The sequence below is a fragment of the Podarcis filfolensis genome (genome assembly GCF_964270895.1).
Source record: "Podarcis filfolensis genome assembly, chromosome: 2".
Lineage (NCBI taxonomy): Eukaryota > Metazoa > Chordata > Lepidosauria > Squamata > Lacertidae > Podarcis > Podarcis filfolensis.
In genome coordinates this window covers 121,015,924-121,087,095 of record NC_139605.1, presented here as the reverse complement: position 1 = coordinate 121,087,095, position 71,172 = coordinate 121,015,924, and the positions used below count along the sequence as shown (strand labels likewise).

The 71,172-nt window shown below is 45.7% G+C and overlaps 2 protein-coding genes, 2 long non-coding RNA genes and 1 pseudogene across 15 annotated transcripts in view; 3 read left to right on the top strand and 2 right to left on the bottom strand.

Moving 5' to 3' along the window:
- R3HDM2 (R3H domain containing 2) overlaps positions 1–15,459 on the bottom strand; it is a 140,334-nt gene extending 124,875 nt beyond the window's left edge. For 7 of the 8 annotated variants that reach the window (XM_083599735.1, XM_083599739.1, XM_083599742.1 and 4 more), the window contains exon 1: positions 14,686–15,418. The gene's annotated coding sequence lies outside the window, so the exon portion shown is untranslated. Of the gene's footprint in view, positions 1–14,685 lie in introns of all 8 variants that reach the window. The other variant, XM_083599737.1, reaches the window with a different exon arrangement.
- A 13,798-nt stretch (positions 15,460–29,257) lies between these two features.
- Positions 29,258–31,812, top strand: LOC310756147. 3 transcript variants are annotated; one of them, XR_014544714.1, is made up of 3 exons: positions 29,258–29,710; positions 29,919–30,245; positions 30,353–31,812. It is a non-coding gene; the product is annotated as an uncharacterized lncRNA (long non-coding RNA). The 3 variants fall into 3 exon arrangements; XR_014544715.1 differs by having other exon boundaries at positions 29,258–30,245; positions 30,362–31,812; XR_014544716.1 differs by having other exon boundaries at positions 29,258–30,245.
- An 8,334-nt stretch (positions 31,813–40,146) lies between these two features.
- On the bottom strand, positions 40,147–42,279 carry LOC310756162. Its single transcript, XR_014544736.1, has 3 exons — positions 42,190–42,279; positions 41,508–41,599; positions 40,147–40,673 (listed from the first exon to the last, which is right to left on the bottom strand). It is a non-coding gene; the product is annotated as an uncharacterized lncRNA (long non-coding RNA).
- A 4,730-nt stretch (positions 42,280–47,009) lies between these two features.
- LOC310756115 (inhibin beta E chain-like) lies at positions 47,010–67,559 on the top strand. Of its 2 annotated transcripts, none has more exons than XM_083599802.1 (3): positions 47,010–47,029; positions 62,552–63,387; positions 65,740–67,559. In XM_083599802.1, the coding sequence occupies exons 2-3, from the start codon at positions 63,027–63,029 to the stop codon at positions 66,459–66,461; spliced, it is 1,083 nt and encodes a 360-aa protein (XP_083455928.1). In that variant the 5' UTR covers positions 47,010–47,029; positions 62,552–63,026; the 3' UTR covers positions 66,462–67,559. The 2 variants fall into 2 exon arrangements, with proteins under 2 accessions (XP_083455928.1, XP_083455929.1); XM_083599803.1 differs by lacking the exon at positions 47,010–47,029 and adding an exon at positions 55,972–55,992.
- On the top strand, positions 56,000–59,578 carry LOC310756125 (large ribosomal subunit protein eL21-like; annotated as a pseudogene). The gene is made up of 2 exons (XR_014552297.1): positions 56,000–56,517; positions 56,550–59,578. The product of XR_014552297.1 is annotated as a large ribosomal subunit protein eL21-like (transcript).
- Positions 67,560–71,172: the final 3,613 nt, after the last annotated feature.

The window sequence follows — 71,172 nt, the reverse complement described above, 5'->3', positions numbered from 1 at the left end:
CTGGTGTGAGGGGGCGCGCCAGCGCCGGCACCTTTTAGGGAGACCCTAGGATTATACTCAAGTATAAGCCGACCCGAATATAAGCCAAGGCACCTAATTTTACCACAAAAAACTGGGAAAACGTATTGACTCGAGTATAAGCTTAGGGTGGAAAATGCCCACCGCTGCCACTCATACGAGTAAGCTGCTGCTTTCCCCCCAAATCCTAGTAAAGGTAAAGGGACCCCTGACCATTAGGTCCAGTCATGGCTGACTCTGGGGTTGCGGTGCTCATCTCGCTTTATTGGCAGAGGGAGCTGGCATATAGCTTCCGGGTCATGTGGCCAACATGACTAAGCCGCTTCTGGGGAACCAGAGCAGCACACGGAAACACTGTTTACCTTCCCACCACAGTGGTACCTATTTATCTACTTGCACTTTGACATGCTTTCGAACTGCTGGGTTGGCAGGAGTCCCCAAATCCTACTTAACCTTAAAACTGCAACCTATAGCGGAGACTTACTGTGGCTACAATCCCTTTTGGGTTTGAATCTTCATGCTGATCTTATGCCTGTAGCATCCTACTTGCTCATTAGACACCTTTGTTGTTTTTTCTTCCCCACCTGCGCTTTTGGGAGCAAGTACATTGGTGATAGGCTCCGTGCAGTACATCCGTGAACAAGTAGCTGCTCTTGTGTCAACTCAACCTCTTCTCCAACAGCACTATATAGCCTGGCAACATTTACTCTGCGCGCAACAGATCAGACGGGGCATAACCGGGAGAGAGGATATTTGAGTGTGTGTTTTAAGGAGAGCCAAACTACAGACACGCAGTCGTGTTATTGGAGGCCCAAGAGGGGCCTCGGCTGCCTGATGCAGCCCCCTGGTCAGTGGTCGCGGGACTTTCTCTTGCCGCCTGATAGGGGGTGGCTACCCATCCGTAGCCACGGCGCCCGGTTCACTGGCCAAAGCCCTCGCCTCTTCTCCCCCTGCCCGCCCTCTCGGCTCCTCCTCTCTCCTCCAACCAGCTGTGACCGCCGCATGTCTCATTCATCCGCAGTGCCAGAGAGCAACATTCGCTGTGCGGCTCATTTGCGGAAGCTGCTGGAAGATGTCGAGCTGAACTACAACACAGAGGAGGAGGGAAGGGGCTCCCGCTGGCGGCTGCGCCATGTCCCTGCCTCCTACCTGCTGCCACCCCCCGACTCCAGCTCCGGAATGCGCAGCAGCCAACCCTGGGGTCTCCCAAAAAGGCACCGTGCCTCCCCTCGCGCCAGCCAAGCCCCCTCGGAAAGATTGGAAAAGTTTGCTGGCCCCTGGTTAAGTGGGACCCTCACTCGAGTATAAAGCGAGGGGGGCTTTTTCAGCATTAAAAATGTGCTGAAAAAGTCGGCTTATACTTGAGTATATACGGTATATACAGTATGTTTTTAAATAAGAACTAATTAATTTTCCCCCATGGCTAAATTCTTCTCATTTGAGTGTTAACCATTTTAGGAAAAAAGATAAGCATATTGCACTCAACTTGCATTATCAATTGCAGCATGTAATTGGCTGTGTTCATGAAAACAACATGAATAATATGTTAAATTATGAATGAAAAATATATTTCAAATTAGTTGCAGACCTTCAGAGCTCAAGTCAGATTTTCAATGTGAACACGGTATCTTTACAACAAATGTAACTAAAAATGAATGAAGGAGGATTTGGTATTCCAAATCTGGAGTTATATCACCATGCTTTCTTATTGTCAAGTATAAAATACTGGAAGCCCACAATTGGTGTTAATTTTCTGTTCAGGGGAACTTTAGAATATACACATATAGCATATTTGGCTTGATGGACTCTGGAAGCAATTAGAATCTTTCAGTTAGAAAGATATGCAATATAATGTTTAATAAAAATAGATTTGACTCCTTTTCCCATGCTAAATTGACCTTGACATTTGGAATGCATTTATACAAAATATAGTGGGTTAAAAATAAACATATATGTATTTGGAAAACAATAATACGTTAGGTAAGTATATATGGAATGAAATTGTTAACTTTTATAATGATATAGTAAAACTTCTATTTTATGTTGTTCAATTAAACGGTTCTCTTTTTTAAGACAGATTTCCACTGAAGCCCTTGGTACTGAACCAATTCATTCACCTCTCCACAGGTGCTGATGAAAAGAACCAGTTAGATGTGTCCTGCCATTGCTACAAATAGCTGCAACTCTTTGAGAACTAGTTTTCTGTGTGCTGCTGCTGCTCTCTCTGTGCGTGCCTCTCTGTGTGTTTAACTCTTTCCCGTCCAAGTTACTTGCTTCCTTGCTCCCGTGATCAAGCGCTCGTGTGTGTACGAGTGCGTGATGCTTGGAGTCCCTTGTTTGCTGTCTGTGGCACTATGATGCTGCAAGTGGGAGGAAACTCCCTGCCCCCCAACCCACAACACAAGCAGTGGCGGCCTACGAGACCTTGCGGTGGTGACAGGAGCTGGTGGAGTAGCAGCGGCCGCCTGTGGGGCCTTGTGGCAGCGATGGGGAGGTGGTGGCAGTAGCGGCAGCAGCCTTCAAGGCCTCAAGGTGGCAACAGCAGCCTGTGAGGCCTCGCAGCAGCAACAGAAGCTGTCAGTGGTGGTCACCTGCAAGGCCTTGCAGTGGCACAAGCAGCAGCACCCTGTGAAGCCTGGCGGCGGTGGCACAACAGGAGATGAACTTGGCTAAGCTAGGTGAACCACAGCTCCAATCAGATCTAGCAGCTTATGTCTATAGTTCAAATTTCAATTTGCATCCCTTTAATTTCTAAACCAATTAGAGGCACCTTGCAAATTCCAATCTATTCCCATCACTTTTAATAGGCAGCAATAGGCCTTTCCATTTACAAATGGACAGCCCAAACTACTCTTTCACAGCTGCAAGTACCAATAAAAATCGCTAAACCTACACATAATGATTTGCCTCAAGGCTATAGCCTAGCCTCAAATTAAAAATAGCCTTCCCTTACGAAGTTTCAGCATGTCAAATACTAGCAAAGTGAGGAGTTATGATTTGGACAAGTTATCCAAAGTCTTGCTTCACATCCTTCTTCAAGCTGGATAAAAAGCAGGCACAGCCAGGGAGAAATTCCTCATCCTAGTCTTCTCCACCACCAGTAAAATAACTAGTATCATAATTCCTTTATACAAATCTGCAGTCTGGCCATATCTGCAATGTTATGTATAATCCCAGTCACTCAAAAAGGTATTAAAGGTAAAGGGACCCCTGACCATTAGGTCCAGTCGTGACTAACTCTGGGGTTGCGGTGCTCATCTCACTTTATTGGCTGAGGGAGCCGCCGTACAGCTTCCGGGTCATGTGGCCAGCATGACTAAGCCACTTCTGGCGAACCAGAGCAGTGCACGGAAACGCCGTTTACCTTCCCGCCGGAGTGGTACCTATTTATCTACTTGCACTTTGACGTGCTTTCGAACTGCTAGGGTATTATGAAGCTGTAAAAGGTAGAGAACAGTGCGATCAGAGCTTTGGAGCACCTTCCCTACAAGGAAAGGCTAAAGTGTTTGAATTTGGGGGGGGGTGTGGAAGGAGTCAAGTATGGGGTGAAGATAAGACAGAGGTTTACAGAATTATGCATTGATTGGAGAAAGTGGATGGGGAGATTTCCTCCCCTCATAATACTCAAACTCTGGGTCAGCTAATGACAGGCAGTAAATTCAGGACAGAGACACACAAAAGCACTTCATGCAATAAGAATGTCCTGCCACATAACTTCTTTTACTTTAAACCATATTTTTTTAAAAATGAAAAGAAAAACAGTTCCACATTTCCACAAAAGGTAACATAAATTAAGCATTTCTTAAATTACACTTCTGCTCTATGGTTCTCAAATACCTGTCATTTTAAGGATTTGGGGTTGTTTTTTAAATTGGCGTTACTTATGTTTTAAGGGGGGGAGTGATTTCAAATATTTATGTTGTTACATCATGATCTTTAGTTTAGAGCAGTCACGTCCAATAGGTAGATCACTGGATGTCTGTGGTAGATCACTGGCTCCCCCCAAAGAAGCTCAAGATGTTTGGCTCCCCTAAAAAAAGCTCAGCAACTTTGACGTGAACCCCAAGGAAACGAGCCCCTTTCTCCTCCTCAAAAAAGCTCAACAACTTTGATCTGAACCCCTCAAAAGGGGGGTAGATCACTGCCAGTCTTCAACTCTGAGTAGATCGCAGTCTCTTGGAAGCTGGCCACCCCTGGTTTAGAGAAACCAATTCTAGTTCTGAAATTCGATTTCTAACAAGCCAATGCTGGTATCCCGTTGGCCCTATTTTAATCTTTTACCAAGGATACATCAGCTTGTACTGTGCCTCCTTCAAATGAAGCAAGCTTCTTTTCTGCTGCTCCAGAGGGTAGGGCCCGAACCAATGGATTCAAGTTACAAGAAAGGAGATTCCGACTAAACATATACTGGCCTATTCCTACTGCTTTTTCTTAATGGCGACTGCTCCTGCCTATACTGCACAGAAAAGCAACTTAGTTCCAGAAATTCATTCCAACTGTGCAAATAACATGTAATGGATAGAATTCTACAGGATGGGGTATTAGTGTGTGAAAACTGTCCAGATCCAGTGATCCCCAGATAGTGGATATGTCAGGTGCAATCCTGGTGCCCAGGCATCTTCAGTTGGTCAGAAGTGATCAAAAGCCAAATGCAAAATGCACCTGGCTAATTTCTAACACTGGGGCTCCCCACTGGAAGTTTTCAAGCAGCGGTTGGATGGCCATCTGTCAGGGATACTTTAGTTGAGATTCCTGAATTACAACAGGTTGGACTAGATGACCTTTGGAATCTCTTCCAACGTTATGATTTTATTATTTTAATTCCATGCTCTCCAAGCTGTCCTGGCATTTCTCTACATTAAAACCAGCTATATGCATTATGATATGCATATAATTGACAGTTTTCTTTCACATCTGATTTTCTGATCCAAAAGCTCTTCAAATTTCATTAGCTTCTCAATTCTTAAAATTTCCTTTGCTGTTTGAATGAGAAAATGCTGTGTTTGTAAAAACCAATAAAACTAGTATCACTATAAGCCATTCATTTTCATCATGATCTGCTCAAGCTTGAATTCCATTACCATTTTAACAATAAATGCATGCTTCAATATGTACTAGTCCATACCCAGGTTAAAGAACTTAAAGGCTCCAACCCAGCTTTGCATCTCTATTAGCATAGAGGCAACTCCAGCAAATCCAGTAAGGCCCAGAAGATCATTATAATGGGATTAAGCATTCACACTGCATATGTAGTACAGAAGCCTGCATCTATGCACACACCTTCCCTTATAGATCAGGTTGATTTTAATGGTAACCATACCTTGGTTCAAAATAAAGTAGCTACAAAGGTGGTTCTCCATCTTCATAAATTTTTCAAAACAGCTACCTCATCATGGTTGCCTTTCATATATGCCCAAGTAGAAATACTTTCACTTGAATTGTTGAGCAGACATTGAATCATCTTAACTCTGGATATTCCCTTATCTAATATTTAGGAAAGTTTTATTTAAAGGATTTCTCAGATTCAGTGTGTTTCCCATTTTAAGTCTGCTGTTGCTTCACAGTTTTCATATTTTAATAATTCAAGTTAAACAAGTCATACTGCTGCTAAAATTACCCCCCAAAAAGCATAGAACAGGATATTAATTAATATCAAAGCTATAAGTCTCTGGAAATTTAAGATTTTTTTTATTTCTAATTACCGGTAAGATATAGCCATTCCATCCCGCCAACCGCATACGCATTCATATTGTGGCACATCCAAAATGGAAACAGGAAGCACATTAGACATCAAGTCTTCCTTGCTTCTCTGCAGCCCTTGCCACCAACAATATTCAGCTCCTCTGATCTTTGAGCTAAGAAGGCAATCAGAGTTGGTCCTAAGCATGGTAAGCAAAGAGGAAATACAGAGCAAAACTCAATAATTTAACTTCGCTCCGACCTCCCGGCTTCCAGGGCACCTTGACAATGCCAACAAGTTTGATCCCCATAAGGGACAGCTGCATGTTCCTGCATTGCAGGCAGTTGGACTAGATGGTCCTCAGGGTCCCTTCCAACTCTGATTCTATGAGACATCTAGGAGTTTTTGACCACATGTACCCTAAAAAGGCATCTACATCTTTCCCAATAGAGACTCTTACCTATTCAGAACTCCCACTCTCTCAGTTTAAGCAGTTTGGATGACCGCATGTTTTACTTTACAAATACTGTAAACAGAAATGCCCAAATGCCCCTACACTAAATCAAGTTTTCCCTGGTTTTCACCCCATTTGAATTTCTAAAAGCAGTAGAGTACAAGCCAAACCCTCTTAACACCTTCAACAAAACAACATCTTCTGAAGGGGCAGATGTCCAGCACAGAAGCTGCCTTGTCACAACTAGTAGTATCCAATAAATGAGCAATTGAATAAGCCTGAGACAGTCTCATCCTTGCTTCTACAGAGCCTTTGGCCTAATAAGGGGAGGAATTTCTATTTCCATAGAAATATGCCAAACTAACTGGGGGATAAATGGCTTTAACAAAATAAAGCTTCAAGTCCAGCAGCTGATAAGCTACTGATTCTGTAAAAAGAGACTTCATGGAAAAATTTCGCTAATTGAAGAACTACCAATTTGAGCTTTAAAAGTAGGGTGAAGGTCAGCAGCTGCCAATGTTATGCAGAGCACAAAGGTAAAAGGAGATATCTTCATTATTCTAAATGATGACTGACTTTTCAATGCTGAATTCCACAATGGTTTCTACCCTACAAGAACTGATCAACTGTCAAAGGTCAAAAGACTCCATTGATATTTGTCACTGGTGGAATTCCTTTCCACAAAGCAGTGGATATAGACAGAGTCTAAAATTAACTCTGCTGCCAGCTGTGTTTTCTTTTGTAGGCATGCACATGTGTTCATCTGTTCCATTTTAGCAAGCAGGATAACCACTAAACTGTAAACCGACGGAGGTGGGAAATTCTTGTGCATATATTGTACATCCAAGATTAGAGAAGGCAAGCAACACCACAGAATCATTATCAACGCTGCAGTATATCAAGGTGTTGTTGTTTTTATCTAAGGGGAAACAATTCTATTCAGTTATTGTCTCTGCTGTCCATTATGATAGTAGCGAGCAATTGTAAAAACTGTCTGAATATTTTCAGTTCATCTGATGTAGTACGTAAAGCAACTTCCAGAACTCAACGAAATTTTGTGCTCAATGCAAAGTCCAAGAAATGGAACAAAACTAGACACCTTTTTAAAAAAGGATATACATCTTCTCACAAACTGGAAGTCTGACTTTTACTGACTTTCATAACAGGCATGAGAAAAAATGTTGGAATTCCTAGTCACCAACACCGTGGGAAGATATCCAACTAAGTCATACTCTAAGTAGACCCATACTCAGAGTATGACTAGTGTTTTTAGGAGCCAGCCCTGCCAAAATCTGAAATACTGCAACTGATAACACATACTGGAAGGAAAAGATGTGGGCATGTCCTGTCAAGGACTCTTTCTGGCGAGAAATTATTGCTTGTATTAACTTTGCTTTGGAAAAATCATTGATATTTGCAGATGTTCATACACTCTTAAATCATATTCCTGGAATGTAGGACCCAACAGATGGACAAGGAAAGTGGACCCTACAAGCCCTTAAAGTGTTAGAAACTCAGACATACAAGCTGATCATCAAATGGCAACGTAAACCTAGGTCACAGTTGCCACAACAGGCTGTCTAGGCGCCATCCCCCCCCCCCCATAGAGTTTATTGTTCCTATTTATTTTTCATTGTTTATTGGCAGACCACAAGCTTACTGTGATCCAGCAGCTAAAGCTATTCTAGGTTGCATCAACAGAAGTATAGTGTCCAGATCAAGGGAAGTAATAGTACCACTCTATTCTGCCTTAGTCAGACCACACCTGGAATACTGTGTCCACTTCTGGGTGCCACAATTTAAGAAGGATGTTGACAAGCTGGAATAAGTGCAGAGGAGGGCAACAAAGAGGATCAAGGGTCTGGAAACAAAGCCTTACAAGGAGCGCTTGAAGGAGCCAATGATGTTTAGCCTGAAAAAAGAGGAGACTGAGAGGAGAGATAATAGCCATCTTCAAATATCTAAAGGGCTATCACATGGAATATGGAGCAGGTTTGTTTTCTCCTGCTCTGGGGGGTAGGACTTGAACCAATGGCTTCAAGTTACAAGAAAGGAGATTCCGACTAAATATCAGGAAAAACTTTCTGACATTAAGAGCTGTTCAACAGTGGAACAGTCTCCCTCGGGAGGTGGTGGACTCTCCTTCCTTGGAGGTTTTTAAGCAGAGCTTGGGTGGCCATCTGTCATGGATGCTTTAGCTGAGATTCCTGCATTGCAGGGGGTTGGACTAGATGACCCTTGGGTCCCTTCCAGCTCTACGATTCTACAATTATTATTATTAATTTCATTTCTATACCACTTTATATTTTAAAGAAAAAAATCTCAAAGCCGTTTACAACACATTAAAACATCAAATAAAGCAATCCAGATTAAAACACAATCAAGCTTCGCATGGCATGAACTATGTAATGTAAATCTGAAATTTACGGCCTGTCCGGCATTGAAGGAGAATATATGGAAAATGATATATAGGTGGCATCTTACGCCGGTAAAACTGGCAAAGATGTACAAAATGAAAAACAAGAAATGTTGGAAATGTGGAGAGGCGGAGGGAGACCTCTACCACATTTGGTGGACCTATGGTAAAGTGAAGAGCTTCTGGGAATTAATTTATAATGAACTTAAAAAAGTTTTTAAGTACACTTTTCCAAAAAACCCGACAGGGAAGGAAATTAAAAAGAAAGATAAAAATCTTTTTCTGTATGCCACGACGGCAGCAAGAACTATGCTGGCCCAGAATTGGAAAACAGATGTAATACCTACTACATGGAATGGCAGGTTAAAATGATGAATTATGCAGAACTGGCCAGATTATCAGTAAAAATACAAGACCAGGATGAACAGAAGTTTTATGAAAGTTGGAGTAAATATTTGGTGTATATAAGAGACAATTGTAAAACCTTAAAGACACTGGCAGGGTTAGATTAACTCTAACAGCATAGGGTAAAGCAGATAAACAAACAGAATACGTGATGTAAGAAAATATATGATACCTACCGAAGGGGTGGAGGGAAGTATGAAGCTCGGCAGAATCAAAGATATATTTGGGATTTATTTGTATAATGAACATATGTTTAATGAAAATCAATAAAAAATTATTGGTAAAAAAAACCACACACAATCAAGCTTCAAGGGAAGTATTTCAGATCCTTCTCTAAGTGACATTTTGCTTTCCCCTTATTTATTTGCCTACTAAATTCATATAGCTGTTCCATAGCAGAAGTACTCTAGGAAGCCAGGGTGTTGTTGTGGTTAAGAGTGTTGGACTATGACCTGGAAGGCCAGGGTTCAAATCCCCCCTCAGTCATGAAGCTCACTGGGTGACCTTGGGCCAGTCACAGTCTCTGAACCTACCTCACATGGTCGTTGTAGGGATTAACTGAGGAGGGAGGTGAACCATGTACTCCTTGGAGGAAAAGGTGGGATATAAATGCAATAAATAAGCTCTTCTCCTTACCTGCTGAAGAAAGCTGAAGGGGCCAGCCAGATGGAGATGTCATTCACCAAGCTGGCATCCAGATATCTCCATGTGGTCACAATTGGACCTGTGCAAAATGCGCCTGGCTAATTTCTAACACTGTCTTATGGTTGCAAAGAGACTTACACCACAAGGCTGGAAGAAAAACACCATCTCAGTGCTCTGAAAATTTCACCACCTTTTCTACATTTGAGTGTACAGTTTATAATCATCAATTTCATTTTGATACATATTTGGGCATATAGGTTGCCTACATTAATTTATGAGTCCAAGTCAAGGTGGATGGAGTATTTTAACTATTAATGTCAGCGAATTGAGTTGCTTCTTTGTTATACTGTATCTGCAAATGAAAAAACAAAACAAAAACCTAGATGCAAGCCCTAAACCTTACTGAATTTTTTAAACAACTTCTTAGATGATAGCTACTTGTTTCTAGATGCTTGGACTTTTTTCAAAGTTGCTCCACAACCCAGGCTGTTCCCACAAATGCCCCCTATCTGGAGTATGAATGGGCAAGGAGCTTAATGTACAGAAAAGGATAAGTAAAATGATCTCAAGTTTAAGGGAGAGGAGAGACAACTAAATTTGAACACATGGACAAGTATAGGCTCCTGCTCTCCAGAGTTCTAGTCTGGGACACACATGCACCTACCTTCTGTCAACAGGTGAAGATTTTGTGTGAGTGTGTGTGTGTGTGTGTGTGTGTGTGTGAGAGAGAGAGAGAGAGAGAGAGAGAGAGAGAGAGAGAGAGATGCCTTTCCAGGGTACTGACTGAATTCAACCACCCTAGCAGAGACAAAGGACTGCCATCACATTGTACCAACCCAAGGGGAAGGGCCACAGCTCAGCAGGGAAAAATCAGCTTTACATGCCAAAGGTCCCAGCTTCGATCCCTAGCATCTCCAGTTAGGGTTGGGAATGCCCCCTGTCTGAAACACCGGAGGGCTACTGTTAGTCAGGGCAAAAAATATTAAGCTAGAAGGACCAATGGTATGTCACAGTAAAAGCAGCCATCAGCAGAATGAGAACACAATGTTGGGAACCTCTCTTGAAGTGCAATCCTATATCCATCTACTCAGAAATAAGTCCCATTTTCATGAGGTCCACTCTCAGGCAAGTGGCTTGGAATGAAACATAAATGGCCAGTCTGCTTTGAATTTATCTCTTTCTGGGATAAAAGTCTAGGCAATGAGAATCAATCCCATGCCACTGTAAAACATGGAAACAAGCCTTCATGACTAACTGCCCTCTCCCTTGGTAAGATGGCAAGGTCAGAAATAGAACCCAGTGTCATCAGAAATTCTTAGAGAGGTCACTGTATTTTCACTCCTACAGATTTTGCTCAGTTCCCTCCCTTGAAGAGCTCACAGTTTCTATCTTTAGATGCTTACATGGCCCCAATACATCTGTATCCTAGTACGTAGTCTTAAACGTATCCGTCCCCAGAAATATCCTGCCCAGGCAAGGAAACAATATGGATGGAAGCCTAAGGTTTTCCAAGGTTAGCAGCCCAGATTCTGACATGCAGCACAAACTCGGGCACATTTATTCAACATATCCCACTGAATTCAATTGTACTTATTCTCTAATAAGTGTGTCTAGAATTGTAGCCTTGAGCACATTTACTTAGAAGCACTGTTGCCTTTAAGAGAATTTACTTCCAAGGAGGTACTTTTGGGTTCACAGCAGGAGTGGTCTTCCCCAAGGAGTATACATCAAAGCCAGATAACAAATTAGACCTTCTACGTACAAAAGTTGAGCAACTGAACAGGTTTCCCTTTTTGCAGAGAAAATAAACACTTTATTTCAAATATACCACAAGTGTTCCTGCCAAAAAGTAATGTTGCTGCATAATCCACCCACTGCAGCAAAAGTTGCTTACTTGGACTACCTAGGACTGGTGAATGGCTGCTATCTATCTTTAAAAGAAACTGACAGAGGGCATCTTGTCTCCATTCAGCCACTACCACTCTGAAACACCCATTATTCTGCCCCCAACACCCTCTGAAGAAAGTATCAGGAGGCACATCACACTCAGGTCAAGACATGAAAGGTCATTTATTTACAAGGGAATAAAATGTTAGAATATTTTCCAATATTGTTGTTGTTATTAATTTAATTTATATACCGCCCTATACCCAGAGGTCTGATGTCAACATTAGTCAACAGTCCACAAATGCTGACTACTTTGCACATCTTCAGTGTGCCAAACTAATGCCTTCACTGACTTTGGTTTTAAGACATAAGGCTACCACAGCCCCACTGAACCACAATATTACTTATCTGGAGCACCAGGGGGTCACTGATATTGATGCATCAGAATACTTCGTTTAGTAATGTTTTCTTTTGAAATGTTTGAGATTCTTTTTGGGTTTTTTGTTAAGTTTGCTGCATTAACTGTGAGATCTGTAGCAAACCTCCTTCGTAATATTTTATTTTGAAATCTTTAAGACAATATTTTAGTTTCCTGTAAATTACCATATGTTCCTTTAAATGTATACTTTATATTTGCCTTTCTTTAGTAATGCTTTATTTTGATTGTTTTATTTGATGTTTAGGTTGTAAACTGCTTTGGATTCCCCCACCTTAAAAATATAAAGTGGTATAGAAATGAAATGAATAATAATAGGCCTCACCCTTCTGCCTCCTTGAGAGCTCTACCTTCCAGTCCCTCTCTGAACAAAAGCAGTGGCAACCAAAGAGAGAGAGAAACCAGGGGAGTGATGAGGGAGGCAAGCAAGCATGAAGGCTCAAACATGGAGTGTGGAGACTAGGGTAGCCTAGCTTCCTCCAGAAAGTCATTCTAACCTCTGTACTTCAAGGTCAAGCCTCCAAGCTCATACATGGAGCATCAGCTTTCTAGTTTTGTAGTAGGGTGCAAGGAAGCGATCTCTGTGGCATGGAATTTGCAAGGTGGCACTCATTGGCTCCATTTGAGCTCAAGGACCTGTGGCAAAGGATCAACTGAAAGTCAGGTTTCTACAATGAGCTCAAATTTGCAAAGGCTGCTGGGCATTCTTAGCAGTTATCTTAGTTTAAGTTGGATTTGCTGGAACCGCAGTTCAGAAGAAGAAGAAGAAGAGTTTGGATTTGATATCCCGCCTTTCACTCCCTTTAAGGAGTCTCAAAGCGGCTAACATTCTCCTTTCCCTTCCTCCCCCACAACAAACACTCTGTGAGGCGAGTGGGGCTGAGAGACTTCAAAGAAGTGTGACTGGCCCAAGGTCACCCAGCAGCTGCATGTGGAGGAGCGGAGACGCGAACCCGGTTCCCCAGAGACTACCGCTCTTAACCACTACACCACACTGGCTCTTCAGTAACTTGGCATGGCCTTTACTAGGGTAGGATATACAAAAGTTGATGACAGAAAAGTAGTCAGGAGAAAGAGAAGAAGAGCAAGCAAAGAGGGGTGCCTAGTCCACCTTTGACATTATGTCCACCTGCTGACAGTCCCTGACCATCTGATAGAATGAGGCCCTCAGCACTAACAACAACAGGTCCCCTCTGTTGCTGTGGATCAAAAGTCTCTCTTCCTTAAAGAACGAAGATGATCCTTGGAGTGACTTCACAAGAACAAAAAAATTAAGAAGATGCCGAATAAGTTGTAGCAGAAGAGACATGTTGTAGAACATCACACCCAAACCACAGGGGCCACTATTTAAACTTGCAAAGCAAAATAAATAAATAAAGGGGCACATCATGCATACTTAACTGGGAGAACCTACTGCATAAGAGTACTCAACAGATTGGCAAGACCAAGTAAAGGATTGTCTGTTATTCCCTCGAAGGCATGATAGTGATATGAACCCATTTCCAGATATCATCACAAACACACACCAGGAACTTCTCTTGCATTTCTCAAGCCCTCTGTGTAAAACTCTTACTGAAGCTGGGAAGGATTTTTGTTGGGGGGGGGTAGATTTTAAGAAGATAAATAGTCTTGCAAAAGTGTTTCGCCACGTTTTTATTGCTGTTTTACTTCAGGAAGATATGACCTGCAAGTTTAAGCTGCTGGCTACCCTGAATGTTCCTCAGAGAGAAAGATAACGCAGAAAGATATGGGCTGCAAGTTAATGAAAGGATCCCCCCCCCTGGACTCCCCTGAATGTTCCTCAAGTCACCCCAGGGTGCCATAGAATACCGGTTGAAAACCAATGCTTTAACTCATTTACAGGTAGACTTGTTTCCAAAAGCTGCTCAGACTTGGATTTTGGCAAAATCACAGTGGGAGGAGTTCCAGAATTGAGAGGCTGTCACTGAGAACATCTCCCTGTCCTTGCTTTTTGAACCCATCACACAGCTGGTATCATTCTCAGAACTTTACAACATCATGCTGCTACCAAATCTCCTGACATTAGCAGCAGATGAAAATGCTTTTTACACCTCCGCTGCTGGATATTTAGGAGCCACAGGCAACCAAGAGATAAGGTGATCCAGCCTACAAATGTGCAAAAAGCAGAGCCTCTGTAAAACCACCAAATCTACCAGTGTGAGAATCTCAGAGCATGGCTGGGATAAAGGAATATGCCTCAGCTCTTGCAACTGCCATGGCCACAGCTTGATCTGCCCCACTTGACCGAGAAATGAAGATCTGAAGCGCCACCCTGAAGGAGGGCACAAGAGTCTCTGCTAAGATTCTCTCGACAGCTGCGTTCTCTGAACACGAGGCGGGAGCGAAGAGGGAGACCAAGCGGAGAAAATAGTTTCCGACGGCATACACCACTGTCCGTCATTCTCTGCTTCAACACAGACTCCAAATACTCTTAACCCCATTCATTGTTCGGATTCGGACCTGTTGCACAGGTGGAGCAGGAAATCTAACCTCCAGTATCTCCTACATCCGGGACAACGAAGTCTTCCCCTACGCAGAGCACTAACCGTGGAAGGGGCTTTAAACAAAACAAACAAGGAACATCTAAACCAGCGGCACCTCCACCCGCCTTTGCCACCCCCAAAATCGCCCGAACCCCCAAACTACAACTCGCAGTGCCAAAAGCGGAAAGACAAATGGGGGGATTCCAATCCCAGCCCCACTTTGGACGAGATCGCGCTTACCTTGGGGGGAGAAGGGGGAGAGAGGAGGGGAACCTGTGCCCCCCTCCCCTCGCTGCCGTGTCCGGGCGGTGCTGCTGTGGTCGCCGCCTGCCTTCCTCCTCCTCCTCCTCCTCGGGGCGGGGAAGGGAGCCCAAGGACCCGCTGTGCTCCCCGCTTCCTCTGACGTGAGAGACGGAGCGGAGGTAGAGGAGGCAAAGAGAAAGTGGAGGGGGGGAGAGAGAGAGAGGCAGCGGGAGGAGGCCCTTCGGAGCAACAAGTGCAGGGGAGGGAAAGACCGCGGGGGGGGGGCTGGGGCTGGAGGTGGGATGGAGGGAGGCGCTGGGGGTCGGAGGGAAGAGGGAAATGGCCTCAGCCGCCCCGGCGGGCCCGTCCAAAGCTTGGCCCAGAGGCGGGGGTCAAGGCCCGGCAGGCCCAGCGAGCGAGCGAGCAAGGCAGGCGGGCGGGGGGGGGCCTGGCGCGGCGCCTGTGGTGGAACCTGGCCGAGGGGGCTCGTGAGGACAGGTAAGGCCGCCGCCGGTGTGGAGAGGGGAGAAAAGAGGGGCAAAAGAAGAAGAAGAGGGAGGGAGGGAGGGAGGGGGGAAGAACAGCACCTTTCTCCAAAAACAATATTTAAAAAAGGAGGAAGAGGAGGAGGAGGAGGAAGGGGGGAGGAAGAAAGGGGGGGAGAAAAAAAAAGAAACAGAAAAAGGGAAAGAAGCGCCGGCCCCTCCCCCTGGCCGCGCGCGCGCGCGCGTGTGTGTCTGTGCATGTGCGTGCGCCCGCCGCTTGCGTCACTCGCCTCGGTACGTGAGGCCGTAACCCTGCGCGCGTCACGACGACGACGCCGCTGCCACCGACGCGCCTAGGTCACGGTTGCCTTGGCAACCGCGACGCGCGCGCGAGACCCTCGGCCGCTTGGCTGGCCTTGGAGAGGGAGGGGGGCGCTGCCGGGTCCCCCGCGGGGCTGCAGGGATAGCGGCCCGGAAAAGTGGCCGGTGCGGAGGCTGTGGATGTGGGAGGGAGCAGCCAGACCCAACAAATGCCAGTTAGCGTGAGAAAGCATGAAGTCGGCAGAGCTGTATTGCTGCCAGGCAGGTAGAGAGGGCTCCGCGTGGCGTCATTTTCCTTCCTCCCCTGGAGAACAAGGAGCATATAGTACTAACTACAGTATAGTACCGTTGGCTAGTTATTACTTTTTACAAATGTTAATATCTATTAATTTTATGTACAGATTTTGAGAAAATCTACCCTGTATGGTTTTTTACTACAGTGGTACCTCGGGTTACATACGCTTCAGGTTACAGACGCTTCAGGTTACAGCCTCCGCTAACCCAGAAATAGGACCTCGGGTTAAGAACTTTGCTTCAGGATGAGAACAGAAATTGTGCTCCAGCGGCGTGGCAGCAGCAGGAGGCCCCATTAGCTAAAGTGGTGCTTCAGGTGAAGAACAGTTTCAGGTTAAGAACGGATCTCCAGAACAAATTAAGTACTTAACCTGAGGCACCACTGTAATGCCATTGTTCTGTCCCGCAGAGCAAGAGGAGGGCTCCCAGGATTCAGGATACTCAGGTTCCCAAAGAAAACTATCCACACTACCAGGTTGATCAGGGTGTAGTAGTTTAAAGGAAAAGCAAACTCACAACAAAAGGTCTGAAGGCTCCCTCCTTGCCCCTGCTTCCAGCACATTGTGGGACAGACTCCACAGCAAGGAAATGGCTTGTCTGCAACCAGGCTCTGGAGCAAATGCTTTCTATACAGTAGAGCAGCCCACAGGTAGCCATGATCTCCACCACACCCAAGGTTCCCCACAGGCAGCTGATATTGCTCCAGTTAGACCTGGAACATAGTATCACACACCCATGGATGGTGGTAACTGCCTTCCTTGAGCAGGTCAATTAGCCTGCTTCCCAAGTGTGTTACACGAAAGCTTAGCGCTACAGCTGCCACCAGTTGTGAGGTTATCTTGAGTACTCAGCTAGTGCTAGCAAAGCTCCTGGAACAACTCACCTATGGTTCAACACAGCCATTGCTGTGAACCAATGCATGTTTATGAAGTAAGTAAACCTTGTTTTCAACTTACTTAACAAGTTGTTACCTGATTCCTTCTTAATGGGGGTGAGAAGGAGGAAGCCAGCTTACTTCATAACTGGACTTGCTCAAAACAAGGTTTTACATCCTACTTCCTATGCTTTTAATTCTGCTGCCCTTTAGGCTGGCAAATCCTCTGCATGATTACTTGGGAGAAAGTCCTCATTACACACAGAGAATATCCCATTAGTTGGATAGATATACATAAGGCGCTTTTCATTTCAAGGTGAACAGGTGTGCAGAATGGTGGAAATGTGGTTGGAGTTACACTAGGTCATTCCTCACCCTGCCTGCATATTTAGGGTTTTCAACACAAAGCCTCTTCAAAATATCTTTATTTATGTTGAAATAATTTGTTTCAGAATATGCCCAAATGCCTCACCTTCTGCTGTAGATGTTACCACACCAGAGAATTTATTATGGCAGAAGCTTTTATGAACAAGAATCTGCTTTGTCAGATGCATGAAGTGTTATCTGAAGTTACCTGAGGTAAAAGGAAAAGCAGAAAGTTCTGCAAAAGTCTAAACCTATGCAAAGGTCTAACAGCAGCCACTAACAATGTAGCATTGCATCCTGGCATTGGTAAGCTAAGTAATGCATGTAGTGGAATTGTAAAAATAGACATACACCCATTTTCTCAATTCAAGCCACAAGTGATAAAAGAGAGATTATAGTTAAGCAGTCCAAGTGCTGTCAGTCAGCCATTATCAATGGTGAGTGCTGGAAGGAAAAGGAACGATGGGGTTGAGGTGGGAGAAGGGTCTTTGTTTTTTTTTAAAAAAAAATATTTATTGAAATTTTACAGACAAAAGAGAATTACAGAATAAGAAAAGAAAAAGAAAAAGAAAAAAGATACAAAAATGCAAAGAAAAATACAAAATACATGAAGAAATAAAAAACAATTAAAAAACAAATCAATCTTTTCGTATCTTATATTTCAATTACTTGTTTCCTGACCTCCTCACACCTCCCTTTTTTGTATTCCAATTCACATAGTTAATTCAGCAAATCCTTTCCCTCTTTGTATTTATCTTAATTCTATATCTTAACATGTTATAACTTTATATTTTCATCTAATTATCAGTCCATTTTTACATATTCTTTTTAACCTTATTGCTAAAGCCACTTCATTTCAATCCAACATCATTTTAGCATTCATTAATTTTACAATGTTTCTGCAAATAGTCTTTAAACTTCTTCCAATCTTCTTCCACCAACTCTTCTCCCTGGTCTCGGATTCTGCCAGTCATTTCCGCCAATTCCATATAGTCTATCACTTTCATCTGCCATTCTTCCAAGGTGGGTAGATCTTGTGTCTTCCAATACTTTGCGATGAGAATTCTTGCTGCTGTTGTTGCATACATAAAGAAAGTTCTGTCCTTCTTTGGCACCAATTGGCCCACCATGCCCAGGAGAAAGGCCTCTGGTTTCTTCAGGAAGGTATATTTAAATACCTTTTTCATTTCATTATAGATCATCTCCCAGAAAGCCTTAATCCTTGGGCACGTCCACCAAAGGTGAAAGAATGTACCTTCATTTTCTTTACATTTCCACACTTATTATCAGGCAAATGATATATTTTTGCAAGCTTGACTGGTGTCATGTACCACCTATATATCATTTTCATAATATTCTCTCTTAAGGCATTACATGCCGTAAATTTCATACCGGTGGTCCACAACTGTTCCCAGTCAGCAAACATAATGTTATGACCAATATCTTGTGCCCATTTAATCATTGCAGATTTAACCGTTTCATCCTGTGTGTTCCATTTTAACAGCAAGTTATACATTCTTGAAAGTATCTTAGTTTTGGGATCTAACAGTTCTGTTTCCAATTTTGATTTTTCCACCTGGAAGCCAATTTTTTTGTCCAAATTATAGGCCTCTCTTATTTGATAATAATGAAGCCAGTCTCGCACTTTATCTTTTAATTTCTCAAAACTCTGCAATTTCAATTTCTCTCCTTCTTGTTCCAATATTCCCCAATATTTCGGCCATTTGGCCTCCATATTGAGCTTTTTCTGAGCCTTCGCTTCCATTGGTGACAACCACCTTGGGGTTTTATTTTCCAATAAGTCTTTGTATCTTATCCAGACATTGAACAATGCTTTCCTGACAATATGGTTTTTAAATGCTTTATGTGCTTTAACCTTGTCGTACCACAAATATGCATGCCACCCAAAAACATTATTAAAACCTTCCAAATCCAAAATGTCTGTGTTCTCAAGAAGCAGCCAGTCTTTCAACCAGCAGAATGCTGCTGATTCATAGTAAAGTTTAAGGTCTGGCAGGGCAAATCCACCTCTTTCCTTTGCATCAGTTAATGTTTTAAATTTTATTCTGGGCTTCTTGCCCTGCCAGACAAATCTAGAAGAAGGGACTTTGAAGGGGAACTCCCAATGGTTAAGAGATGAGTCTACATGGAATCTACACCAAGCCAGGGTTCCTTTGTCAAGGGTGTCACCCAGAGAATTCACATAGTCCCTGAAACTAGCTCCACCCATCTATTGGTCACACTGCAGCATGTGCAAGGAAGATTGGGCTTTTAGGTATTAGACCACATTTATTTAGACATGTGCTTCCTGCTAGGCACCATGTTGCATATCCATCAAAACTGCTTCAAAGCAGTTTGATCTTCCAAGCTTCAAGCATAAAAAAGTGTGCCAAACAGTGCCATAGTCCAAAATGTGGCACATCACCAGTACACAAGTTTTGACCTTCAATACACTACCAATATCAACACATTATGCACCTTTCATTGCTAATGCTAATTTGTATTGCATTATTTCACCCTTTCCAAACACCAAAAAGCAGGATGTTCCAGGTCATTTTGCATTATCATTCTCCTTGGGAGGGCAAAGACTAACATCATTTTTGAAATATCAGTTTGTTTACAAATACACAAATCAAGCTGCAGCAAACTCATTGGCCACATTTGAGTTACCCTTAACCTGCAGGCAGACCTTCCATGTGAGTCACAGGCCCCCTCCCCATTGCTCAGCTGATCGGTGGTGGAAACAGCTGAACAACATACTGATAGCCAAGCCCCTCAACAGTTTTCAACAGTTTCCAGCAGAAATCAGCTCTGCGATGAAGGGAGGTGCATGATAGGATTGTTGTTTCATAGGCAGTGGTTAGTGCTAAAGCAGCATCAAATCCAAAAGAGAGTCAGCCCTGAAGCACCAAGCTCCAAAAATATAGCATTTATTTCTCTCTCTGTGTGTGGCCAAATTTAAAATGGCTCTATTTATATATGTGTATATATAGCCCTTCCATAGCTCGAGCCCAAACTTTTCTAAAACCACCAAACAGTATGAAAAACCCCACACCAAACTCATTCAAAGGACAAATTACACAGTAGTTAAGTCAATGGAATGAAAACTACTCAGAGCAATAATGCAGTTATATCCATCCAAGACTGAAAAAATGCCTGGGTAAAATGAACCTGGTGGCACTGAACTATGTCTAAGTATGAGGCCAATCCAAGTTCCCTAAGAATGGAGCTCAAAATAGCAGGTGCCACCACTGAGCAGATGCTGCTGCACACCCCTTGAGATTCTGCTTGTGAAGGATAGGAGCATTTACGGGCATGGTGAGGTACACATGGGAGAAAGCCCTCCCTCCTGTCTTTTGGCCCATATCTGACACTCAGGGTGAGCAAAGCAAGTTCACAGCCTCCACCTTGCCTGTGTGTGACCTGACGATCCAAAGGACCAAGATGATATTTATTATTAGTGGCCCAGCCATACCAAAAGTGAAAGGAGGCATTGAACAATAAGAAAGCACCACTCATATTAATCATTTTTAGAAGGATTGGTCATTCCCCCACCCCACCTCAAATAGGGTCCTAACAAACAAAAGGGCAAACATAAGACTTGCTAAGTGTGGGTACCTTATGATGAGAAGAGTCCTGGACTTTCTTCTGGAGCAATAAGGGACTTGCAAAAACCCCCTCAGTGAATGCTATATGGTTTGGCGGGTTCTGAGTGTATGTTGAACCTAAACGTCCTATGGAAATGCAGTGAGTCATCTCACACTGGGTTCCTAGTTAACCAGACTCTGTCCAAAGTATTCTTGTCAGCACCCTCAGAAACAAGAATGCCTTCATCACTGAGGGCTCTACAAAAATCGTATTGCCCCCCCTCCCCGCCCACCTCTGGTATCTTCAGCAATAAAATGTCATCTGTACTGTTATATTTATTCAGAAGAACACATAACAAATATAAACAAACAAGGGTTGTCGGCTACAAGATACAAAACTGAGCTTAGTTAGAACACACAAAAGGATCATCACAAGAAAAGTCATGGGCAGTAATGCAGAAAAACACAAATCTAATTTAGTCTGATAAAAGCCCATTGTGTACATCCCTTCAGATCTGCAAGGAGAATTGTGAGCCACAGGAAATCCAAGTTCTTCCAGATGAGAATGAATAATGCCTCTTGTGGTTTCATCTCAAGCCACCCTACAGTGCTGTGTAAGTTTGTCAGAGCCAGATACCCCATATTGTCATACCATCTACCAAGAGAGCAGTCTTCTGTTCTTTCCCAGTTAAGTGCTACTTCCATACACATGGCCACATGTTCGGAGATCATATGTGTCAGGGAATCAGGAGCAGGAGCACTGGGGAGAGAGGATTGGGAGAGCGAAGGGGAAGAATCCGAGGGCAGCGTAGGGGAGTATGACAGTGGCCCGAGAGATTCCATGAGCTTCTCCAGCGAATCAGAAGATTCCCAGAAGGGGGCGCCGATGGTCAGGGCAAGGGGGGTCCCAGGGGGGACGCACCAGAAACAAGGAGCCAGAGGGGAACCCCAAAGCAGCAGTGGAGGATCAGGACCAGTTTCCCCACCAGAGCGTAGTGGGGGGGAGGAGTCACATGTGTCAGGAGCAGTGTCTCCTCCAGAGAGGGAGTCAGGGCTGACCACGCCTCCAACGGAGGGGAGGTCAGTTGCAGCTAGCCCCCCCCCGATGGGGGAAGCAGTGACAGCAGCAGTGGAACGGTCAGGAGGAAAGTTGCTGGCTGGGCGCGCGCGCCAAGTTCAAATGTGCAGGCGGGCGGAACAGCAGGAGACCCGGATGGGGAACCAGCTCCTAAAGCCCGCCGGAGGGAGGGAGAAGGCTCAGGGGAATCAGCGGGAGAAGAGGCTAGAAAGGGCGGAACCCCGGCGGGCAGGCGGACCCAGAGGAGGAAGGAGCAGCGGAGAAGGTGGAGCAAGGCTAGACTCTTAAATTGGTGTAAAGGGGGAGGAGACTCAGACGAAGCATCAGTGGTCTGACACTTTAGACGTGGGGCTGCGCGCTGCGGCTCTGGAAGTGAAACTGAACTTCAATAAAGGCTTTTATACTTAACAACGAAGCAGCGTTGGTCCTTTGTGAGCTGGGACCTAGGGTAGCCCTGACAGTATGCTCCGTCTCTCATAAAAACCTCGCAGCGTGAGTTGGTGCAGCGAGGGGCAAGACTTGGTGTTTTGCGAGCTCACGAAGATAGGCAAAGATGACAACAGAGAGCCAGGTGAAAGAACTGCAAGAAGCAGTCACGACGCTTTACGCGGAAGTAGCAGCATCCAGGAAAAGAGAAGAAGAAGCAGTAGCGCTCTGCCGGGATCTGCAAGCCAGGTGGGACCGTTGGGGGAAAGAGGGGCTGCCAGGACCCAAACCGGAGGGAGTTGGCCTCGGGAAGAGGGGGGGCAGCCTGGTGGCGCACTTTGATGGGAACCTGCAGCAATACCCTAACTTCAGAGCTGACGTGGTTTACGCGCTCAATTTGCTTCGGAAAGACTTTAGAGATGAGGAAGAGAAGGTGGGCTTCATAATCACTCATTTGCATGGGGAAGCAAAAGCGTGGCTGCGGAATTTGTGGCGCGAAAAAGACCCCGCCCTCAAAGATTCCGATGCATTTATCAAAGCTATGGACGCTTGCTTTAAATCTACGGTAGATGTAGATATTGCTCGGAGGGAAATGCATGGACTACAGCAAGGGAAAGCGACGGTGAGGCAGTATCACTCGCGCTTTTTTGCCTTACTGAACGTGCTGGGCTGGGAGAAGGACTCCATTGCTGTCAGAGACCTGTTCTGGGAGGGGCTAAGTGGAGAGGTGAAAGATGAACTGGCAAGAGGAGAAAGACCCCAAAATACCCAAGAAGTTGCCCAAAGAGCGTTGGCAATTGGTGTGCGCCTGGAAGGACGTAAGGGAAGCACCCCAGCCAGGACAACCCCTTTCTTTCCCAGAGAGGCGGGGCGGGCGCTGTCCATGCCTCCTTTGGGAAGGGGAGAAGAGCCGATGGAGATTGGTGGTGCAAGGGCTCAGACTGCCAGCAGAGCCCAAACACCGGGAGCAGTCAAGGGGAAGGCTCCTAGAGGGACCAGGAAGTGTTACATCTGCGACAGTGCACAGCACATGGCCAAAGAGTGTCCCCAGAGGCTCCAGAAGCACACTGCAGCCTCAGCAACAGTAAAGGGAACAGGTGAGCAGCTGAAACAGCTGCAGGGGGAAGAAGAAGCCTGGTTGGAAACAGAGCCACTGGGGCCCAACCAGGCAAGTCAGTGAAGCAGTCCCCAGAGATTTTACAGCCCACAGACCCCCTCCCACCCAAACCAGTGGTGCAACTCACCGCATCGCTCCAGTTGCCCAATGGGCACACCATGCAAGTACCAATAACCATTGACTCTGGGAGCAACGCAGACTTTATTGGAGTGGACTTTATCAAGCAACATCGCATAGCACTCATGCCAGCCACGATGCCCCTAAACGTCGTCACGGTCGATGGCAGGAAGCTACTGGGAGGAGAGGTGGTACAGCAAACACCACCGATGGTGATGCAAATTGGAAACCACCGCGAAGTCATCAGCTTCAACGTCACCCACCTGTCGGACACGCCCATAGTGTTGGGTATGAGTTGGCTGGATAGGCACAGCCCGGCATTGGCATGGTACCAGCGGCAGTTGACCTTCTGTTCCTCCTACTGCGCAGAACACTGCATCCAGACCCGCCAGGAGGAGGAGGGGCAAGAGGATGAACCGCAGCTACACCTAGGCATGGTGCAAGCGGTACCCAACAAGTACAAGGAGTTTTTGGAGGTCTTCTGCGAGAGGGAAGCGGATAAGCTGCCTCCCCACAGGCCTTACGACTGCAAGATTGACCTCCTGCCGGGAGCGACGCTGCCGACTGGGAAACTGTATTCCATGTCTGAAGATGAACTGCAAGAACTCAGGGAGTTCATAGATCACAACTTGAAGCGGGGGTTCATCCAAGAATCTAAAGCAGTGGGGGGCAGTCCCGTGTTTTTCGTGAAGAAGAAGGACACGCCCCAACGGAGACTCATAGTTGATTTTAGGACCATAAATTCCAAAACAAAGCCCGCAGCATTCCCCATGCCCAAGATCGACGACCTGCTCGCGACGGTGAGGAAGGGACGGATCTTCACCAAGTTGGATCTACGAGGGGCGTACAACCTTATACGCATGCGGGAGGGCGATGAGTGGAAGACAGCCATGTTTACACCTTTAGGCACCTATGAATATCGCGTAATGCCTTTTGGTCTGCAAAATGGCTCCCATACCTTCCAAGCTTTCATGCATCACGTGTTAGCGGGACTCCTCTACAAGAAGTGCGTCTGCTTCCTGGACGATATCCTGATCTTCTCGGAATCGCAGGAGGCTCACGAGAGGGACGTCAAGGAGGTCCTGCAGAGGCTACGGGAGCACAGACTTTACGCCAAATTAGAGAAGTGCCAGTTCGACATGACGGAGGTGGATTTTCTGGGCTACAAGCTGTCCGACAAGGGACTCGCCATGGACAGCGCCAAGGTCCGCGCGGTGTTGGACTGGAAGAGCCCGCGCAATCGGAAGGAGGTCCAGAGGTTCGTCGGCTTCGCCAACTTTTATCGCAAGTTCATCAAAGGGTTCGCGAAGGAGACGGCGGCCATCACGGACACCCTCAGCTCCAAGAAGAAGAAGTTCACCTGGACGGACCAGGCGGAGCAGTCCTTTCGGAGACTCAAGCGTCTCTTCGCGTCCGAAGAACAGCTGCTACATGTAAACCCCAGCAGACCAATGAGGGTTGAGACGGACGCCTCAGACAGAGCAGTGGGGGCCGTCCTGTTGCAGCAAGATCCGCAAGGGGAATGGAGGCCGTGCGCATTCTACTCCAGGAAACTCAGCAAGGCGGAACAGAACTACACCATCTGGGACAGGGAGTTGCTGGCCATTCATGCAGCTTTCAGGGCGTGGCGGCACTTCCTCGTTGGAGCCAGACACACAGTGCAAGTCCGCACGGACCATAAGAACCTGGAGTACTGGCGCACGGCGCGGTTCCTGAACCAGAGACACATCCGCTGGGCGGAGTTCTTTGCGGATTTCGATTTCCGGATAGAATACATCCCGGGAGACAACAACGTCATGGCGGATGCACTATCCAGGAAGCCGCAGTATCTCGAGGAAGCGGCGCCGGTGGCGGCCAAGCACATTTTCGCACCGAAAGCGTGGGCGTGCGCTTCAGCTGCCGTGGACCTGGACGCGGTGCGTCGAGCGCTGCAGACGGATTCGTTCGCACAATCCAAGATGGCGGAGGTGCGAAGAGGCACAGCGAAGGACGACGAGTTCCAGATACGAGACGGACTGCTCATCCGCAGAGGGGCTCTCTACGTGCCCGGAGACGACCTCCGCGCGAAAGTCTTGCAGCAGCTACACGACGCGCCCAGCGCTGGGCACTTCGGCAAGGACAAAACGGCGGAATTAGTAACCAGAGACTTTTGGTGGCCCAAGGTGAGGGGAGAAGTCGCGGATTACGTCTCCAGGTGTGACACCTGCCAAAGGGCCAAGCCAGTACACAGGAAGCCAGCGGGTCTACTAGAACCCCTACAGACGCCGCTCGAACCGTGGGAGAGAGTGGCCCTGGACTTTGTCACAGATCTGCCCAGCTCGCGAGGCAAAACAGCGGTGCTCGTGGTCGTAGACATGTTCACCAAGATGGCACACTTTATTCCGTGCGCGAAGGTGGCCACAGCGGAACAGACCGCCAAGCTGTTCATAGACCACGTGTTCAAAGCTCACGGCTTGCCGCGGTCCATCCTGTCCGACCGGGGTCGCCAATTCGTCTCGAGCTTCTGGCAGAAGCTGCTGGGCATCCTGAACGTCAAGATCAACTTAGCGTCGGCACGACACCCGCAGACCAACGGACAAGCGGAGAGGGTCAACGCCATCATGCAGCAGTACCTGCGATGCTACGCCAATCAACAACCCTCGACCTGGGTGGACTACCTACCGCTGGCCGAGTTTGCCTACAACAACACGAAGCACGGGTCTACGGGAGTGACACCGTTCTTCGCCAATAATGGGCGGCATCCCAGAACTTTCCCAGGGTTAGAGACGAAGGGGGAGGGGGAGCCAAGGGGAGCAGAGCACTTAGCAGCAGAGTTACAGGAGGTCCACGAGCAACTCCGCAGGCAATTGGAACTGGCGAAACACGCCTACAAAATGCAGGCAGACAAGCACAGGAGGGTCGGGGAGGACATCCAGGTGGGGGACTGGGTCTGGTTAGCAGCCCAGGCAGTGCCGGCCAGGACGCTAGCTAAGAGGAAGCTCAAGCACAAGCAGCTGGGACCTTACCAGGTCGCGGCGCAAATCAATCCAGTGGCCTTCCGGTTGACACTCCCGGAGGGCTCCAGAATGCACCCAGTCTTTCATAGGTCAGTGCTCACACCCTACAGGGAACCCCACAGGTTTCAGGCGACAGGGAACGCGCCAGACACACTTAGTGAATCTCCGAAGAGGGAGGGGTCACGGAGGGCGACGCCACTCAACGAGGTCACGGAGATTTTGGACTCGAGGTGGGGGGAAGAGGGGGTGGAATACCTCCTCGCCAGGGAAGGTACCCCAGCCAGTGCCAACAGGTGGGTACCGTGCTATGCCGTGGAGGAGCACTATCTTAAAGACGAGTTCCATGCACTCTTCCCACACAGACCTATGCCGGCAGAGTATTTCGACGACTGGCTCTTCACGCCCACACTGTCAGCCAGTACGTTCCAGGGTTTTTCATCAGCTGAAGAGACGACGCCAGACACTAGCTCCTCGGAGGGGTCTCTCTCGGGGTTTGCCACAGACCGCTCCTATTGGTGGGACACTCAACCGGAGGTGGGGTGGCGCAGGGAGCTGCTGCGGGGACCTTTGCAAGCTGTCTCACCAGAGGTACCCGGGGGAGGGGAGGACATGGACGTGTTGGGGGAGGATCCTGGATTCGAGCACATCAGCAGAGAGATGGAAGCAGAGGAAATCGACGTCGACGAGCCCGTTGCGGTTGGGCCGGATCCAGTGGACCGGCTACACACCAGGGGGGAAGAATGGTATCCCGCACTCACACCCACTGGACTGGAGCACCCGGAACCCACACCCGAAGAGGGGGAGGGGGGAAGGGGGGGCTTCGAGGGGGGGATGGATGTCAGGGAATCAGGAGCAGGAGCACTGGGGAGAGAGGATTGGGAGAGCGAAGGGGAAGAATCCGAGGGCAGCGTAGGGGAGTATGACAGTGGCCCGAGAGATTCCATGAGCTTCTCCAGCGAATCAGAAGATTCCCAGAAGGGGGCGCCGATGGTCAGGGCAAGGGGGGTCCCAGGGGGGACGCACCAGAAACAAGGAGCCAGAGGGGAACCCCAAAGCAGCAGTGGAGGATCAGGACCAGTTTCCCCACCAGAGCGTAGTGGGGGGGAGGAGTCACATGTGTCAGGAGCAGTGTCTCCTCCAGAGAGGGAGTCAGGGCTGACCACGCCTCCAACGGAGGGGAGGTCAGTTGCAGCTAGCCCCCCCGATGGGGGAAGCAGTGACAGCAGCAGTGGAACGGTCAGGAGGAAAGTTGCTGGCTGGGCGCGCGCGCCAAGTTCAAATGTGCAGGCGGGCGGAACAGCAGGAGACCCGGATGGGGAACCAGCTCCTAAAGCCCGCCGGAGGGAGGGAGAAGGCTCAGGGGAATCAGCGGGAGAAGAGGCTAGAAAGGGCGGAACCCCGGCGGGCAGGCGGACCCAGAGGAGGAAGGAGCAGCGGAGAAGGTGGAGCAAGGCTAGACTCTTAAATTGGTGTAAAGGGGGAGGAGACTCAGACGGAGCATCAGTGGTCTGACACTTTAGACGTGGGGCTGCGCGCTGCGGCTCTGGAAGTGAAACTGAACTTCAATAAAGGCTTTTATACTTAACAACGAAGCAGCGTTGGTCCTTTGTGAGCTGGGACCTAGGGTAGCCCTGACAATATGGGATATCATTATTGCACCTGCTAAAGAGGGAAAACATGACTAGCCCTGACTCCACGGTGCGACACTTCAGAGATAATTTTAAAGACAGCTTACCCTAACCTTGGACACTCCCACCAGAGTGGCTTGACACCCCCTCCAGCATAGAGATGACACAGAATGATTAATATAACTACCTGTAAGTTTCACTAGGCTCCAGTGCTACATGTGAATAATGTTCAACATTGACTCTTTGATCCTAGCAGAGATAGTTCTGGAAGGAGGTGCACACCACATTGTCATCCATTCCCCTTCAGTGACAGCCTCACTTCCCAGAATTGCTTATGCCCACATCCATCTCTAAATTAATAGTCCAGAATTATGTTGTATATATCTGCTGCTAGGCCCTTCACTCATCTGGTACTGAACAGAGTAAGAGATCATGGTGCTCCCTGAGTGCAACCTCACAATAATGCATATGATGACACCTGCAACTTTGAAGCCAATTGAGGGCTTATCCACATTTCCTCTTGTCCGCTGCTTTCCCTTGGGGGAAACTGCTCTTTAACACTCAGTCAGAGCAAACAGCCATCTGGGTTTTCCTTGGACTCCCATTTGTTCAAGTGTGGGTTTTACCTGGAAAAGGAGCAGGCCAAGGGGAAAACCGCTCAGCACCATGCTTTCTAAGCACAACAGAAGCAGAAGTGTGGATAAGTCTTAAGTCCCAGCTCCTCCAGCTAAGCTTCCAGCTGTTGCATTGCCAGCAGTTTATACCTCCTGAACAAGTCTTGAATTCTGTGGAATCCCTTCCTTTCTCACCTGCGCCCCCCCCCCGGCAATGTTGCTTGTATTGAAATGGTTCTGGAAATAATGGGTGGCCCACAAAGAGAGTCAAATTGGGCAGTGCAGGAGCCAAACACTGCACATATTTTGCCCACACTTTAAAAGCGGCCTGCAAAACCATGTTCTGTATACGTATTTATTTACATAGTTCTTTTTGTCTGTATGATTCTAAGCACCATATCATGGGTTCCCTGGTGGTCTCCCATCTGGGCATCTCAGCTGACCCACCAAGTGTCCCTATTTCCAAGGGACAGTCCCAGATTTACAGAAGCCATCCCAGTTTCTGATTTGACCCCGGAATAACCCACTTTTCCTTAGGATATTCCTATTTTCGTTGGAGAAATGTTGGAGCATATGGAGTTATGTGATCCCCAAGCCAAGGAAATAAGTAACTATACAACCTTTAGAAGACATCTGAAGGGAAGGGGTTTTTTTGGTAATGTTTAACGATGTTTTTGTATAAGTTGAAAACTGCCCAGAATGGCTAGGGCAGCCCAGTCAGAATCATCATCATAATAATAGAATAGGACATTCCTATTTTCATGGGAGAAATGTTGGAGGGCATGAGACAGATATAGGAGATAGCTAGTGCTCAGGAGATGCAGAAACAACTGCAGCTGGAATCCAAAGGAATAGGCACATTTCACATTTTATAAAAAGTGGAACATGGAGAAAACTTAGCAGTGTCACTTAAGAGGAGCAGTGCTTGTGGCTGCTGGTTTTCTCAGGGCCCAGGGTTGTTGGGTTGTGTGGTTCATTGTGACACCTTCCCTCTGCTGGCTCATTGGTCACCAGAGTGCTAAAAGGCCTAAAGGTAAAGGACCCCTGGCAGTTAAGTCCAGTCGTGGACGACTCTGGGGTTGTGGCGCTCATCTCAATTTACTGGCCAAGGGAGCTGACGTTTGTCCATAGACATTTTTTTCCAGGTCATGTGGCCAGCATGACTAAGCTGCTTCTGGCGAAACCAGAGCAGCGCGTGGATATCATTTCATCTCCTAAGACATGTAAGTAGGATTTCTCTCAGCATCTGCATTCTGTGATGATAGTGAATTCCTCTTGAGCTTAGATGCGTGAATGCCAAAACCAGTTTAGGAACGCAGATCAGGAGAGTACTAACTGTGGGCCCCATTTCTCACATTTTTCTCTTTCTTTCCTAGGCTTTCGAGGTTGAGAAAAGTTTTGTCCCACTTGGGGAGAAGGAATAAAGTCTCACCTCTCCTGGAGAACATGGGGGAAAAGACATGAGAAAACTTAGTCGTGTCACTTAAGAGGAGCAGGGTTTGTGGTTGCTAGTTTTCTCAGGGCCCAGGGTTGCTGGGTCGCGAGGTTCATTGTGACATCTCCCTCTGCTAGCTCATTGGTCGCCAGAGCTCTAGAAGGCCTGGGCATCTCCTATACTTGGATCATTCCGAGAGAGAGAGAAAGGAGAAGACATGTAAGTAGGATTTCTCTCAGCATCTGAATTCTGTGATGATAGAGAATTCATCTTGAGCATAGAGGTATTAGAGAGTGCTGTGAGTCCCATTTCTCTTTCTTTTCTAGGCTTTCTAGACTGAGAAGTCCTTTCCCACTTGGGAAAAAAGAATAAAAATTTTCCTCTCCCAGAGACCTCCCCCTCGCCCACCGCCTCCCCCTCCCCCTCTGGACCCCTCTTTGAGAGGACACAAAAGTTAAGACCCTTCAGCATATAGATATTGCTTCCAGAGTAATGTTAGTCCTTAAAGTTTCTTAGGAAAGGTCTCTCTGTAACTGAGGCCTATTTTGAGGTTCAGAAAAATAAAAATATCCCATGTGTCTCTTTGTTTCCCTGTAGGCTCTGCGGACCTCCTGCTATCCTGGTCTGGAAGAAGATGGCAGGAGGAAGAAATGCCAAGGAAAACATGAAGGCAATGTCTATTTCCAAGGATATGTTCAGAGTCAATAGGAAACTCCCTAGAAATCAGTTCTACTTGCTTGCCTTCTCTTCTTTGCCATTCAGATGATATGATAGTTGAATACCTGGAGGGAGAGCAGGGGCTTTGAAGTTCTCCATCATCTGTGCAGCAGACCGAGAAGACAAACAGGTCACCTAGTCACAGTCATCCCTGCTATGGGCACAGGACTTTGGTTATAACATCAATATGGAACAGTGGGAAAGGTTATGGCAGCAAGATATCAAATTTACACCATGTTATAATTTGAGGGGAAATACCATGAAGATGCTCTACCAATGGCATCATACCCCAACTAAACTCACCAAAATGTATAAAGGAAGCTCACCAATATGTTGGCGTTGCAAAAAGGAGATAGGATCTTATTACCATATGTGGTGGACTTGTATGGTGATAAGCGAGTTTTGGAATAACATATATGAAGAATTTAAAAAACTATTTAAATTTAACATAAAGAAAAGACCAGAGATTTTCCTTCTAGGAATATTACCAACAGAAATAAAGCAAAACACAAGACCACTGTTTATGTACTCAATTACAGCCGCAAGAATACTCGTAGCCAGAAGTTGGAAATGTGAAACAATACCAACAATAATAGACTGGCAATCACTCATGGTAGAGTATTTTCACTTAGCAAAGCTGACTGGAAAAGTTAGGGGAGCCCTAAATCAAAAAGTATAGAGAGAATGGATATTATTCAAGGAGTATATAAGATCACACTGTAAAAATGAAATTATCCTGGCAGAATTGAATGATACTTGTGTATAATAAATAATTGGAAAAATATATTAGAAAAATATGCAGAAAAAGCTATAAAATAAACTGTGCGATAAAATTAAGATATTAGAAAAAGTATTATCATATCTTGACCAATAAAGTTTTGCTCTAGAAGAACAAAACTTTATTGGTCAAGATATGATAATACAATCGATATTCTTTTATTTTAATGTTAATTCTTATTTTTATTCTTGTTATTCCTTTTTCATTTTTGTGTGAAATTCTGTTGTAATTATTTGTAATGTATTTGTATGATAGTATTTCAAATCAATAAAATAAAAATAAAATAAAAAACCAAAGTCATCCCTGCTAGGATGAGAGACATCCCTGCTATCTCTTCCAACAGAAACAATTAGCCAGAGCCAAAGAATGGCAGTAGGGATGATGATTTAGGTAAACCAGTTTCCTCTCATGTTCTCCTTCGTAGTAAAGGTTCAGGGTGAGGAGCCATGGAACTCCTTGGAACTTGCGGAAGGGCTGTACCTCAGTGGTAGGCAGTCTGATTGACATACAGGAAGCGGGCTGATGGAGACGGGGTGGAGCCCTTCTCAAGTGGGCTGCAAGAGGAAGGGTGCTCCCTCCTTTCCAGCCAGCATAGAAACATTGCTCTCCACCTTCCCACTGCCAGCCCCTGACAGGCTAGTAAGACTTTTTGCAGGCTGGTAACTTGTGTGTGGTTCGATTGTCATTTGTGTTGGTGACTAACTTTCCCCATTGCTGGTTGCTATGCAGGCTTGAGGCCGTCTTTTGGCAGATCTGCCCTCATGCTGCCGTTTTCCAGCACTACTCTAATAATAATAATAATTTATTATTTATACCCCGCCCATCTGGCTGAGTTTCTCCAGCCACTCTGGGCGGCTCCCAATCAAGTGTTAAAAACAGTACAGCATTAAATATTAAAAACTTCCCTAAACAGGGCCGCCTTCAGATGTCTTTTAAAGATAGGATAGCTGCTTATTTCCTTCACATCCGAAGGGAGGGTGTTCCACAGGGTGGGCGCCACTACCGAGAAGGCCCTCTGTCTGGTTCCCTGTAACTTCACTTCTCGCAATGAGGGAACCGCCAGAAGGCCCTCAGTGCTGGATCTCAGTGTCCTTCTCAGTGTCACTCTCCTTCTGTCGCTTGGTTCCTCAAATGTCGGGGGACGCAAGCACAACCATGAACCACAGAAACTGAACACAGGAGTTTTGTGTTTCCCATACGGCTTAGTGGTGTGTTGCACCAGGGTGCCGGCCTCTCAGGGGCTCCCCAGCAAGTGGGGGAGCTGCACAGCTTTGCCGGCAGCCTCCCCTTTCCCTGCACACCCTTCAGCTGTGCCCCGTCAACCATATGGCTGGCAGGCATGCAGCTTGCCTTCCAAGCCTCTGCGGGAGAACAATCCCCGCAGAGGCTTCGGATGGAAGCTGCGCCCCACCAACTATATGGCTGGTGGGCACGCAGCTTCCCTCCCAAGCCTCTGAGGGGATTGCTCTCCTGCAGCGGCATGGGGGAGAGTTGTGACCCCCCCCCCATGGCTGGCAGTGCACAGCTTTGCTGCCGCCCCCCACTATCCATGGTCATTTGGGGGCACTGAGTGGATATTTGCACCCTGGCGCTGCATCTGCTAAAGACGACCCTGGAACCAACCTCACCATTTCCCAGTGAGAGTGTCTCTTTCTTTGGGGCTTCTGCATTTTGGGGCTGAAGGAGCACATTGGCCCAACGGCAGCATGCTCTGAGAAACAGCTTTTCGGTGAACATGGCATGCTGTCGTGAATGTCACCTTGCAGCTTGATCTGCCCTTCCTGTGAGACAGCCGCCCTCCTGGGGCACCAGGGCCACCCGGGTCACGGTCAGTTCTGGAGAGGAGCGGGGACGAGGGAAGAAGTGCCAGTGCCGCTATGGGGGACCAAGGGGCAGAGAGAGCCAAGCCCAAGTCCCCCCGGAGCCGGCCCTGCCCCCCTACAAAATGTTGAGAATGGTATTAGTAGTTAGCTGTAAAGAAGGGAAGAAACTACTGTTTCCATTATCCCTAACCATTCTAGTTGGGGTTGATGGGAATTAGAATTCAAGAATATCTGGTGAGCTATATATTCCCAACCCCACTGTTAATCCTGGAATAAGTCCCACTGAATGCAGTTGCGCTTACAACTGCATGGATAGGATTGCACTGCCTATTTCGCAAATAAAACTAGCCAGATAAACAAACATGCTGGAGGTAGCATTGTATTCTCCTTCTCTGTTTATTGGGCAAGTTTGTACATAAATTGTTGTACTATATAAAATAATTGCTTCTGCAAAATGATACTGTGACTTTTAACTTTTCCTGTTTTGGTTGCTTCTGTTTTATAATTCTTTATAATTCTTTATTTTATTTTTCTTGTACTCTTCATATAATTGAAAATCAAATAAATTTGGGTGGGGGTGGCATCTAGCATGGGGAGCACAAGGCCCTCTCAATGTTATCAGACTCCCCTCAGCCTCAGCTGACATCGCCAATGGTCATGGGTCATGGCCAATGGTCAGGGAGGATGGGAGTTGTAGTCGAGCAGCATCTAAAAGACCATAAGTTCCCTGTCCATAACTGAAGTGAACATAACATCCAAACTGCTAATATAAAATCAGATATATATCATCAATACCTCTCCTACAAATGAAAAACAAAACAAAATAAATCTCCTGGATTTCCATGAGTTATAGTTTTCATATATGTATTATTAATTATTAATAAAATACACATCAGTAGTTAATTAATCTATATATCACTGGACCATCATGAAGTCTCTCTAGGATCATGAGGAACCTGTGGCCCTCCTTTTGTAGCCAGACTACAATTCCCCCCATCCCTGAACATTGGCCATGCATGCTGGCTTGGGCTGCTGGGAGTTGGAGCTCGAAGTTGGATTGTTCCAAAGTTTCAGGCAGAGATAAGGCTTCGCCAATCCTGTTTCTTGAAGTCCTTTTAACTGGAGATGTCAGACTGAGACTGCAATTCCAAGCATGTTTACTGGAAAGTAAGACCCAATCCATTCAATGTGACATACTTGCAGATAAACATGTATACAAATTGCAACCTGAATTTAGGGTCTTCTGCTCCCAGAGCAATCAATATGTGCTCCGCCTTTGTGCTACTGCCCCTCCCTGACATCACACAAGAGTCCTGGTGGGCAGTCAGTAGGTATTGGCTCCAGTGACAAATCAAGAACAAGGCTTCCCAGGAGGGATCAGATCCAGCAATAGTCTCGTGTTGCTGGCAAAAGTACATATCCAGCATGACTGATTAGGCAATTCCTGCATCAAACAGGAATAGACTCCAAGCTCTCGTCAGCAAGGGGCCCAAGGTGATCAGCTGTGCAGCAAGGGAGATGGCAACACATCAAGGTTCAGGACACAGATTTCATTCCTTATCTTATTGGACTAGCTGCACTGGGTGTTGCTATGGGACAAGATCCATGTTTGTGTACAGTGCAACTCTCCAGGGTCAAGTTCCAGTTTCAGTCTTGCCAGTGACGCTGGTCCACTTCACCTGTCACGTAATGCTGTGGGGCCAGTTCCTTCTCATCATGAGCCTTCTGAGTTTCAGTGCCACTGCTAGTTAAATGTGCCAGCCATCTGCTCAAGAGCCCTGCAGATCACTGAAATTATGCACTCCTTACCCAAAGACCTGTAAAGGTACACTAAAGTCAAGGCAAATGAGGTTGGAGGGAATCTGAGAGGTTGACCTGCCCATGCACTTTTAAGGTTCATACCAGGAGAAAGAGGGTGAACTCTTTTGAAATGGCTGTTCCTTCTTCCCCTTCTCACGTAAGCTCCTGTTCTGCTGTAGCACATTTCCTGTTCACACACAAAGAGAAGCACAGGAGGATGGCTTATGGCTGCATCCAAGGCAACCTGTTCTCCTTCCTCAGAAGTGGACAGGAGCTGGGGAGGAAAGACTTTTGTGCCTCTCAGCTCCAGGTTCTGGAGAGCCTTTGGGCAAGACACCCTCAGGGCTCATCCACACTTCCATTTGGTCCGTGACTTCTAGGCATGGATCCAATAGGTTTTTCTTTTGTCCTGCCATTTTCCCCAGGATAACCCGTGGTTTACTGCTGAATCAGAGCAAACGTCAATCAGGTTTTCTGTGGATTGACACTTGTTCTGATTCAGCAATGAACAGCAGATTTTTCTGGGCAAAGGAAAACCTATCAGGCCCATGCCTAGAAGTCACGGACTAAAAGGAACAAAATTTGGGACAAAAGGAAGTGTGGGTGAGCCCTTAGTCTATCTCCTCATTGCAGGGGACCCTTGTTGTAGGCACCTGTGCAGAGGTGTCATTCCTTAGCAGATGCCCAATCCTTGACACTACGGCAAAAGAAGGCCAGGCTGCCTTTGATTCGATTTTCCTCCTCGAAAGATCCACCAATGAGGAAGTGTCAGGAGGAGGCTGTGTAAGCACAAACCTTTGAAGAAGTTCTAACACACATGGCTTCCCCTCAGAAAAACCCAGGGACTGTAGCTTGCCTCTCGCAGAGCTACAATTCCCAGAACCCTTAATAAACTACAGCTTTCATTATTTTTTTGTCAGGTGGGATGTGCTTTAAACATACTTGACTCCAACTTGGATTTGAGCAAATGGCACTGTTCCTTGGGAAATTGAGCAGTCACTGCTGCAAACAGGCTGTGTACACACTATACGTTTAAAGTGTATCTGAAGAACATTCTTTCTCTCAAAGAATTCTGGGCACTTTAACCTGTGCCCAGAATTCTTTGAGTGGGGGAATGTGCTTTGAATTTGCTTTAAAGGTTTATAGTGTATATGCAGACACACAGAAAGTAGCTACTTTCTGGATAAAGCCATTTTCTGGTAACCATTGCCACCCAATTATTGTTTTCCTACTTGACCCTAGGAGAACTTCACGCACACTTACTGATCAAGCTGTGCTTTTGGTTCTTAACTAGGGAGTTGAATGTTTAGGAGTAGTGTAAAAGAGGAGAGTTCACCAGAGGAAGCTTGTCATGCAAGGTACACCTGGCAAACTTCCCTCTTCAGCGCAATAATTTAAAGGTTCAGGAACCCTGCCCTCTTTTTTGCATCTGGCCATCCTACTGACCTCAGGGATACCATTCCAAATTTCAGAGGAGGGGAGAGATTTCATGGAGAAGGCTAGACCCACAGCAACCATCCGGTCCAGTGTCAGTGTCTGGTTTCGGTGCCACACCATTGCCCACTGGCACTGAAGCCTGGTCTTGCTCCCTGGAGGGGTCTGATGACTGTGTTGTGCAAGGGGCATTGTGGGAACTTCAAAAAACAGCAGCTAATAGCTGCTTTCTGCTGCTGCCTTCAAATAAGCTAAGGACTGGATGTAAAAAGAGTTCCACCAGATGGTACTTTGAGAGCCCTTTCAAACCTGGAGCCAACCCAGATAGCAAAAGCAATTCAGTTTGTAGAACCAGCAAACAGGTAAAAAATGGAACAGTGGACTTGGAGAAGTGCAATGGAGAAGGAGAACTGCCCCCCCCCAATAGTGCCCCCACTGATGCTTTCTGTGCTTTTGCAAGGACAGTTCTCAATGCACCCGGTTGAGCACTAGATGGTGTGTGTGTGATGTGGGAAACTAATGTATGGACAAGTTTTCCAGTGTCTGCCTGGAAGCAAGCACTGGCACCCTTGGGACACCTGGAACAAGAATGGAATCAATACCATCCAACACATGAAGATCAATGCTGTCTGGGAAACCAACCAGGCTATGCTTGCGCAAAGCTAGAGAAAGTGTGTTGGTTTCCCCACCTGGCTCCCTGTTGCCTCTTCCTTGCCAGATTTCACAAACATATTTGCTCAGCAAACATTTGGAGAACCCTTCATTGAGCTCCCCAAATCATTATCCACCTAGTTAAAAAAAACCAAGATAATTTGTTACCGTTATTGTGGTAGAATTTATAATAATGTTGGTCAGAGGGCAGGTCTCTGTTGCATCTGGTGCTAAAACAAGAACGGGGGACGGGGAGCAGGTGCTGTAAGTCCCCAGGATTCTTCTACACCCCCACCACCATTTTTTCCTCTCATTGGAAAGAACTCAAAATAATGCTCTTCTAATGGTTCTGTCAGTGCAAGCATTTCAGCTTTTCAGACTGACCACCCCTCTCCTTCCCCTATGTGCTATTCTGAGGGTTCTCTTGATACACACATGGGAACGCATGGGGGGAGGATAGGAGTGAAAGCCCCACTGCGCTACCAGAAGGTCTTGCATGGGCTTCCACTAGCAGAACTCATTAGTTGAATCCCACCCTAAGGGTCCTTTATGCACATAGGTGATGCCAATGAGATTTTCAGGAATTTGCACAAGATTAATATTCAACACCATGGTTTTCCCAGTAGTGATGTATGGAAGTGAGAGCTGGACCATAAAGAAGGCTGATCGCCAAAGAATTGATGCTTTTGAATTCTGGTGCTGGAGGAGACTCTTGAGAGTCCCATGGACTGCAAGAAGGTCAAACCTATTCATTCTTAAGGAAATCAGCCCTGAGTGCTCACTGGAAGGACAGATCGTGAAGCTGAGGCTCCAATACTTTGGCCACCTCATGAGAAGACTCCCTGGAAAAGACCCTGATGTTGGGAAAGATGGAGGGCACAAGGAGATGGGGACGACAGAGGACGAGATGGTTGGACAGTGTTCTCGAAGCTACCAGCATGAGTTTGACCAAACTGCGGGAGGCAGTGGAAGACAGGAGGGCCTGGCGTGCTCTGGTCCAGGGGGTCACACAACTAAATGACTAAACAACAACCAACACTTTGAATTGTGCTCAGAAACGTAGTGGGAGCCAATGCAGTTTTTACAGGCCTGGTGTTATATGGTGTCGGTGGCTGCTTCAAATCACCAGTTTAGCTGCCACATTCTGGATTAGTAGTAGTTTCCAAGTCACCGTGGAAACAACTAAACAACAACAACAACTCTCAGATACGATCCTGAACAGAACGTAAGACGTGACTGCGTGTCTGTGTGTGCGTGGGTTGCGTTTCACCGCTTCCACGTATGCGCGTGACACCATTTTGGCCGTCTGCGCATGCGCAAGCGGCAAAACCCAGAAGTAACGCGCTCAGTTACTTCCGGCTCGCTGCAGAGCGCAACCTGAAAATACTTATCCTGAAGGCGTATTTATCCCGAAGTATGGCTGTATATCGGTTTAGAATTGCACCCTAAATGTGACCTTGCATTTGAGTCTGTGTGTGTGTGTGTGTGTTCCTAGAAATTGCAGGTGTGCAGGCCGTGATCCTAAATTGTGGGTGGAGGGGGGTTCAATCCTTTTCTTCTATGATGCTGTTGAAAACAAGAGGTAAACTGCTATGTCATCTGAGAAGGTATCCCTGGATTCACTTTGAGTTAGATTCAGCTAAAGAGATGCGCTACTGGGAGCCAGCGCAATGAGTCCCGATAGCACAATGGGGCTTTCCCCCTCCTCTTCTCCCAGCAGGCAAAAAACTCAAGTGGTGGGGGAATCAGGAGACAACCCGCCAGAGCACTGCACTGGGGGAGGATCATTCCATCAGACAAGCAAAAATGCTGGCATTGACAGAGCCATCTCCTTAGTGCTACTTTGAATTCCACCCTTTAAATTCTGCAACCTGGGAGCAGAACTAGATGTGACACTACTCCCCCACCCCTTTGGACACCCATGGCTGCCATTGCTCGTTCTTCCATCCCCACCTCACCTAATGGCCAGTGTGGGGAGGAGTAACCTAGAGAGCACTGAGCCCTGGTGTCCCATAATGTGCCCTCTTCTACTGCATGTTGCCAGGATGAGGCAAGAAACAGGGAGTGATGGCAGCTCAGCATCTCTCATTAACATCTTGCTCCACCTGAACCCTCCTCAAAAACCCTCCCAGGTTTTTCTTTTGGCTTTCCTCCAAATCCTTTGGGAGTTTTGCCTGGAGGGGAAACTTCAATTTTGCATCAGATTTCACTTTGCAAAATAAAATGTCAGTTATTTTCGTTTTCGTTAAGCAAATGCTGAACCTGCGTGAGGAGCAGCAAACGAGGCCTTTTTTTCTCTTTGTACGGAGCAGCAACTGAGAGGAGGAAACAGGTGGCTCGCAGGGCCACAGGCTCTGGCTGGAAAGGCATCTGGCTGAGGTATTTATAACCGCAAGGAGCCTCACATGAAAAGTGACTAAGAATCAAAGGGCTGTATTTTTAAACAAGCTTTGACGCAAGTGCGAACAAAGAGCTATAAATTAACCACCTACATCCCCCACGCTCTGTGCCTTCCCAGCCTAACAGGATGCAGGGCTGTTGAGGAACTAGGACTGCCTTGTCATCAACACCAAAATAAGACAATTTTTCACCTACTTTTCTGGAGGCCCACTGAAGCTGGAACTCTACATTTAAACACATGTGTAAAAATTAATTTATTTATTCAATTTCTGTCCCACCGTTCCCTCCCAAAGGAGCGCAGGGCTGAGTGGCAAGCACATTGTTAAAAGCAGTATCATTAAAAACCTTCTAAAAATAGTTTCTATAGCATTCTAAAAGCAGTTTTAAAAATTCTCTCAGCCAAGGATTTCAGGGTTGTCAAGAACAGTATCTCTCAGCCATCAAATACCTTTGTAAATCAGGATTATTGTTTTTTTTAAAAATCCCTTCAAAGTCTCCAATAAGGGAGACAGACATAGCTCACCAAAGAGGCCGTTCCAGAAGCAAGGAGGAGCCACTGAGAAGGTCCCATTTTGGGTCAACACAAACCAGGCAGCCCTCAATAGTGGCACTACAAGCAGGGCCTCTCCAGACATCCTCTTTATAGAGCAATTACCCTGATTTACCTGCATACAGCTTCAGCAGGGGTTAGGTTATATCCGTTCTTTATTGAGTTTTCATTCTGATTTGTTTGTGAGGTGGTTATAACAGGCATTCGTCCTGCATTCATCTTGAATTGCTTGCATGGTGTTTATACAGCCTCTGGATGGTCAGTTGTGCCCACACTTTCCAAACAGTGAAGAGTCTGTTTCTTTTTAAAGTGGATTTGTTGTGCCAGGGCAGGGGCATCCAATGTGGCTTTGGACTCCAACTGCCAGTCAGGGATGATGGGAAGTGAAGTCCAAGGGCATCTGAAGGGCACCACATTGACTACCCCTGTGCTAGGGCGACACGGCACTTTAATCCCCTTTAACTGCACAAGTTCAGTTTGCCCTTGAATCCCTCCTGCAAAACAGTGACAGTGAATATGAAGCATAAGTGAAACGTAAATAAATTCTGCAGCAGTTAATGTAGATAAGAAAATCCGCATAAGAGTGCTATCCTCTTCAGACAAACTGAACTCAGTGAGATTTACATACCTCACACATCAATTTATTTCTATGCCACCTTTCCATAGTTAAAATCATGTTCAAGACGGCTTACAACATGAAAAAAATTACGTAATTACATAACAAAAATAGTCATAAACTAGGGTTGCCTGGGGAAAACCTGGACATGTCATGGTGGGGGGGGGCAACATGCCCACCCGAGAGGATTTTTACATTTTAAAGGAAATGTCTGGTTTTGGGGAGTTTATTTTTAATTTTTAAAATAAAGACGAAAATAAAGATACAAAGGATTCATATAAATAACAGCAACAACCCCCCTCCAACAACCCCCCCCCCCGGCCCAAGAGCCTGTTCAGCAGCCTCAGTTTTTGTAGCTGGAGTCAGTCAGCCCACACTCTCCCAGGTCAAGTGGGAAAGCCCTGCAAGGCAGGGAGCAGGTCTTCCAGGAGTCACATCCAAGACTTGCTCCCAAATAAGAGTATAAGATACTGCTTTTCTCAGTTATCAGAGTTACATAACTAAGTCTGCTTTTGCTTGTCACGGGAAATAGCAAAGCTGGATATATGTGCAGCATGTATACTCTGGTCCCTAAAAGTTGCACCTCATTCCAGCTTCCAAAATTGCATGAAATATTTTTGTTGTCATAAGGACTAGAAATGTTTGAGTGAAAGATGGGATCTCAGGTTGATTAATTCAGCCCCTCAAAACCTGTTTTCTATATACCACTTACAGCTTTGTCTTTCCCTGTTCCCTGTTTACTGTCTAGCAAGGAAAAAAAAGATTACCGGTATCTTCCATTGCAATTTCTTTGCATCCATAAACCTATTAAAAACAAATATTAATAAAATCACCATCATGAAATTCAAATATAAAATCAATAAAACTTTTAGAAGAAATATTGGTAGCTAAAATCATGCTTGCTGCAACAGAGAAAGTTTTCAGCAGGCAAGTAAAACACTGTGATGAGGCTGCTGACTAAAAAGCGCAGGTGCTGCCGCCACACTAGAGAACCATCTCCTCACAAATGTGGAACAGACATTCTGAGGCACTTGTAAAAGTGCAGGTTCCACAGATTGAAGGATCAGATAAATGCACATATGGGGCAAGGTGAACACCTTTATTTTAACTGCAAGATAGACCCAAAAGAGAAAATAACAGAACACCACTAGTAATCACATACAGCTCTCAATCAGAGATTTGCAACATCTCTTAGATAATGACAACTCTCTTTCCCAAGCTCTGGGAGGAAGACCTTTCATTGCCTACAGAAAGCCACCCAATCTTAAACCGCTCCTCACACACAATAGTACAACAACCAGACTTAACGAGGACACTGGCACAAGAGCCTGCAAAAAATCTAGATGCCAACTTTGCTGCCACATCATTATTGGCCCCAATAACTTCAAACATACCATCTCAGGCCTATTTAATTGTTCATCTTCCAACATCATATATGCTATCAAATGCCAACAGTGCCCTTCAGCTCTCTATACTGGACAAACTTTATGCCAAAGAATAAATGGGCATAAATCATAAAACAGAGAAAACAGAGAAACCAATAGGAAAACACTTCAGTCTCCCAGGACATTCTATACAAGATCTTAAAGTAGCTGTCTTATTGCAAAAGAATTTTATACACTTAAAAGAGAAGTTGCTGAATTACAACTCATTACTGAATTAAAAACTATGGAGAGACCTAGTCTGAATAGAGATACTGGGTTCATATCCCATTATACATACTAAAGCTAATTTTGGTCATCTATCCCTTTAAAAATCCCTCGCCCTTTCCTGTGGAACCAACTGCCATAACAGTAATCAACAGTTATAAGGTTGAAGCAACCTCTGCTTCAGAGTATCTGACAAAGTGTGTATTACACATGGAAGCTCATACCTTGAAAGCTTATATTTAGTTGATCTTAAAGGTGCCACTGGAATTATTAAAAAAAGACTTTTTTCATCTTTCACCTTGTTATTTATTATGGTCCCAAGCTCTTAGTGGTACCATTTCGCACTGTGCATTTTCACAAGCAGGTTTGTCAAGCCTCAACCTGAAGGTGTCTTTTGAAAGCTCCATGGCACCAATGCAGTTACGCAGCCACTTTCCACCCACCGCCAGCTTCTCCAACACCAGCCCCTTCTGCCTGCTGTGGCAAGCAGGATTTGAATTCTGTCCCAAAAGCCGTGGGAAAGAAGTGATGAAATGGCAGGCGAGGAGGCATAACAGCTGGTGGTCAGCATTTGAAGAGACAAGCAGCCCTAGATTCACACTTGGCAATGTTTCAAATCTAAGCCTTGTAGCCAGCACTAAGCAGTCCCTATGCCAAAATCAAGACTGTAATAGTTGCTTTTGAATATTTTCCTGCCAAAGTCAATAACTGCAAGGTTCAAGCCACGAGGCTGAATTTTCCCAAGGTCTTCATGTTTGTTGCATGAAAGGCTAATTTTTAATTTTACTATCAAGAGTGTTATTCGGCTCCACCATCAAGGTTATCTTCATCCCCCTCCCAGGTTCACTGTGGAAAGGAAGCTGTACAGCAATGTATATAGCCTGGTGGAACAGCAGGTGCTTTCAATGCAGGAGGAATCCGGTTGAGTCCCTGGCATCTCCAGTTAACAAAATCTGGCACCAGCACTGAGAAAGACCCTTCTTTGCCTATGACCTTAGGATGCTTCTGCCAGCCAGAGTAGACAAAACTGAGCTAGATGGAGCAAAGGTCTGAATCCAACTCTGCATAAGGCATTTTCATATAAAAGCCAGTTCACAGGAACAATCTGTTTCCCACTCAGCTTACATGGTAAAGAGTGGCAGAAAACTAACCAAATATATAAATACAAGTATATGACGAGATTTTTTTGTTAATATTACAAAGCCAATATAAATTACAGTGTTAAAAAGCCCACCCTGAAAAATCACACTGGTTAGAAAGGCAGTATCTGCCAGCTAATAGAGCATGAAGACATTAAACTTTAACAATGCAATCAACAAATGTCATTATAATGATAAAATTACTGTATATTATAGAGCTCAATGGGAGACGGTTCAACCCGCCCACTTCACTGCAGGCTAATCATCTGTAAACGGCTTAAAAGTCTTTTGTTTAAGTGGCTAAATAAAGCATGAGTATAAGACTGAGTACCTGAACACATCCTGGAATCAATACTGAATAGTGAAGAGGATGACTGGCACACCTGTGTGCTCTCCATAGGTCTTGGACCAGCACTGCCAACAGTGAGGGATGGTGGGAAACTGGAGTCCTAAGCATCTGAAGGGTCATAGGTTGGGGAAAGGTGGCGAAGAAGGTGAGTTCTCTGAGTTTTTGCTTTAAGATGCTAACCATTTCAAGTTCTGCAATTGCCCCAAGTTTTGCTGGTCTCAAGCAGCTAGATATAATATTATTTCTTGGCTGCAGGTGCATCTGTAAATAAGAACGCACTGAACTCAAGTTATTTTAGGCAGCTGAAATAGATGCTGTCATTGCAGGCATATTTTGTGATACACATTATACAAATGTTAATTACAAACATTATATAACATTCACATTTTATACAAACATATAACTGCTGAATCTCTATAATGTCAGCAACAGGACAAAAATACCTTCCAAAATAAAAGGGCTAATTTCATCAAAAATAACAGCCTATGAAAAACACTGTAATATAAGTTTACAATCACTATGTGGTTTAAAATTCAGGTGGTAGCCATGTTGGTCTGACGCAGTTGAAATAAATAAAAAAATTGTCCAGTAGCACCTTAGAGACCAACTAAGTTTGTTCTGGGTATAAGCTTTCGTGTGCATACTTCTTCAGCTTATACCCAGAACAAACTTAGTTGGTCCCTCAGGTGCTACTGGACAATTTTTTTATTTATGTGGTTTTAATCAAAGATACCCAAAAGGAATGACAGAAAAACAGAAATATCACAAAGAGCCATTCCAGCCACTTCTCAAAGCAAAAAAAAAAAAAAAAAAAAGACACTGATGTAACAACATGTATCTGCCACTTGATTGTACAAAAACTTCCAAGCAGTTCACAAAAATATAAACCAAAGCATTAAAATTATCAATAAAAACAGTTAAAAACAGGTATTTGAAGATATTCAATAGACTTCAATAGCAGCTAAAAAAACACAAACAACGTGTAACATCCAATTGTCCGGATAGGCTTGCCTAAGCAAAAAAATGTTTTAAGCAGTCACTAAAAAGAGAGCAATGAATGAGCCTGACAGATGTCAACAGGAAGGAAGCTCCAAAGTGTGGGGACTGCCATACAAAAGACAGGTGTCTTACAAATGTGGCACCTATAACAGTGCCAGTTCCTCAGACTGAAGCAGTTGAAAGAGCATATACTGCAATTTCTGGAAGCCCCACACAGAGTGCATGGCGGCAGTCCCATCTTGAAGTCAACAACGCCTGGACCACTGTGGCCAAGCTCTCTTGATCCAAGAATGGTAATGGGTTATTCCATGCCAAATCACCTGATTTTAATACTCAGCCATGCTCTCACGACTCATATTTTCTTCCAAAAAAAATTATGTGTAGATACTGTTATGTACTGAAGTTCTCACCCTGGGCCAGCAGGGGGATACTGTAGATAGTTATGCAAATGAAGGATCGAAAGTGACGTTCAGTGATTGGATAGTTTGTATGCAAACGAAGGATCGAAAGTGACGTTCAGTGATTGGATAGTTTTAGAAAGTTGCAACAGTTACGTTGTTCTGGAGCCCTATATAAGCAGGCTGACTGAGCTCCTCAGTTCAGTTCTGTTCTGGCCTTTGAATAAACAAGAGCTGTTTGAAGAATCGCTGTGTCGTTTGATATGTTCGCCCACAACTTAACAGATACCTATGAGTTAAGCTCAAAATAATATTTTAAGATATTTTTGGTCCAAAATTGGGTGCAGGAGAATTTTTTGAAAATTTCGATTTTTATGAGATTTAGCCTAATGCAATTTCTGCATCAGTGTAGAAAAAACGTCCTGTTTCACTTATTTTTCAACCGATTGGGCTTATTTTGGTATCAATATAAAGCTAATTGTGGTCTCTTTCAACATAAGGTACAAAAATGGTCTTAAGTGCCACAGAAAAGGGTCACCGACCATTCAAAGTGAATTTTTGTTCTTCCTGGTAGGTTCGATAAGCCATAGCACGCAAACCACAACTAACACGTTTCATACTTTTGTTGTAGAATGAGCTAACCATGTACTTGTTATGTTTTAAAAATAAGGAGGGTGTTTTTTGCGGTTATAAAATAAATTGATTTTGAAGTAAATTTTTTACCAAAAGTTTTTTACTTTTTTTGGACAGGTTTAAGGTCTCTTTGAGCCTGAAATAACTCACACATTTGTGAGAATAGTTAAAATTGTACCCTCTTATGTTACAATGTCATCTGAAGTTATTTCTAAAAGTTTTTTTGATTATTTAATAAAAACAAAATACATCTCAGAGCCCTTGTTCATTTTATGGTGTAAAACACTTCTGCAATGATTTGGTCATTTTTGGTGTTGTTTTTGTTTTTTGTTTCTCAAAGGCCATAGCTCTCATTTATTGCCTCGGTCATCAAACTGACGATTTTGCCAACAAGAGACCCTCCTTTTCTGTGGCACTTAAGATCATTTTAATATTATGATACCAAAATAAGCCCAATCGGTTGAAAAATAAGCAAAACAGGAGGGTTTTTCTACACTGATGCAGAAATTACATTAGGCTAAATTTTCAAAAAATTCTCTTGCACCCAATTTTGGACCAAAAAATCTTAAAATATTATTTTGAGCTTATCTCATAGGTATCTACACATAAACTTGAAGAAAATCTGAGTTGTGAGAGCACATGGGACCAGGTGATTTGGCGTGGAATGGCCCTAATAGCTCTTGTACAATGACACAGCAGAGAAAAGGCACTTCAGCTGAGCCTACCTGGGCCTCCAGAGACAAAGCTGGATCCAGAAGTCATGCCTTTATCAAAGGCAGATCTGGGGGGGGGGGTGACCAGTGTGTTCACACCAGGCATGGAGCTTCTGGGCATCACAACTATGAGATCCAATGGAAGGCGAGAGGCAGGTGGCACAGGGTGCTACGAAAATTTGAGACACCAAGGTCCACCTCTGCTTTTATAGAATATGAGCAGCTGAGGGCCCAGTCAAGATTGTGAATCAAGATGGCTTCATATAGAAGTAACACAATACAGAGCATTTTTGTGAACCACAAAATGCCGCCTCCGTGCCACCGCCAGGGAAGATCTACATCTGGAATGAGGGGGTGAGTGAAGATCTACATTGGAAATGGGGGGGGGGTCAAACAGTTGGAATCAAAGACTATTGCAGGGTGTGGGGAAGGGGCTTGCTCTGAATCACCCTGGGCAGGTGCAGAGAGCAGGAGACCCCAAAGGGCAGCCCCCGCCATTTCTTCCTTAGGGGTGGAAGGAGACTGGCAGCACCTCCTATTTGTCAAGAGACTGCTGTAGAAGTGACATTGGCGGATGAGTTGCCAAGGAGGTGGCACATCTGGCCTCCAAGGAGCGCACCACAGCCGTCGCTGCCATCAAAGCAGCAGCAGTGGGTGACGCATTTCTTGGAGGCCAGATCGGCCGCCCCTGTGGATCCTGCCACTCAAGGCAGTTGCCTCACTTTGCCTCATGGGTGGGCCGGCCCTGACACAATATTCAAATCAAACCAATTACATTCATAATCAAAAACATGTTTTAACTGGTAGAAAAATGGGCAGATTTGATCAGAATGGCGAAACTCTATACAACATTACTTGTCCTGTTTTTGTGCATGGAGATCCCTGTTCTCAGGATCCAGTTTAACCTTTTGGGGGCCAAATGCTGCATTGGCATATGGCCAATCCTATGGGGGCCAAAGTGCAAAAATGGGCATGAACATTTAAAAAAGAAATTTAATGACACCTTTGGGGGTCTTGGCATCACAGCAGGGAATTGTGGCAGCCAGTGTAGGAGGGGATCATGGCAAGAGAGGATCATGATGCACAGAGGAGCTGAGGAACCTGTGGCACTTGTTGAACTCCAGCCCCACCGGCATGGGTTTTCTGCAAGAAAGCGGCGGGAAATGTAGAAGTGTGGAGAGCTGGGAGACTAATTGTTATTCCCAACACTGCCACTGGGTGGCAATAGAGTTGCAGTACATTGCTTCTTTAGAGCCTGTGCAAATTATCAATCGGTATCAAAACAGCAGAAAATCAGAAGAAGGGTCTAGATTATATTTTTAAAAGTAGAAGCACTATAGCAGGGGAACTGCCAATGCCCAAACTGCTATGAATCTCATATAGACACTAGCAGGCAGTTATGCCAGAGACTAGAAAAGTCTGTCTGCCATATAGGGATGAGCACTAGAACAGGGTTTGTTTTTGTTAAACTGCTAAGCAGATTTTAATTGGTGTCTAAAACTAAAGGGATTGATCTGCAGTCATAAAGAAGTACAGGCTATTGGCTCCTTGTGAATTTGCCAGTGGAAACACAGTCTAATTCATAGCTGTACATAGGGTGTGTTTCCGTGACCTCATCACACGAGTGATGCTGCAATGGGCACACAATTCATCATTCTGAGAATCTCAGCTTGGTGTTCGAAAGCTTGAAACCTTCCTCAAGAAGAACAGAAGAAGAATCTACAAGGGCAGACACATTTATGAAGAAATCAGAATTCTGCTTTTCTTGATGTAGAATTTGAGTTACCTGGGTGTAGAATGTTGATTATTTGCGGGGGGGGGGGGCCACTAGGTGGCGCATCGGAAGATGGCTGACAATAACATCTCTCCGACCCACACGAGGTAATTTGGAGGCTATGATGGGGGTAATTAGCCTCCTTAACCCCCCCAGGATGGTGGGGGGGACGGCCCTTGCCTGCTGTGCCCTATACCACCCCCGAATTTGTGGGGGTGGGGGCACTAGGCACAAAGCCCTCCTGTGGGATTTCGGCACTCCTGGACGCCGTCCCTGATTCGCGCCGCTAGTTGCAAGCATCTTCAAAAGAAACAATTTGGACGAGATAAATTGCACATGCTTCAAGGAAAAAGGGGAGTAAAGACTGCTGACAGAAGAGATCTCTGATAATAAGACAAGAATAAAATATGAGAAGATACGTCAAGATACGGTATGACTTGAGGGGGGAGGGGAAAAAACAACAACCTGCCCTTCATTATGTGATTTAACAAGAATCCCCTCCCCAAATGAGTCAGGAACTAAGGACTTAAGCTGTGGATTTAAGGCTGTGTGGAGATAAACTTTCGAACCAAAGCAATGTTTCAAGACGAAGCTGGAAAGCTAAGAGTTTTGGAATGACGCAGTTAAAAATGCCGTTGCCATTTTGGGAGGCATTGTTGGAGCTCTTGGGTCTGGGAGGAGAAAGAGAGAAATAGAGTTGTTTACATACGTCTCGGTGGGACTCAAGAGCGAAAAATGCCAAATTTATGATGGAAAGAGCGATGTTATCTACGAAGGAGATATATGGAAACCATCTGGACTTAGTGGAGGAACGGGAAATCCACACAGGATTATTATTTTGCTTATCAGCTTAAGGAGACTAACAGAAGAGATCGTAAAGGAAAAATAGAAATTATATAAACAAGATATGATGTGGAAACACCAAGATAAGACTGAATAGAATTATGAATTTTGTTTGGACTGATTGGGACTGATTTGGACATTAACGCAGTAATAAGAAGATGATCTGAATCCCCCTTTGGATCTTGAAGTATGGGTTCCCCCAACAAAATTTAAAAATTTGGCTTTGTAATTTGGAATCTATGTGATGTGATTTAATTTGATGTGATTGGCCAGTTAATAAAAATTATTAAAAAAAAAATAGAATGTTGATTATTTGCTTAGGGGAACAAAGTATATGAATTTCTCCATGTTGACAGGAGCTAACCATTTGCCGTCTCACACAGAGCCCCTTTCCTTTGTTCCTCTTAATGTCTCGTCACCCAGGCTATCACCTCACCAGGAAGTTAGCCTGGCTATTCTAAGAATTAAAAGTCTTGGTTAAATTTTAACACTTGCTGGATCCAGGGATTAGAAGAGTCTTGGCATACAATTTAACACCCCAAACTCATAACAATATATAAATAAATTTAAAACATAATCAGGATAAAACCATTCAATCATTGGTGCTGTTCAAGTGTCTGGGAAAACAAAAATGATTTTGGTGCCAAAAAGATGGCAAAATTGCCATCAGGCAGGCCTCCCTGGGGAGAGCATCCCATAGATGGAGAGCTACCACAGCAAAGGCCCTTTCTCTCGTTGCCACTTTGCAGACGTCCCTTGGAGATGGCACCTGAAGAAAAAACTCAGATGGTGATCTCAGAGTCCAAAGACGCTCATATGGGAAAATGTGGTCCTTTAGACATAATCTGGTTCAATCAAATTTGTTAAAAGCCTACTCTTGCATTTCCATGTCTTTTCCAGTTTGGCTATCTCAGTTTTCAGTTTTAAAAACATACACAACAAAACCATTTCTCACCTTTAAGACTGCAAAGATAGCATTGAGACTATGAAGGGCAATTCCTAAAGGGCATTTGCAGACTCGTAGGCTTATCCAGAATACAGTGGTACCTCAGGTTAAGAACTTAATTTGTTCTGGAGGTCCGTTCTTAACCTAAAATTGTTCTTAACCTGAGGTACCACTTTAGCTAATGGGGCCTCCCACCGCCGCACCGCCGCCGCTGTGCAATTTCTGTTCTCATCCTGAAGCAAAGTTCTTAACCCGAGGTACTATTTCTGGGTTAGCGGAGTCTGTAACCTGAAGCGTCTGTAACCCGAGGTACCACTGTATACATATGTATTCACGCACAAATGCTATGATTGATGTTGCACAGGTAAAGCCAGTCACGCCTTTCTGCTTCTCATTAGTGTGTGAGTTGGACTGGGTGCAAAGTTTGTTTTCTGGGAAATGCTCCATTGATCAGCAGCTTATGCAATGTGTACCATGACTCTCAAAATACTGTACTGACCTCTGGCCTAGATTCCCTTAGATGCTTTTTGGAATAGGGGATGGAGCTTTGGGAAGCCCTGCACAAAACACAACACGGTTTGGGGACACCAAACGCTGTTTGTCTGGGGTTGTAGATTCCACAATGCTCCCTCAAAGCCAGAGACATGTGTTTACTTCGTGACTGCAAACATACCAAACACCCAGAAGGCTTGCTTTGAGTGATATCCAGACATTGCATGCATCACTCTGATTTCTGAGAATCCCCAAACTGTTGTGCGCGTTTTAAACCCACCAAACAAGTTCCTAGGCCCCACAGTTCCAGGGGAAAGGTTGAAAGGGTGAAGATAGTGGGTACTTTCTGAAAACATAGGTGCTGAAGCTCGTTGGCAAAAAAATAATAATCATGCTCTCCAACCTAGAAGCTCATTCTTTGAGTTCCTGTTGTGTGGAGGCTGGCTGTGGCAACTTACTGGTGAACAAAGACAAGGCAAAACTAGGCTTCATTTCACCCAGGTCAAATATTCAGTTTCGCATACGTATATACGGGCTAGCACATTTGTTTTTAAAGGGCATAAAAAGTAGGGAATATATTATTTGAATACAGAGTTGTATTTTTTATTTAATGTTTTAATTGACTCCTTGCCTTTTCTTTCAGCCCCTTCCTCTGCGGAAGACAGGCAGGGTAATATGTACTGAGCGGTCACCCATAGAAAAGCAGTAAAGAGCAACTTGCCAACTTGCCAAGTTCCTCTGAGCCCCTGAAGTGACTTTTATGGTTGAGCTGGAGACCAAGTGGCCTGACGCAGGATCAGGCAGTTTCATGGGTGGGTGGGTGTTTTCCTCCTTCACATATTGCTAAGCAAAGGCAGCCCCACTTCTCCCCACAGCTAAGAGGTCCACATGTCAAGCAGTTCCTGACTTGGCTCTCCTTGGAGCCAAGATACAAATATAATAATAATTATGGAAACTGTGAGAATGATCAGGCATATATCAGACTGTAAGTCCTATTGAATGCAGTGGGACTTACTTCTGAGTAAAAATGCTTATATGGTAATTGCAGTATAAGACTGCACAGTCTTTACCCAGTTAAGGAGGTCTGATCTCTCCACCATTTTTAATTGTTTTCTGAGATGTGGAGGGGAGGAAAAAGGAAGAGAAGAAGATAAAGGATATTCTATTATCCCCTTCCTTCGATTTAACAGCAAAGCAACCAACTAGCAGCAACAAAACATGCACGTTTTCAGCTTTGCTTGGAAGTCCGCCTTCTCCCGTCTCCAGGATTTCCCTCTCCCTGCAAATGAGACCGGGACCTGATGACCGCCTGCAGCACCAGTAACTTACATAGTTGCAAAGCCCAACAGGGGACCCCATCATCAGCTTCATTGGGGAAAGAGGAAGGAGGAGGATCACTCACTTTTAGGAACAGAGAAGGCTGGGTATGCAAGCAAACTCCCTTCTTTTTTTCTCTTCATGCCACACCCACTCACACACAAAATCACAGGATCTCAAACTTGTAGGTTTGGAAGGATCCACGAGGGTCATCTAGTCCAAACCCCAGCAATGCAGAATTTTTTCACCTAACGTGGGGCTTTAACTCGTGACCCTGAGATTAAGAGTCTTATACTCTACTGACTGGTCTGTAAAAGGATTAGACAAATTCATGGAACGTTATCCATGGCTGGTAGCCACCATGGCAATGTTCTTCCACAACAGTTGGAAGCAATATTCCTCTGACTAACAGCTGCTGGGATTTGCGTTCACATCCTGCTTGCAGCCTTCTCGTGAGCATCTGGTTAGTCATTGAGCCTAGGATGCTGGATTAGATAGGACTGATCCAGCAAGGAGGGCTCTTTTACGTTTTTAAGACGTTAAAAATTGCAACAGGACTTAGAGGAGATGGTTTCTAAAACCTGCTTAAAACTCCTCTTTCTACCCAGGCATTTTCAGAACATTGATATCAGCTGTGTGCAAACATGCCTCTGTTCCTTGCGTAATTTTGCTGGATTCATTTTGATTTTATGCAACACTGCTCAGTGAATTATTTTAATATGAAAGTCTCTATAAACATCCTAAATAAGTAATTAAATGTTGGATCCAAGCCATTTGATAGTTTCAACTAGTAAGCAGCTTTCATCCTTACAAAAATAATGGACTCATCCACTTCTATTACTGGAGAAGTACAGAAAACTCTAATACCAAATTAAGAATGGGCATACAGTTCAACATTTAGTTGAAAACATAAATTTTATTCCTAAAATTTGCCACACTGAAGTTCCAGAAGAAAGTAACCACTGTTAACATTGTACTTGTAAAGGATAGCATGTTTGTAGTACATGTTTATCTACATGAAAGTAGAGTTGCCACCTTTGGTCAGGCAAAATATGGGTCATTGGGGGGGGGCTAAAAATTACTTTACCTGGTGCAGAATGAAATTACTTCAAAGCAATCCATTACAATGGGTTGTTTCCGATGCTGGTCATACTCATAGAATCCTAGAGTTGGAAGAGACCACAAGGGCCATCGAGTCCAACCCCCTGCCAAGCAGGAAACACCATCAGAGCACTCCTGACATATGGTTGTCAAGCCTCTGCTTAAAGACCTCCAAAGAAGGAGACTCCACCACACTCCTTGGCAACAAGTTCCACTGTCGAACAGCTCTTACTCTCAGGAAGTTCTTCCTAATGTTTAGGTGGAATCTTCTTTCTTGTAGTTTGGATCCATTGCTCCGTGTGCGCTTCTCTGGAGCAGCAGAAAACAACCAGAGTAGGAGACACTGGCGGAGGAAGAGGAGTGCGGAGGAAGAGGAGTGCGGGGGGAGCACACCGCCCCCCAGCAGCATGCCATCACGGCTGCCCCCCACCCACGCTGGGCACCCCGCCCCTGCAGGCAGCACACCCCACCCCCAGGATGGGCACCAGCCCCCGCCCCAGCCTGCTCTCCGCCCCCGCCCCCCCCGGTGCCGGAGCATGAAGCTCCGCCACTGGTAGGAGACCCAATGAAATTTATGGATCTAAGTTAGCAATGCACATTAATTTCAGTGACTCACATACTCCCGATCTTCTGCCTGTCAGAATGGTAAATGTAGAAACAGCCAAAGAGGTTGTCACAGTCCAGCCTACGGGCGATCGAAGTCCCGGCTGAGGTTGTCAGGACCGGGGGCAAGATGGCAGGGTGGGAGCAGGAACCGGAGGCCAGAAGCCAGGAGTCAGGAAGCCAAGAGTCTGAGGATCAGAGAGCTGGGAATCAAGAAGTCAGGGGTCCAAGAAGCAAGGAGTCAAGGAGCCAAAGGCAGGAAGCCTGTTGCTGTGGCAAAGAGCCGAAGGGAAATGCTGACCTTATATCCCTTCCCGGCTCTTGCCACCAGGTACAGTGAGTTACCAAGCGGCCTCACCTGTGCAGCCGTGCCTTGCCTCTCCAGAACAAACTTAGGAAGGCCCCAGTCTTGCTAAGCCCTACTGGTCACAGGGCCTGGCTCCTGCACGCACTCCTGACAGAGGTGGAGATAACAACAAATTCTGTTTCTCTTCCTGATGCCTCCAACATCCCTTTCCATATAGCTGCTAATGCCAATTCTCTGACTCACACACCCCATAGTCAGACAAGTTCACCAACCACTGTTACATCTGATCTTGTCACATATTTAAGGTGTTTTAAAAAGAATTCATATGTTATCCATAGGCATTCATGGAATCATAGAATTGTAGAGTTGGAAGGGTCCCTGAGGGTCATTTAGTCCAGCCCCCTGTAATGTAGGAATTTTAACTAAAGCGTCATTTAAAGCACTCTTACACCACTTTAACAGTCCCCCAAAGAATCCTAGCTTGTTTGGATACCCCCTATTCCTCTCCCAGAGATATGATCTCCAGAGTCCTCTGGAAAGTATTGGTTGCTATGCCACTGTTCTCAGGCAGTGGGTCAATCCATTCCTGCCTATTTAAACAGACAGGAACGGCTTCCCTGAGCAGGTCACCATTTGGAGTTTTAGCATTTGCCTAGAAGTCACTAAGTTCTGGCGATTCTGCCAGGCTCTGCTTCCTCTCCCTGCATTTGTAATATAAAGGGTAGCAAGGTTGGTCTGCAATACAAGAGTATAAGAAGTGCTGGAAAAATGCTGATTTATTTTTTTTTAGCCCAACCAGTTCTAACAGTTGTAGGTGACATGTGGCATCTTAAAATATGCATTTAGTTCTGTGTGTGAGAAGGGGGAAAGAGCATCTTCAAAAACAACTAATTGGCAAGATTAATAGAGGACAACTGGTCAGTGATCACACCACAGTGGGTGCTTCTGGGACAAAACGCTAATAATAAAAAGGTCAAGGTAAAGGGACCACTGACCATTAGGTCCAGTCGCGGATGACTCTGGGATTGCGGCGCTCATCTTGCTCTATAGGCTGAGGGAGCCGGCATTTGTCCGCAGACAGCTTCTGGGTCATGTAGCCAGCATGACTAAGCCGCTTCTGGTGAACCAGAGCAGCGCACGGAAACGCCGTTTACCTTCCCGCTAGAGTGGTTCCTATTTATCTACTTGCACTTTGAGGTGCTTTCGAACTGCTAGGTTGGCAGGAGCAGGGACCGAGCAATGGGAGCTCACCCCGTCGCGGGGATTCGAACCGCTGACCTTCTGATCGGCAAGCCCTAGTGAAATATACTCAGAGTTGCAAAGTGATTTCATGCTCCTTATTCAGCTCATAGTGGTGAGGAGGAATGAATGAAAGTCCCCTCAAAGTATCTGCTTTATATACATTATTTACACAATGGGCTGCACATGATTGGCTAATTCCAGAATTCTACTGTAAGCCAATCAGGTTGTGGATTCACTTCTATGTGGAGCATGATTGGGTGGTTCCTGCCAACCAATCATACTGCTGCATTGTTCTAGGACCAATCAGACTGCTGCATTCTGAATCCTATTGTTCTAGGACCAATCAGACTGCTGCCTTTTGGATCCTATTGTTCTAGGACCAATCAGACTGCTGCAGTTTGGATCCTATTCAACTCAGTACATAACACCAAGGCTCTGTGGTTTAACCCACAGCACCACCCGCATCCCAATAAAAAGGTAGTGGATCAAAATAAAGAAAGCCCCCTCCCCCAAATGGCTGGCCACATGCTAAACAGGCCCCGCCCTGAACTGCAGGTACGCGCTGCCTCCCTGCCTCTGTCAGCCCAACTATTGGCTAGCCTGGAACGTCAATTGGCCAGCTTTGGAGGGGAGGGAGGGCTCACTGTCTAAGCAGCTAGCAGTCACGTTGCACACGAGATAAGCAAGTTTGGGTGAGTGCACAAAGGCCAATATTTACTTTTTATGACTTCAAAAATGGGCCAAATCGGGGGCCAAACGGGACAGAGGAGTCTGTGCCCCCCAAATAGTACTGTCCTGTATTTTAAGGGACAGAGTACAATGCGACTTACTCCAGGGTAACCATCTACATGATATGGGATGGATGCCTGAGCAAGATGACTTTCGACTCATGGCGGAGGGAGCAACGCTGTTCCCCGTCCTCTAAGCGCCCCAGTTGCACAAAGGGACTGGGATAAGGGGCACGGCGGGACCTTCACCCACCGCGGATCGGGGAGGCACCCGAAGCTGCGCAGGAGCCGAGGCCGCGCCCTGACACCAGGCGGGGGCCCCAGGCCCACCAGAGACAGCAAACTCGCCTTCGCTAGGCAGCCAAAGGGGCTCTCGAGGACAGGAGGGGCCTGGAGGCCGCCGGCGCCACTCCCGCTGCTCCTGGCCCAAGCCCAGCTCCCAACCAGAGCCTCACCTGGCAATGCCGTGTGAATCCCGCTCTGCCCCAGGTGCTCACATGGCTGGCAGGCAGGCAGGCGAGGAGCCCCAAGGGCGCCCTTGGGAGGCTTCACCCGGAACAAAAGTCCCCCCCGCCCCCCGTAGCTCTGGCTCTGACAATGAGGTCTGATACTTCCAAAATTTGTGTTCCTTGGAAACAGGAAGTTCATATAGCCCTCATAGCCAATCAGGAGAGAAAGATGAGGGCCCCATAAAGGGATTCCCAAAGACAACTGAATGGTTTGGAGGAGATTCTGTTTTCCAGGCTTCCCGGGACAGCAGACGCTTCTGGTCCCTTGAGTCGGCTTGCCTGCTCTCCATTGAACTGTACACAGCCGAGGGGCCTCCACTTCCTTTGCTATTTTATGGGGTAGATTGATAGGAAGGTTTCCAGGTCTAAGGCTTAGAATAAAAGGCATTAGGAAATCCCATTTTGCAGTCCTCCAAATGGCAACTTTAAGAGGTACAGGACAAGGCAGTGTGCAGGACAAAATAGGCCTATGGCCTGCTGCAAATTTCACAGGCTGGAAGTGTCAATGGGGACTTTCCCCCTAAGGCTCCTTCTTGGTACCAATTATGCTCAGGACCGCAATACCGCAAGGACCGCCTGTTCTCATAGGAAGCGGCCCAGATCCTGTGATCATCCTCAGAGACCCTTCTTTGTGTGCCTCCTCTGCAATAGGTCCATATGTGGCCTTTTCTGTGGTGACACCTCGCTTGTGAAATGCTCTACACACACACACACAACGCTTGAGTATAATTTATTTGGATACAACCCATGGCCTCAAATTATTTCTGCTCTAAGGGTATTCCATCACTCTAATTCATTTGCCTCCCAGACTTTGGCTACTGTCCTAGCCAAGGGTCCACATAACCAGACACTTTCAGAGTCAGGATGTAGAACGTGATGAATAACAAGCTTGTCCCAGCGCAATAGTTCTTCCGTGCACAGTAGCTGGTGTCTCTGAGCAGGTGTAGGCACCGTAGGCCGTGTGCCTTGGCATCATGCCAGGGTCAGTTGCTAACTATTTACATTCCTGGCCTATTCTGGGAGCTGAGTTGCCAGCAAACTTAGTGTGCTGTGAACTTCGGCCCTGGCCCTGCGGTTGCATCATGTTGCACCAGTGTTTTTTTCCCAGACAGCCATGTTTACACGTTGCCTCTTTCTCTAGCCAAAACCAACTATCCCAAGAACTTTAATCCCATTGTGCCCCTCTACCCTACAGCCAGATACTTGAATGTCAGCAGAACTGCTCCCTGTCAAGGCCAGTTGTGGAAGCTGTTCAACTGGTAGACTCAACGTCTCAGGTCTTGGGTTCAAATTCCTATACAACAGAAGCAGCAAGGAAGGGGATCAGGAACAGGAGGGGGGAAAGCAGACCCGGGCACTACTTCCAAACCAGCTGAGGGCGAGCGGGATGTCTCCGCCCCGCTCCCAGTCCCACCACTCTGTGCTCCCTGAGAGTGTTGCCTGCCTAATCCGTCAAGATGACCAACAGCAAGGGGAAGAGGAGGCGGACACATTACATGTCCTCAAGACCATTTTGCAAACATGGTGTTGTCCCTCTTGCCACCTACATGTGCATCTGCAAAGGTGGTTTTGTTGACATAAAGGGCATGGGCACAATTCAGAAAGGCATGCCCCACAAATGTTACCATGGCAAGACTGGAAGGATGTACAACATTACCCAGCATGATTGTACTGTGGGCATTATTGTGAGCAAGAAGGTTAAGGGCAAGATTCTTGCCCAGAGAATTAATGTGCACATTGAGTATATCAAGCACTCTAAGAGCAGAGACAGCTTCTTGCAGTGGGTGAAAGACTATGAAAGAAATGGGGGAAAGGAAAGGAAAAGGGAATTTGGTTTGAATTAAAACACCAGCCTGCTCCTCCAAGAGAAGCCCACTTTCTGAGAAAGAATGGCAAGGAGCCAGAGCTTCTGGAACTCATTTCATATGAGTTTATGACGTATATGAACAAAATGAAATATCATGTTGACTACCTAAAAAACAAAACAAAAACAGAAGCAGCAAGAAGGCAGAAGTAGTTACCTGATAAAAGGGAGGGGATACCTTGTTTTGGTGGCTGGTTCTGCTCTGATCAATAGCATACAGTGAGGCTGAACGTTATACCCAAGTTTGTATAATAGTCTCTGTGTTAAAAAAAGTTGCACAAAGGAAAGCTGAATTCTGTACTCCACATTAATTTATTGTTCTTCTAGTAATCTCTCAGAAGGGCAACAGGAAAGCACTGAAGCCCCCTGGAAATCCCCTCTTATCCAGCTTCTGTAATTTCACCAGGATTTCCTATATCTTCACAGCAATGGTCTAGGAACTTGTGCTTTTTGTTGTTTCTGGGTCATTCCATGTCAAGTGATCCGACTTTTTTACCTCATGTCATCCAATTTTCTTAATATTTTGTACTCTTGTTGAATGAGGAAAACTAAGTTTAAATCTAGAATTTTAGCATTTTATCTCATCCCATTTCTGAGTTATGAGGGCTTGAAATTTCAAAAAAGTGTCAATTTTGGCCTTGTCTGACTACACAAAAACCTTAAAAGCTCAGTCCAGCATTGAGATACATCAAAACTAAAAACACCAATCTCTTCAGAACTTCATGGGTTTTAATGTCACAAGATGGAGCTGCTTTAAAATTTAAATTTAACTCACTGCAAGAAGACCCGTTTTTCCTAAATAGAACCTAATAAGGCATACATGTATGTACAAAATACTTTTTTTCAATGTGATCTCATTGAGATCGCAATATGAAATTTTCCAGGTAGATCTTAGAAATATTAAATAATCAATATTTTTTTAAAAAAAATTAATCATTTTTTTTTAAAAATCACTTTTTAAATTTTGTAACTTAAAATTTAAATTTAAAGCAAGTCCATATTGATTTTTTGGCTCGGGTGAAGCCTCAAGAGGAGCGTCATTGAGGCTCCCAGGCTATCTGTAAGTGTATGCAAATGTGCATGGGGGGTGGGGTGGGGTGCCAAACCGGGCCCTTGACCCGGGTGAAATAAAGCCTAATTTAACCCCTGCTATTAGCCACATCTCAATCTGCTTCAAGTTCTTAGGAACAGATCACTCTGGAGCCCATCCATACATGGGGCTATGTACACCCATGTCCTCTAAATACGGTATCAGAGGTGGGTTGAGCAGTTTTTGCCAAAGTTGGGAGTCATTTTGGGGGCACTGAACTTGTGGCTTTGTACCCAGTGGTGGTCAGGCCAAAGGATGCCAATCTAAGTCCAGCAATCTCCTCACTGTGGCCACCCAGACTCCCTGTATTGCAAGGTGTATTGCCAGATGATCCTCAGGGGCAATTCTATTATTCTAAGTATGCAAGGATTTGCACTCCCGCTATCCTAACCCAACACACACACACACACACAGAGCGAGTGAGACAGAGAGAGAGATTTAAACTAGGCCGTTCAGTCACCAGAGGTGAATATGCAAGAAAGTGCCTGGTTTTTTGCCTGACAGAACACCTAAGGAGCCAGATCCCTGGTTCAGGTAGCTCAGGACTGTCTTCCTCTGGATTAGCTGCCAGCAGCTCACCAGGGGTTCAGAACAGAGTTTTCCCAAGCCTTACTTGGAAAGGCTGACTGAACTTGTGGCCTTCCACATGTGCTGAACTATGACCTTTCCCATTCAGTACCTTGTATGCTGCATGAAAAAGCCCCCCAGGTGGGTCAATCCTTGGAATATCTAGGTGAGGCTGGGCAGTGGCGTAGCGTGGGGGGTGCAGGGGTGGCTGGCCGCACTGGGCGCAACATCTGGGGGGGGCGCGCTCGCACTCGAGTGCTAAAATCCACGGGTTAGGGGGCGCAAATTACTTGCCTTGCCCCAGGTGCTGACAACCCACGCTACGCCACTGAGGCTGGGAACAACTACTTGCAACCCCTTGGAGAACCATTGCCAGGCAGTTTAGAACTGGGACGAGGAACCCAAGGCTTACAACCTAATACCCACAAGAGACTGAGCCTTTCTGTTGTGGGAAGGGGACTCTGCAATCTTGCAGTTCAGCAGACACTGCCCATTTGGCCTTGACCAGCTATTAGCTGCAGCTTCAAAATGATTTTTCTTACAGGTCAATGGTAGGGAAAAGGTTTCACACCCCTGGTAGAACATTGAGCTAGATGAACAATTGCCTGACTCAGGTTCACATGCTGGTGGCGTGAGGGGGGAGGGTGAGTTCCTCCACCTTTTCCCCCAGATAAAGCCACTGCTAAGAGCTACTGTCTCCATTCCTCTGCCCATGCACATACTTCTTCAACATGACAATGGCCCCGGGGGATGCCAGCATTAAACATGGGAGTGTGATTTATTTCACATGCTTGACTCTCATCCTTGCAATCCCAGCATATCTCAACAAAGAGAGAGAACCCATATCTTGAGCTTCCCAGCCTGGTGCAATCAACTCCCTTTTGACTTCTGCTAATTAACTTAATAGTAATTAAGTTTAATCCATTTTAATGTTGTGTAAGTATTTTGAACCATTTGGATACTGTATAAAAAATAGGGTGTGGGCTATCTAGCCAGGTTCAGTGCTTTTCATTCCCACTGAATTCAAAAGAAGTATTATGAATAATGTTTTCTCCCCTTAGAATTTATGGGGCATAGAATATAAACCATCTTGAGTCTCATTGGAGAAGGTATTGAATCAACTTATTATTTGTAATAATATGTCCCTCCCTTCTTTCCAGATTTAATAAGCCTCACCTTCTGTTGCCAGAATTTGTAGTGATGCCTTTGCAGGCAGTTTAATTCACAAATAGCATTGATACTGATGTTATTTCTGGTGTTGCTGGTGGTGCAACAACAATCTCACCACCGTGGTATGTGATGGGGTTCATTTCCTTGTCACAGTTGTTTCTCCAAGTGATTCTACTCTCTGGGGAAACAGAGCAGCAGGGAGTCCCTGTGTCAGGGCAATAAAGGACCAGGCAATACAGAACCCCAATTACACAGCCAGAGTTAGGTCAATGAAGTAAATTTTCACAGGTTCTTTAGTTTACATTGTATATTCCAGATGCGAAACGTAGCTGCAGAAAAGTGGTTACAGAAGCTGTTAGTACTGACAGCACTGCAATCCAAAGGTTTGTCTCCATCATAGAAGTTAAGATCGCAAGTCCAGCGAGGGACCTTGGTACCTGAGCAAAACTTCGCTGATGTATCAAGGTGATGGAACCCTGAGCAGTGCAAATAATGTGGCACCTCACCTGCCACAGACGTCATGGCCCAGAAAGGGAAACCAGTTGATAATCCCAGACACATTTCCTCACCTTTGTTAATAATCACCAGAGGATTTATCGGCATCAGATAAGGAGTTTGTGGCTTCTGAAAGATGAGAGTTCCAGGAAGCAATCATTTCAGAAGGCTTTTAAGTAATTTATCTGCTTGCTAGCATACTGTGGTGCTGGATAGATGTGATTAGAGGTTCTACCTGTTCTTACCTGTATCTTGGGAGCTTTCTCTGTGCCCACTAACATCTTCTCAAAATTGTTGCTTTAAAGATTAAAGACTCAGAACCAGTGAAGGTGGTGAATGTCCTGTGTGAGTGTCTGGAGGCGGTTGAAGGATGGATGGCAGCTAACAGATTGAGGTTGAATCCTGTCAAGACTGTTTTGGGGGGACGGGGTGAGCAGGTGTGGAGGAATCCCTGGTCCTGAATGGGGTAATTGTGCCCCTGAAGGACCAGGTGCGTAGCCTGGGAGTCATTTTGGATTCACAGCTGTCCATGGAGGCGCAGGTCAATTCTGTGTCCAGGGCAGCTGTCTAACCAGCTCCATCTGGTACGCAGGATGAGACCCTACCTGCTTGCAGACTGTCTCACCAGAGTGATGCATGCTCTAGTTCTCTCCCACTTGGACTACTGCAATGCACATTTTCTCTGGGGTTGTTCCCACATCCCACCCCTATGCTTTGCCATTTTCTCCCGCCTTAAGCCCCTCTTCACTCTGGGGCCATGAAAAGCCCTTCCCAATGCAAACTCCTGCTTTGCTTTACATCATGGCAAATTGTGTTCCCTTTCCTCAGGCACCTGCTTCCACCAAAGGGAGCCTGCAATCCCCTTTTGCTAAGCCCTTCCTCCCCAACTGGAGGAAACCTCCCTGGGGCACTAGGTGAGCCGGCCAATCAGAGAGGCACAAAGGGCAGGGCCAGACTGGCTGAGTGACAAAAACTGAGGCACATAGCTGCCTGACACTCTGGAGCAGCCAGTCAATGAGCTGAGATCTCTTGAGTGATCAACGCCTGCTTCACCTCGGCACCAGCAGCAGATCCACCCACCCCCGAGAAGCAGGGAGAGCAACAGGAAGCAAAGGAGTTGCCAGGGGTTAGCAGTTATCCTCCTTGTACCCAGGGCAGATTGCCATTCCTTTTAGGCTAAGATGCAAGCAGCTGGTCCCAGCACAGGCACGGTTCGTGAGTTCTAGTTACTGTCAGAAGAACTACGTGGCAACAAAACCACCTCCTCTGCTGCATCTTGCTACCTACCACGCTTGGGTTCTTCATGGCTCCCACCTACAGCCCCCAGGGCAGCTGGACTCCTCTGGCCACGCTGGCCCTACTATGGACTTCTTTGGCCTGGATCGAGGGAAAGCCTGCGTGTCCTTCCTGTAAGGTGCCGCCTCTGGAGCCCAGCGCTGAGAAAGCCTTTCTTGTCGAATTAGCCAAGCAGCAGATCCTGCAGAAACTAAACTTGAGCGAGAGGCCCAACATCACCCACCCTGTGCCACGTGGGGCAGTGGCCAATGCCCTGCGCCGCCTGCACCTGGGCAAAGCCCGGATGGACAGACTTGGGCACCTCTCCAGCTGGCAGAACCCCGAGCCTGACGAACAGGGGTACGAGATCATTAGTTTTGCAGAGACAGGTGAGTGCTCATAGCTCTTCCTGGTGCATGGCCCAGGACTTGAATATTATGATGGAGAGAATGTAAGTTGCATGTGCCAACAGCTCCCCCCACCCCCGGCAAATATTTGCTGCATACAAAGTGCTCTTGAGAGCAGAGACTTGTAGTTATTCATTGCACTGTAATTTCTTACCCATGGGAGATCTGGGTAGATTCTGACTGTGCTGGAAAATATCAGCTGCAGGGGGAGAAGGGCAATGTGGGTGGAGGAACTAGTGGTGGTGGTGAGAGTGGACAGGTTGCTAAATTTCTCATTAATCCAGTTTTCTGTGGCATATATCAGGCTGCAGACAGATGTTTTTTTCTGAGTGAGAGAGAGAGAGATGACTGAAGAGGGTATTAGTAGAAGTGGTGTTGCCAGCAGTGTGCATTTCCATGCCATTATCACTTCTTTAAAAACCCGCAAAACTTGTTCCACCAGCAGTTATAATGTGGCAAAAGAAATGAGTCTGTGTGGCACAGACAGTGATGCTGACGCCTCTATCATACTACCTTCTCTCTTAAAGATGACCTCCTGCCACCATCTGCCCTCTCTGCTTAATGTGCAATGTAGAATGGGGTCACCGGAAGTAGCTAGTAAGCAGGATGAAGCTAGTGTAGCATTGCTACCCTTTTTATACCTTTAACAGCTGTGTGACAGGAAAAATATAACAGTGGGGGGAAAGCTTCATCTGTTGGTTTTTGCCTGTTATTTACTATTCTTCCAAATGGTGGCAGTTGGAAGAATATCCCACACCACTGTGTTGCTTTCTTGCTTGATGCCTAATTTAATTAACAACATAAGATGGCCCATCAGCAACCTGTTCTCACATGGGCCAACGAGGTGCCCCTGTCGGAAGCCCACAAGCAAGCAGAACCTGTGTGCAACTGCACTGTCCCCACTTGTGGTTCCCAGCAAATGGGTATTCAGACCCATACACCTCTGGCAGTGAAGGGAGAACACAGCTGTCACACACACCCATTTCTCTGACCCCTTTCTTTCTGTGTGCTCCTGAGAACTTAGGCACCAAGGGTCTTGTGCTGCTTCCTATTCATCTCAGTGAGGTGCACTCAGAAGAATGTCTAGATCAGGGGACTGCAGCTCCCAAAATCTCTGGACCATTGGCCATTCGGTTGTAGTTCGGCAATATCTGGAGGATTGCAGGTTCCCTACTCCCCCCCCCCCCATTGGGCAAGGAGAGATTGGTCATATTGTGGTATTAGTGATAAGCACTCAGAATTTTCATGGATTTATTTAGGTATTTGTACAATTTCTTGCTGTTTCTACTATGGAATGACCTTTGTGACCATTGCATGGCAGAAATCCACCTGGACCTAGTGTTGCAGGCTCAACATCTGTTTGGCTGCAAATAAAAAATATTTACCAGAAAAACCCATCCATGTTTGGCTGGTAGGCCACCCCATGCTGAGTGAGACTAAGCAATCAAGCTTCTTGGCATATTGTTCTAAGGTTGTTGGGTCAAGTGGTTAAAAAAAATATCCCAGGCTATCCCACCAAAAGGGGGCAGTGATGTTGCTCATAAGGAAAGCAGAGGAAATGGCTTTTTATAAGAGAGTTATAGAGGGGGGGGTGGAAGAACAGCTGGTGAGAACCAGTGTGGGGTAGTAGATAGGTTTTCATTTCAGCAGTCTCCTCCTTTTGTTTTTAATTATGTTGTTCTTTTTTTATTTGGGATTGCTTGCCTGCTTCAGCAGAACCTGCCTTCCCACATGTTTTGTACAGGGCTTGACTTTTTTGGCAGCCAATGAACAACAAGAATCTATTAGAAAGACCATTATTGCTTAGTTTAGAGCCATGCTCTAGTAAGAAGAGCACCCTTAGGTGAATCATGTTATTCACCATTAGGGTCAGGCATTATTTCCCCAGGTGTTAAAGACTGTGGAAGGGGAATAGAGTACACACTAGTACACACTGTACACACCAGTCCCAGCCCCTGCATCCCTACCTCTGTTGGTTCTATCAGCATGATCAGCGTTCCCCATCACTAGGAGGATTCTCCATGCTTGAAGCACAACGCACAAAGGTCAGAGGCTGCAGCTGGCCAGGATGGGGATATTGGGGACGCCTTGTGGGGTTCTGCTGCTCCCTCTACATGTTCACAGGTGCACTTACCCTCAGCCTATCTACCTCATGGGGTTCCTCAGAGGCATAATTCAAATGTAGAAAATAAATGTGAAGTGAGGGCAAGGCAACTTTTGAACGTATTTTTGACCCTAATCAAAGGACTCTGGTTCAGGCATGTTGGTAGCTTTTCTGGGGCAGGGCAGGATTAGCATTCCTGATTTTCATCTTGATTGTCTTCCCCTCTACAGAGCCCTCCGGGGTCCTACAGTTCCAGCTGACACATCCGAAAGGCCAAGACATGCACATCCTCCAGGCTGAGCTGTGGCTGTACCTCAAGGCTCACCAAAACATCACCCTGCAGGTCTACCTGGCAGGGCAGCAGCGAGTGGCCCTTGGGGAGCGGCAGCAGCTGGAGAGCAAAGGCAGCAGCTGGCACACCTTCTCCCTCATGCCAGATCTGCAGAGCTTCCTTGAGCGTGAGGAGACGGCACTGCGCCTGGAGCTGCAGTGTGAAGGCTGCCACCCCACCATCGACTCTTTGCTGACTGCTACCGGCAGCTCCCAGCAGCCCTTCTTGATGGTCAAGGCCAAGATACGGGAGCCTGGCCACCGGGTAGCTAAGCGCAGCCTGAGCTGTGACCAGAACTCTGACCTGTGCTGCAGAAAAGACTATTACGTAGACTTTCGGGACATTGGTTGGAATGACTGGATCTTTAAGCCAGAAGGTTATCAGATAAACTATTGCATGGGTGAGTGCCCCATGCACCTGGCTGGCTCACCTGGGGTAGCAGCCTCCTTCCACACAACTGTCTTCAACTTGGTCAAAGCCAACAACATCCAGACTGCTGGCCGGTCTTGCTGCGTCCCCACACAGCGACGGCCCCTTTCTCTGCTCTACTTTGATCCCAATAGCAACCTCATAAAGACAGACATTCCTGACATGGTTGTTGATGCCTGCGGTTGCAGCTAAGAGCAGGATTCTAGCCACAGGGAAAGCTGAGAGGGGCAGAACAGAAGATGTAAGACTTTTCCCACTACTCCTATTCATGGGTGTAGCCGGGATTTTTGTTAGGGGGGCAGGACTTTGTTAGGGGGGCAGAACTGGCATGATTGGTCAGTTAGTTAAGTATTTCTATTGTTTTACTTGATCTAGGGGGGGAAGCTGCCCCCTGCCCTCCCATGTCCCCCAGTCCATACTCCTATTAGACACCCATGTGACAGTCATGATGCTTCCTTCTAAGCTGGGTAGGATGGTGTGTTGGACTCTCTTCATAGAGCAACCTTGGTTTCTGCAGAGAAGAGCAAGTTGCAGGAGGCCTTAACCAATCCTGCCTTCCTCAGGACAAAAGCATTCACAGTAAAGCACATAAATAGTGCTAGGCAGGGCTACCAACAGGACCATTTGGACTTTGGACACTATTGTACTCAGGTTCCACTCTGGAAGTGGCAACTCGATAGCCCCTCTGATCTCTGCTTTTCCCACCACCACCAGACACACACAGCAGATTCACTTGTACCTCTTCCCCAACCCCTAGCTATGGCCCGATGGGATTAGTCCAAATGCCAGCTGGGGGAAAGCCAGCATAACATATCCCCCAGGAATGTAGGTAGTCCACATGCCTACTTGTCTCAGTCCATTCAGTTCATTTTTAATATATGCTATTGATGCATTCAGGATTCCTAAATGCAACTGGAGAGAATTAACCACAGAAAACCCCTTCAGACCTGACCAGTTAGATACAGTGGGATAGAATTTGGGGTTCTTGGCTTTGGGTAGTTTAAGGATTCTCGTGGTTGTGGCTCTCACTTTCATTGTGTTCCCGCCTGTGTCTCTGGCTGGATTAGAAAGTGTTTACTTGGGAAAAGCCTGCAATGAGTGTGCAGAAAAATGGGGGTGCTTAAGAGTCAGAGCCACACATTCAGTCAGTGACAATGATGCCAAAGGTGCCCTTGATACCATTAATACCTTTTTTATTTGTGCATGGATGTTGCACTTATGTTAATGTATCTATCTATATTATTTTATTTTTGAATTACATCAATAAAAATGATGTGTTTTTTTAAAAAAGAATCCAGCATGGTTTGAGAAATGTTTTTCATCCACAAAACTGTCCAGATATGTTTTTTTTTAAAAAATAATAAATTTATTAATGAACTTTTCCTTGATGTGCATCAAACATATAAATGAAGTGCAATACAGTGTTCAAAACACACGCATTAAATATATATATGGAGAGGAAGAAAGGGGAAAGAGAGATGTCTTCCAGCCTTAAAAGGCGACAACAGGGATTGAATTGGGAACTTTTTGCTGCTGAGCAAAAACAAACAAACAAATAACCTCTTAGCAGCAGATGTAGATGTAAAGGTAAAGGTACCCCGTCAGTTAGGTCCAGTCGTGGATGACTCTGGGGTTGCGGCGCTCATCTCGCTCTATATGCCGAGCAGCAGATGTACCAACCACCGTAAGGTTTTAATGTCATTCTGCCAGTAGCCCCCACCCCAGCTAAGAAAGTAAGAAAAGTGCTGCTGGATCGGCTAGAAGGCAATTCTTATCCAGATGCCAGACATCCAGGTGCCTATGGGAAGTCCAAAAGGAGGCAGGGCCTGGGGGCAACAGCTCTCTCCTCACCTGTGAATTCCCACAGTGGGTATTCAAAGGCATAGTGCCTCTGACAGTGAAGGTACCGTGCAGCTCTCATTTCTTTCTCTGCTCTTTGGTGCTTATCTGTTCCCAACAACCCTGTGTTAGTGTTGAGCACCAACCCATTATTCCAGGCCATGTTACACACATGCACTGAGGCCTCTGAGTCCAGATCATCAAACTCTCTGTCTTTCATCACATTGCAAGAGAACCATTGCATGCAGGGTGTTCTACTGGGGCTTCATACTGAAGTTAAGCTAATGGCATTTGCAAGATACGTTAGCGAGTTTGCCTGTGACTATCACTTACAATTTTTCTGTGGTGTTTGGGGGCATAAACAAGAGCCCACGTTAAAAGTTCCTGCAGGAGACTGAGAGTAGAGACATGTAGTATTTAAAAGCATTGGAAGTGGTTAGATAGAGGCTCTGCTGCCCTTGGCAGCAAACAGTATCACCCAGCTATTCCTTTTTTCTTATTAAATATATACCACCCTTCATCCACAGGCCACAAGATAAAACTACAGGATAAAAGCACAAATAAATAGAACCAAAAATCCAAAAACAAAACAGTACACCCCCCCACTGTCATCTCTAGTCAAAGGAGTGTGGCAGGTTTTCAAAACAATACAAATGTATTCTAAACCTGCTTACTATAGACAAAAGTCTAACAAGTATACAGTACATACCACATATAGCAATCTCTATTATTGAAACTGCTTTGAACTTTGAAAGAATATACATTTTCCATCTCTACTTTATGGAAGTTGCCTCACACACATTTCTTTTTTATGTAAGTTTACGCTTAAAAATGTGAAGTGTGCATGCAACAAACAAATATTTAAAAATTCACATGCCATTCTAGCATACTTGTTAGACAGCTTTCGTGTGCTATGCTGAAGCAAACCAGTGAACCTAATGCAAGAACATAAGAAGAGGCTGCTGGATCAGGCCAGTGGTCCACCTTGTTCAGCATCCTGTTCTCACAGTGGCCAACCAGATGCCAGTGGGGAACCTGGTAACACACCTGGTTTGTTGCAGCCCCTTGGAATCATCCTGTTTTTGCTTGACCCTTCAGTGGTAAAGAGTGACAAGAGAGAGGAGGCGGCTCAGCTCCAGTCCTGCTAAGGGCTCAATAGGATACTTTTCATCTTTGCCTCTGTTTTCTCTTCTTCCACTTGGATATGTTGATGGGCACAGAGAAAGAAGCCGAATTATTTGCACTTTGATAGAAATGTATAAGCCATCTTCCTTTCAGTATGAGAAACTGAAATAGCTCACAGAAGTTTCAGAGCTGACAGTATCCAAGACCTGAAACATAACTGCCAATTTAACACAGTCCACAATATATATTTAATAGTAAAACCTCAAAGGTTTCCTCATTGCACCCTTTTAAAGCCTGCAAGAGAGCCAGTTTGTATTGCATGAAATGCTTTTTCTGTGGATTTGTTCCACTTAAGTACACTTCAAAGGATTACAAGCACCACCAGGCAGTTGCAAGTGTGATGCATTTGAGAGCAATGGAACCCAGCACAAACAATGAGAGACCATGGGACTTCTTCACTAGGCAGATGTGGCACCAGTATGCAGCATACCTGGGCAGGAGCTGAGGTGTCATGGGGCAGGCCACAGATGTCACTGGGCTGCCACTGATATTACGGGAAAGAGGAGCTTCTGCTGCCATGCCCACAACTTTTCCTCCTCCTGCTCCTGTGAGCAGCCAGCAGCCAGCCAGCAGCCCCTTCCTAGACACTGCAACAGTCAGTGGGGAGTTGGACACTGCTTGTCAATGACACGCCACTGAGCAGGGTCCCAGGGGTGTCTGCACCTCAGCTTGCGGCCACCAATAACTTATGCCAGACCCCTTTCTGATGTCTGCCTCTCAGGTCGGGGCTAGCATAATCCAGATGCTGGTACCAACGAGTTCAGGGCTGTTGCTGAGGATGGACAAATATGCCAGTTTTTGTTTATCTCATTTTCTCATTTTTGGTTTATCTCATTTCCTCATTTTTCCGATATTAATCTCAGTTCTCCACATTTCTGCATCAGTTTGCAATTCTTTTAAAGCCGTCACAAAATTCATCAGTGTTGTAGCAACATGAAATGGGAAGTGGAATTGATGATGAAATATGAGTTGGTCAAATCATACAATGGGCAAAAGATGTGGGGCACATTATTGAGAGGGCAGGGTGGGAAACGTTATGGAAAACAGATAGGAAATTTACTGATTGCTAGGCAATAAAGGAAAATGATAGGAAAATGATATATAGATGGTATTTAACACCAAAAAAATTAGCCAAAATCTATAAAGCGTCAAACAAATGTTGAAAAAATAAACAACAGAAGGGTCCTTTTTTCATGTGGTGCACTTGTAGAAAGGCAATAGGCTTCTGGGAAATGATATAATGAATTTTAAAAGATGTTTAAAATAGCTATTCCCAAAAAGTCTGCAGCATTTCCTCCGATGATTTTAGGGGCAGAGGTTCCAAAAGAGATGGTTAAGTAAGTTGTTTATGTATGCTACCAACACAGCCATAATCCTGTATGTGCAGAAATGGAAAGAAGAAATCCCAAGGAAAGAAGAATAAATTTTAAAGTTAATGAACTATGCAGAGATAGTGAAGTTGACAGCAAAATTAAGAAATTAAAAAGATGAGAACTTTGTTGAAGAGTGGAGGTTCTTCTCAGACTATTTGAGAAGAAACTACTCCATAGTCAAATGAAATCACGAGCAGGATTTGAATAATAGGCAAGGGAAGGAGAATTAATAAATGATTGTAATATAAGTTATGATAAAACAGAAAATAAATGGCAGTTATGGCAGCAGATAAAGGAATACAACAGGAACAAAACGGACAAAAGAATGGGAAATCATATTAAAATGGAAACTGAACTGAATTGCTCTCCCATCTCTAGTCACCACCACTACTATTATTCTAAAGCACCCTGCCTGCCTGCTGCAACAGCCAGCGGTCCTAGGGCCCATTCTGGTTATGTTTATCTCACAGGTGGGGCTGGAGCAATTAAGAGGGCGGTGCTGGTGA

Coding starts and splice junctions, on each gene's coding strand:
- LOC310756115 (XM_083599802.1), top strand. CDS start 63,027: ATGGCTCCCACCTACAGCCCCCAGGGCAGCTGGACTCCTCTGGCCACG. Junction 63,388..65,739: donor CATTAGTTTTGCAGAGACAG/GTGAGTGCTCAT, acceptor TCCCCTCTACAG/AGCCCTCCGGGGTCCTACAG.